The sequence below is a fragment of the Natator depressus genome, chromosome 5, assembly GCF_965152275.1.
Source record: "Natator depressus isolate rNatDep1 chromosome 5, rNatDep2.hap1, whole genome shotgun sequence".
Lineage (NCBI taxonomy): Eukaryota > Metazoa > Chordata > Testudines > Cheloniidae > Natator > Natator depressus.
In genome coordinates, this window is record NC_134238.1 from 65,794,759 (window position 1) to 65,866,847 (window position 72,089).

Here is a 72,089-nt window from a genome sequence, read left to right on the forward strand (position 1 = left end):
CCATCTTCCTCCCACTGTGGACACAAAAAAGAATTAAGAAAATGAATGACCCAGATAAATATCTTTTTTTCTCATTCCCAGAACTTCATAAACAAGTACAATCTACTACACAGGTAATTTTCAAAAGAAATGCAGTTTTGTATCTGCTTCAGTGAGCTAATTATTGATAGCATTGTGTATGAGTAAGTGGATTAACCCTACACAGCACCTAGCAAGCAAAGGGTTATCTCTACCCTAAGCAGTTGCAGCTCTGCTGATGCTGTCAGCAATCACTAATTAGGCTCAATAAGGGAACAGGAGTTCTTTGGGAGATCTTAACAAACTTAATTGGCAGCAAACACCAGAAATTTCACTGGGAGTGATATAAACCAGCAGTAGGGTGTGAGCCAACCTGACTAGCTCATGTGGGGATATTATATTGAGCACTTAAATTTATCAGCACATTTGGGTTTTGACATAAAGGAAGAACTACACATCATAGACCAAGGATGGGCTCCACAAAGGGAATTCAGCTTTGCAATGCTGATCATCTAAGCACCTAGAAAATGACAGGAACAATACTGAGATTCCCAAAAACAAGTTAGGTGCCCAGGCTTCCTAACCAGTGAATGGAGGGAGAATGAATGGGGATGTGATCCACAAAAGGCAGCACACTAAGCATGGAGCCACCTGAGCTAGCCAATGGGAGATGCTGACAATAAAATGTTTGCTCAGTTTTGCTTCTCTCTCAGAGACAGGTGCCTAAAGTTCAGGCTGCAGGCGGGCACCTATCTCTACTTGTGATCCACAAACAGGAACCTGCCACCTCAGGCAAGCAGTTTAGGTGCCTAAGCTGCTTCTTCCTGCTGAGCACAAAATGGCTGCAGGAGGAGGTGCCCACCTTGTAACTTTTAGCCCAGTGATTAAAGCACTTTCCTGGAATGTGGGAGACACAGCTTCAATTCCTCCTTTTCTGGATTACAGGGATAAAGTATTTGAACAAGGGTGTCCCACCTCTCAGGAGAAGACTCTAACCACTGAGCTATGATGTGGGGGTCTCTTAATCTCATGTTGAAGCCATTCCACTGTGGATTAAATAATGAACGAGCAATTCAGGTGGAAAGTTAGGCACCAACTGAGTTTTAGGTGCCTACAGGATTAGGTTGATTATAGTGATGCCATGCACAAGGCCATAGGTGCTAACTCTGGAGTGTAGGTACGTCTGTTCATTCATGGAATGCACCTCAAATTTTCAAAGAGGATTAAACAGCCTTTAGTATTGTGGTTGCAGAAGCAACCAAATTGGGATGCAAAAAATAGTTTGTGGATGTGTAAATACCTGATCTATGGACTCCATCAGTTGCTAAATGTCTACATTCTATCACTTGTCCTTGCAGTCAATACAAGCATAAATTCAGAAGATGTTGATAATTTGTCCATATGTTTAAAGCTTGAGCAGCTGAATGTTATTTATCTTCCTGTACAGACATGACGGATGAATAAGAACTCCAGGTTGGGCTGGCCCTTTCCTGCTGTAACTCAATGCTACGCTGACCATCCCATTCAAGACAATGCTAAGACTGTGTTATGCCATGAAATATACATAGACCTGGCTTATTTGCTTTCATGATAGATTCCTCTTTTAATGCTCATGGTAACACCATAGTTTAAAGAGATACAGCAAATGGGCATCCCCCAATGCAGTTATACATGACTCAACAAAAGAGAGTCCCCTAAGCCAATTGTTAATCTTTCTCTTATTCATGCTAAAAGCTAAAGATTAGCTAAAAAATAAATATTAAGGTTAAGAAATATTAAGCTTACATTCAGTAAGTGCAATGTCAAAGCTTGAAGTGTAACTTTACCTGTGTTCTCTGTCAATTAACACAAAGTAAAATGTAATACAAATGGATATTTTTGAACCCTACACACAGTAACAAATGGTATGTTTATACTGCAATTAACACCCATGTCTGGCCCATGTCAGCTGACTTGGGCTTGCCTGGCTCAGGCTATGGGGCTATTTAATTGCAGTGTAAATGTTCAGACTAGGGCTGAAGGGGGAGGGTCCCAGAGCCTAGGCTCCAGTCCAAGCCCAGACGTCTTCACCACAATGAATCCACCCCATAGCCCAAGCCTCATGAGCCCAATCAGCTGATACAGGCCAGCTGTGGGTGTTTAATTGCAGTGTAGACATACCTTTATAGTACAGCATATACAGTCCTCAGATTTGGCTTGATTTTCAAGTCTCAGTGAAATGGTTGGTGACAAACCAAAGCAAGTATGAAAAGACTGATTTGATAGCTGTAATGTTACCATTATTAAGCTAAATTACTTTGCATAGAGACATCCCAGTAAATCAACCATCTTGATTTAAAGTTTAGTTCCACTCTGAAAAATTATTATGTAAAAATAGCCCTTCTTGCTCAACAGCATTGCTGCCAGAGTGAACTTAAGTTATATCTGCTCATGCCAATTACACAAATACGTTTGTATTGGGGGTTGCTTTTAGTAAGCACTGTATAGGCAATGCTTCTAAGAGAAAGTGACCTGGATTCTGCTCTTTCTTTTGCATCATCAGCAGGATAGTTTAATGATTCCCAATTACAGGGAAAATCAATACCACCTGTGAAACTTCATTACTAGCCAGAATATTGCACAAGTGTCACTGAAGTCCTGTAGAGATTTTACTTTTGATAATGTATGAAATGAAAGGACCCAGCATAATTTTTCAGACCTCAGGTTAAGATTGTATGGATGTCAGTTAGAAAAGGAATTTTTTACTTTTAAAACTGAGCACCTCTGAAAAGGAAATTAAAGACAATAACCATGGATTACCATGACAACATTTTCACTTAGAAAAGTGAAAATTTATATATCACTGAAGCATTTGAAAATTAAATTAATCACATCACCACAGGCTTCTAGGGTGAATGGCAGAAGCCAACTAGTGAAAAGGACATTTCATACAGGAAAGGAAAATTGTGTGTAATGACATCCGGGTTTCCCATACTACTTTAACAAAATGGACCATGGCCTCCTTAATGCACACACCCAGCGCAAGGAGAGATTCTCAGTGTTTAAAATCTTGGGTTAGAAATCCACACACTAAACTGCATCAAGCTCAATTAGCCATTTACTTTAAAGATGAAAAACTGACCAAAGCCTGGCTAGATTTGAAACTGTCTCTCCAAGGAGTTCAAATATTTCAAGGTTAAGGTTAACCCCACAAAGTTTTTCCCTTCAATGCTGTTCCAAAAGAGCCATTGCCTATTGTTGCTTTTTCGTTTGCTTCTCTACAGTAAAAAAAAAAAAAAAAAGTATTTTTCAAACACACCCCACCTTAATTCCTCCTCAGTGTATCAGTGTACATAACCTGAGACTTTGTCCATATCCACCTCAGGCTCTGTGGAAGGCAGTAAAGCTAGTTCACAAGATGGGAATTTTATGCTTCTCTGTGCAATGCCATTTTCTGTCTATCTGAACTTCAGGGTGCACTAATCCCTGTAAGTACTTATTAGAGCTGGTTGGAACTTTTTCATCAAAATGGGTTGTTTGGGGGGAGGAAGGTTAGTATTAAATACAGTTTCTACAAAATCAGAAGTGTTCATGGGAAAATTTCAATTTTGATTTAAAAAAATATTAGTGGGAAAATCAAAATTAAATATTTTATTTTAAATTGAGAGAACCCAAACTGAAACGTTTTGGTTTGACAAAACAACTTGTTTCTGGTCAGTTGGACTTTAATGAATTGTCACAATGTCTCAGAGGAGTTTAATTCAGGTTCCTCATGTCCTCATTCTCCTCTCTGGGCTGTGCTCCCTACATTAGACTACATATCCCATGAAGCAACATGTTCTCCGCTCTCATTGAACTGCTGAAGTGTATCATGGGAGTCTTATAATCATGATACATAATGGGAGGGATAATGTGGTTGGGAACTTGGCTCATAGAAGGGTTTGGTGCTATGAGGCATCTTTACTACAACTCTGATGAGATGTTGCACAACAGCTCAGCTGGACATGGATTAAAGTTGAATCAAGCTAAAATGAAACATTCCAAAACAAAATGGTCTGATTTTGAGAATGTCAGAATGTTTTGTTTCAATCAAAAATGTCAAAATGAAATGTTTCAATAGGTTACAATTTTCAAAAGCTTTTTTTTTTAATTTTATGGAAAATTTCAATATTTTGACTATACATCCTGATTTGGGAAGAAAGCAAATTTCTAAATATTGGAAGTTCCCCTGGAAAGTAAATTTCTTATTTTCAACCAGTTCCAATATTTCTGTTTTTGAAAGTTATGAATGTGTGAAAATAGAGGCCGATTAATGGAAATTTATTTGCACCCTTAATAATAGGGGGTGTTACTAGCGCTAAGTTAAATTACATCTGGTTAAATTAAAAGAGAATGAATATGATGATCTTTCAAGTAAAGTGTTTGTGTGGAGAGGGGAGAGAAAAAGAAGCAGATAATGCAACTTTTATATGACTATATCCCCCGTACAGGATTATTATATCTTCAATATTAGAAATCATGGAAAAAAATAGTACAGTTGTAGAGTTAATCAGAGTGTGATTAAGAAGCATAGGCAAAAAAAAAAAAAACCCAAAACTGTAACATGGTATTTGAAATGCAACAGAGTGAGATTGAGGCAAAGATACAGAGGAACATTTTTCCAGATGGCAGCAACAGCAGTGATGACCCTTGCACCAAAAAGATTTCGTGGATAGCTACAGAGGAGGCCAGAAAGAGGTAAGAGGAAGTAGTGGTTGAGTTCTGAGGGACAAAGGGGAAGGTTTTCATCTCTAAAGTCCCCTTTACACTGCTTTAATAGGCTTAAACATGCCCTGGAGCTTGGGGTTTAATTCTAGATGGGAAACTCATCTTCCCACTTCCTCTGGTATAAATTGGCATAGTCAGCTCTATACCAACTGCACCTTGACACCCACATAAGAGGTATTTCTTGGTGGTCCAGAAGTGTGACCAAAGTATGCCATGCTCCAGAAGTCCCTAGCCAGTGGAATAGTCCCTAGGCATCTATTTTAGATTGTGTAAATTGCTCTTCTCTGTGGCTTCTCCAGTTTGGAAAATGATCAGCCCCAGGGTTTGGGGAAGATGAAAGATAGGTTAGGGCCAAAGTTGCACTGAACATCAGCTGTGATTGAGCATGTAGTTCGTGAGACAGACTGCTGGATCAAGTCCAAGGAGAGGTTTTAACAAGTAGAGGGATTCAGAAGTAGGATTAAAATGAATAGGGAGCCAGAGGAGCTGTTTGGGGATGAAGAAGATGTGGTTACACTTCTTTATATGTATGACAAACTAGGCAGCAGCATTCTACCTTGCTGGAGTCTGGGGAACTGGGATTTAAGAAAGCAAAAGCAAAAAAACTGATGACTTTGGAAGAAATTCTGCTTGCCTTACTCATGTTAGTAGTCCTACTGAAGACAATGGGATTCATGCCTGTGAATAAATTGAGTAGGATTTTCTTTATATCTAAAATTAGAAAACATATAACAATATTATGTGACTACATGTTAAAATTCATAAATCAGTTCTCATCTAAAGTTTTTTTGCATACTTAACAACAAACTCCATCTTATTTATCATAAATATTTTCTGAAACTCATTTGAAATTCATCTCAACATATACAGTTTTCCCTTTTCTGCACATCATCCTTATAAAAAGCAATTCCCCAGTAAAATCTAGGAACAAAAAATAGACACTTTTTATCAGCTTTCTAGTGTAAAGTAATATGTTTTTGGGATGACACATCAAGATTAATATATATTTCTAAAGATGGAAATTACTTATGCCAGCATGTTTCACTCTAAAAGACAGTTCTTTGGGTTTTTTTTTAATAACCTCTTTCCCTGCTGTTGGGCTGTAGATTACACAAATATTCAGTTGCCCACATATTTCTATGCTAATGTGTCAATGTGCTTTTTATACTAATTGATGACCACTACAGACCCCATGTATCTCCTTTGTGTGGTAACCAGAAAGTGAACTGAAAATGTGGACCATCTGGATTAAGAGACACATAACTTGCCAGAATAAATCAGACAAAGATTAACTGCAAAGTCCTGAAACCATCAGCCTCTTGGGTCTGATTTGCTAAAATGTTCTATACTCTACAAAACAGAGGAACTGCATGCACAGTGAACACCAGAATGGCTCTGCATTATAATAACTTTGTTTAATTGCCACTAAACTTTGCTACATTTGTTAGCCCTCAAGTATAACATGAAAGGCTTTCAATTCGTAAGACTTTATACTATTTTTCTTTTATTTTGTTATATTTGGACTATTTTCCATCTTGTGGTATTTGGAGCTTGGAGTGTTTTCCCCTCAGTAGTAATGCTATAAAATTTTGAAGATCACTTGCTGGAGGCACTGATAGACTTTGAAAAAATCCTTTAGGTGCTAGGTCATTTAGGACCTATGGAAAGACTTGCATTGGTTTGAAAGAGTTTTGAATCAGGCCCTAGGATACCACCCTACTAAAGTAGGGTAGTAGCCCACCATTATATTTTACCATGCTTTCTCCAGAACAGGTTAGAAGCTGCCACCACTTTGTTGAAATAGTCTACCACAGCCTAATATATCTGACTGTCAAAAAGGTTTTTCCCTACTATCCAACTGAATATTTTTCTTATTTAACTTTTCCCAATAATCTTCCTCTGGTGTTTACAATACATTCTCTGATATTTGTAACTATTATTATGATTTGGAACTCTCTGCCCTTTATTCTCATAGACAATTTATACATATTTATCTTTCTTAAATGTTCTCATACGTCAGTTCCTCCATGCCTATAATAATTTTTATGTTCTTTGCTGAACTGTTTACAAGGTATTGATATCTTTCTGGTAATGAGGAGCCTAGGGTTGAATGCAACAAGAGTTATGTGAAAAGTGACTGATATTATATTTCTCTGGCTTGTGATTTGCTGCTTATGAATACTGTATGTATGCCAAAATTGTATCAAACGTTTGTAACCAAGATTATCCAAACACTGATTGTTCATAACTTAAATTATCCAAATTTTGGAAATGTCTACCACAACTGCAATTGAGGTTAATCAGAGTTTACCTGTATTGAACATTTTCATTTCTATTTTGCAGTACAAGGTTTTGTGTTTAATTTGTTATCCACCATTCCCATGTTTTGAATTTCTATATATCAATATATGTTCTTTCTCTATCCTCTTTGGTATTTGCAGTGCTTCCCAATTTAGTATCATTTGTGAGTTTCAGTGATTTACATGCTGTTTATTTCATTTTATGGAGTAAGATCTTAAACAGGAAGAGCTCAAAACCTGTCTCTGCTACCCCACTAGACACCTACTCCCAACTTGATTAGTGTTGCTACACTAGAAGCCATACTTTCATCACCTCTAACCAGAAGACTGAATAATATTAAATGTAGGCCCATATTTTTACATACATATTTTTAGAAGATTGACCATACACTTTAACTATCAATGGTTTTATTCACTGCTTTAACTTTTAAACAAATTATAACTATTCATGGGTGACAGTCTAAAATATATTGAGATATTATTTTTGGCTCTAATTAATACTTCATCATTTTATTCCCGGTCAACATTACCTACAGGAAAACAAATGCAGGAAAAATATACTCAGATGCTGTGAGTATCTTGGCATAGGGAATTCATCACATCATCTTATCATTAACATATGGATGGTGGCAACGTGGTAGCTGAAGAGGACAGAATTGGGGCCATTGGCCAATGCAAGCTGCTATTCTGTGAACCTCCTATGTGGACTATTTCCCTAAACATCCCTGACCAACTTGGCACTGCACCCAACTCCTCACTGGCTTCCCAGCTATGGCTGTGCATTGTAACTCCCTTCATAGGGACTTAATGTCACAGTAGGGGACTTAATACTCCAACCAGCATTGGCTACAGAAAGGATCTGTGCTTGGGAAAACCTGTAATAGTTGAAGGCAGCCCCTGCTTACCTATTTTGTTCCATAACTCTCATTTACCTCCAAATCCTCAAGAGTGCTAATCTCTGTGCTAAGAGTGCACAGAGGGAACTCTGTAGATTGTGGAGAAGTCACATCTTCTGTCATTCCATGTTCCCTGCCTCATTTCTGGAGCTTTTTTTCCTGCCAGTCCACAGTAGGTGAAAAGCGTCTGGCCCTAGAAGATTTCCAAGGAACATTTACAAAATTCCAAGCACAGAATTTCTCGCTAGGGCCAGAAATAATGTTTTCATGATATAATTTAACCTCAGTTTCATTCACCCTTTTTTCAGCATACAAATCTTTAGGTGGGAACCAAACTTTGATCAACAGGAATTTAACTATTACTGAATAGCAAAATCACATGGTATCACATTAGCCTGATCCAACAAAACCAACTTTTGAACTGTAAATGTAACTCAAAATTGACATTTCCAGTGATAAAGTCAGAATGTACCCCTTTTCTGCTTTTAAGGATGTTGAAAATTACTTATACATCATTATAGGGTTTACTCTTCTAGATCCATACATGGAGAAGACCTTCTATTCATGGACTTTCCTGCCACTAAATGGAGGACTTGGTCATCATAATACATTGTATTTGTGATTTCATTCCCCCACTGGATCCCATGGAGCATTCTCAATAGATCCATGGCTCTGTGGAAGGGGAAGAGAAAGAAGGAAAATGGTTGGGCTTGCTCAGGTGGGATGTGCATCATGCCTGAAGCTGTGTTACTTTCTTCCTAGGCCTCCTCTGAGCAGTGGCAGCCTCCTCGCTTTGAATGGATGGGAGGGGCAGTGAAAGAAGCCCTGGCAGATGAGCTACAATGAATCTGGAACATACTAATATTAATAATAATTAATTAATAATTAATAACTTGTTTCTGAGGGATGATTTGTGTTGTTTTGATTTATGGGTAAAGATTTTCTGGCTGGGTCACCCCTGTAGGCAAGTCAAAATTTATTTATAGTACATACTGTCAAATTCATCCATGGCATAATTCAATGGAGTTGTGCCTGTTTGTGCCAAAGGTGAGTTTGGCCCACAGTCTGGGCAGGTGTTCTTACTAGTCACTTCACTAATCATAAACAAGATAGAATGAAATTCATATGCTACTGGTATTTACAGAGTGCCTTTCATCTGAGAATCTCAAAGTGTTCACAGGCACTGGTTTCTTTGTCTCTATCTCATTTCACTTTTTGTGCTTCGAAGTCCCTCTCTCTATATATTTCCAGATTTCTCTGCCACAAAAATGCTGTTTTTCTTATGGAGATGCCTTTATTTTTTCCTGTATAGTGTCCTGCATTCTTTCTTTCACCCTAACCCATTCTCTCTCCCTCCTTTTGATCCCCAGGTTTCTATCCCTTCTCTATGCTCTCTCTTTTTGTCTCCCCCAATCTTATTTCTGCACCCAGATGCTCCCCAATAGACTACACATTCTGACCGTGTCAATTTTCTTTCCATCTTCATGACAAAAGTATCCATTCATGCTGACACCATTGTCCCCCTTGCCCCAGTTTGGGTATAATAATATGCTACGTTTTGGTGGAATTTAGCTTAGTGACTCAACTCATCAAATGAATAAATTAACAAGTACCCTTGGTAACAACTGGAGCAGAAAAATCACGGTTTGAATGGTCATTGAGATGAAGTTATTCTCTCACTTCTTGTAGTTGTGCCTCCAGAATAAAGTTGACTTATATGGAGAAGTTGGTGTGAGGAAGGTTTTCTCAATTGTTATTCATGAGGTATCTGTTTTGTGGATAAACAAAGGACTTTGTTTTATAGCGCCCTCAATTTGGCACCTTTAATAATCACTAATAAACTTTAACAAATAACTTTTGAAAAGGTTTAGTTCAATGCACATTTTGAACCGATGAGAGCTGGATTTTAAGTCTACTTGCATCTCCACATCCTTAACTTCAAAACATCCTTAACTTCCCCCGTATTAATGCTTTGCAGAAATTTAGTGCTTGTGAAAATTAGAGAATAACATCACTAGTAAAGAGGCATAGCACAAGCTTCCCCACCTCACTGCCTGTTTTGACACATACCATCTTTGCTACTCTAGTCCAAGGTTTCTCTTGTGTATGTAACATCAGCCATGAAGTGTTTTTGTGATGTGGCAAAGTATCTACAAGGGATCACAATGAGACCACAAAATGAATCTCTACTTGCAAATGAAGCCAGCATTTGAACTCAGATCTCCAGAGGTGAAAGATTAATTAACGTACTGTGTTAAGATATAATGTAAACAACAAACATAAAACCAGAAGCACATTTCCATTGAATCTGTATTGCTCAAATCTGAAACTCATTTTTTCAGCCAAGAATGATGACAAAATAACTTCTGCTTTGCCAGTACTTTGGCCTGATGGAGGAGAAATCTTTTTAAAATAAATTAAAATGTAGTTTCCAATTATAATTTCTAAGGGTGAATATTGTTTCATGTTACAACAATGTATGTACAAGTCTTTTATTAGACATATAATCTAGCTGAAGCCTACTGTTCCATCTGATCATTACCAGTTAAATAAAGGATGTGAATGTTAAGACATGATTACTTAATTAGCACTGTCTACTGTATGATGAGATGCCAACCTACCAACGGCAAATGACATGTAAAGATAATATTCAGATAAAAGAACTGGGTTGTCTCAAAAACTCTGGGGCTAGCAGTTAAAGTTAATAGGTTCTAGGGATCTCAAAATGCCCAGACGAAATATGGAGCTTGCACAATTCAGATCTAGATGTTTTCTAGCTGTGAGAGATGCTTTATCACTGGAGTCTTCTACATTGGATTTTTTATAGAGTGATTAATATTTAGTACAGTATTAGAGAAAATGCCAAAAGCAATCAGGGAACTGGACTAGATGACTGCTCGAGATCCCTTCCAGTCCTACAATTCTATGAATTAGTTGCATTCCTTGATATTTGTTTCAGAGTAGCAGCCGTGTTAGTCTGTATCCGCAAAAAGAAAAGGAGGACTTGTGGCACCTTAGAGACTAACAAATTTATTTGAGCATAAGCTCACGAAAGCTAAAGCTTATGCTCAAATAAATTTGTTAGTCTCTAAGGTTTCACAAGTCCTCCTTTTCTTTTCGTGATATTTGTGTTATTGCAAACAGAATATGTACATAATCCACAGTTTACAGAAACTTAAGAGTTGCAGGTTAACATTTTCAAAACTCAGTGACTAAGGTCTGGGCTACACTGGGGGGGGGGCGTTCAAAATAAGATACGCAACTTCAGCTACGCTATTTGCGTAGCTGAAGTCGAAGTATCTTAGTTCGACTTACCTGGCCATCCTCACGGCGGCGAGTCGACCGCGGCGGCTTCCCTGTCGACTCCGCTTACTCCTCCTGCCGAGATGGAGTACAGGCGTTGATTCGGGGATCGATTTATCACATCTAGACAAGATGTGATAAATCGATCCCCGATAGATCGATCACTATCCACCGATTCGGCGGGTAGTGAAGATGTACCCTTAGAAAAATTTATACTCATGTATTAACATAGACATTGATCTAGAAATAGGATTAACGCTAACCCCGTATTCCAATGCACTGGAATTTGAATGGTGTGGGTATTTACAACACTGATCCACTTCTAAATCCAAATCCTGCAGCACATGCCTATCTCTGTTTAGAACCTGTAGTCCTTAAGCGTTGAGCCATTTGAGATATTATAAAATATTCCTCCTCACCCTACCCCCCACAGGAGATAAGAAGAAGGAAGTATAAAAGCACCCACTTACTCCTCTGTGGTGGCTACCCATATCATAGGTAACAACATGGTGTGGAGAGCAGCATCCTCAGGTGTTTGTCATTGTCCCACATTCATTACAGCAAGAAGTGGTAGAAAATCATCAGAGTCACGGCTCTACTCTACAGTATATCAAAGAATGTGTGTTGCATCTGGTATAGGGCTCATGAAGTATATTCCCCCATTGGAGCATAAGGAAACTGGAGTCTCTGCATCAGAATCCATTTCCTAAACTATACCTGTGACAGTGCACCAATGCACTGCCTTGTTTATAAGTCTTGTGACTAAGCCACAATTAACCCCATAATTTTATCTTGTATCAGGAAAAATTCCTTTGCAGCAGGATTATACATGATACCAATAATGCACTCACAAAAGTGTATTTCACATCTGTGAACGGAAAAAAATCAACACTCTAGTAAATTTGTTCTAAACAAGAAATTCTAAATCCCTGGAATCAAATTTAGTGCCCATGTGAGGCTGATAGGGAATTGGTCTTCTCTCTAAACAGGGAAATATTTGTTAAGGGCCATTTATGTTTACTTAGGAGGAAATAGTAAAACAGTTAAATATGTAGAGCTTGGTTACATGATGTGGAGAATGAGAATGTACTGTGCATTAACAACTAGCAGGGTTTCTCATATTCCGGAGTGCAATCCAGACCAGGGAGGGGTTGTGTCACCACCTGTCCTGAAACCTTGACTGCCTCACCATGCTTTGCTGTTGCAGCTCCCAACCTGGGGTGCTCACAGCCACACAGCATGCATGTCACGCACTGAGTGTCTGTGTATAGCCAAAGCCCTGATCAGCAACTCGGACCCCAGCAGCCTGTTAGCAACACACCAGCCACACTCTGGTTTTCAGCAGCCTTGGTTACTACCTGCATGGTGACCCTGACACACTCCCAGTCCTGAATTTTCCCTCAAAATATGTGATCTGCACTGTCCAGACCCCTCCTGGACAGTTAAGATATTAGTGATCCAGTGCCCATCAGGGTACAGTTTGCTACTTTAATTGGAATTTCCAAACAATTCAGTTTAAACATAACACTGGATTAGTTTTGATAACAGAAATAGAACAAGTTTATTCAACTACAAAGAGAGAGATTTTAATTGAGTACAAGTATAAGGCATTAATGTCAGAAATTATTACAAGAGGAATAAAGATGAAATGCTTTCTAGTAACTAAGACTTAAGCTAGATTTTGTTCAAGATAAAATCCTTAGCACATGTTCCCAGCAACAGGGCTGACCAAATTCTCAGGTCAGAACTGCTTCAAAAGTCCAAAGCCTGGTTCCTTTGTTTTGGATGAAAGAGTTAGATAGGGAGAAAAGAAAAAGAGAATACCTGGGGTGTTTTTCCCTCTCACTTTTATAGTCCACTCACCTTTTGAAATGCATTTTCCTGGAGGTTACCCCTAGATAAAGTTCCTTCCCAATGTGAGGCCAGAGACCTGGAGTCTCATGATGAAGGGGGCTGATACCCACTTTACTGGTAAGTGCAAATCAACTTTGATGACTCTAGGGTAGAGGCATCAGCTTCTCCTTTGTCTTTGAGAAACAGGTTTACCCCTTCCCCAGATTTGTCTGGTAAATACATTTCAGTCGTAATTTCAGCTATGTTCATAACTTTACAAAGAATATTGCTACCCCCATTTCATCATGATATTATTGACCAGTGAGTCATTAGTTTTTAAATGATACCTCACAACGTGTATTTTGTACAAAGATTATTACAATAGTGTGTAAGATGTGAATACAGGGTGCATTCAGTCACAACTGTACAGATAACAAGAAGATTAGAAAGGTGTGAAACTCACTGGTTTCACTTAACAGAGTTTCATGTTCATAATTTTCTGTGTTTTCAGTCCACCTGGATTCAGTTCCCCACAATGAGTTTTCATCTGACTTCTGGATTTAAATGATTGAAAACTCTCAAAATAAAATTTAATCAAACCCAATAAAGTTTACTTAACTTTATTTTGGAATATTCAAAACTGCAAATTTATTGTAATCATAAGTTGACTCTAGTTAGCTCAAATCTAGCCTAGTTTCACGAGAAATTGAGCCCTTTGGAAACTTTTGATTAATGTGATCTGAGTTTCCAGTTGTCAGTGAAACCTAAAAAAGCAAGTGTGTTGAATGTTTTTCAGATTTTTGTTTGTTTGTTTGAAAAATAGACCTGGTTGGAACATTTGCAACAAAATTAAAATATATCAAAATATGCAGTTTTGTCAGAAGCAAAACATTTTGAAGAAGTTTTTGTCAAAAGGTTTTTTGGGACTCACGCTCCATAACCTGATAATTAGGTTCAAGTCTCTGTTCTGTGTGATTCAGAGTGACCGGGAATGAAAAACTGCTTTGAATCAAACAGAGCAGCGAATTGAACCTATGTTTCCCACATCCCAGGCCAGTGCTGTAACCAACATGTGACAGAGTGAGAGTCTCCCTCTCTCTGTCTGTCACTAGAACCCTGGACTCAAAAAAGCTTCTTGAACTGAAAAGCTCTGACAATGGATATTTCAACATAATTCTGGTTTGGGGCAAGTGTTTCAAAGATTTTCTTTTCATTCCAATGCCAATTAAAACCAAATTTCTAAGCTTTGAGAATGGAATAGAATTAAATGGAATTGTCATCCCCTGGACAGCTTTATTGACAATGTTATGCACAGCTCTAAAGAGGACCTAACAAGTCTTTCCATCTCTTAGGTCTATGGATCTCATATTCTCATCTTCTGTGTGATGCAGGGGAGGCGGGAAATAATATGGCTAAACATCCCCAAGCATATGGAAAAGAAAACATCAGCACCACTGTCAATGTTCCCCCTGCCACACACACTGAGGAAGCCCCTCTACTTCAACTCTACTTCAAGGTTCCAGTACTCAGGGAGCTTAGAGAGGAAAGAAGCAGAATATCTTCTATGTGCTTCCTGAGAGACTAAATGGATTTCCCATAAAAAAAATCTTCCTGGGACTTCAGAATTTGCTAGTGGACTTCAGAATTTGTCCCAAAACTGGGGAATTAGGTATTCAACTCCTTTTGAAAATTCCAATCTAAAAAATTGATGATCATGAAATTCTTTTTAAACTAAATAACATTTGATTAACCATCTCATACCATCATATACGACATATTGAAACTGACATTTTAAAAGAATATCACCTTAAAATATTACCTTTTAAAAGTAGTCTAAACACAATTCAGATTTTTTATACTTGAATGCCTAGCCATGCATTTCTATGAACGTATCTCTTTCCTTTTCTGTTTGAATGTGTGATTGTGTTATGTATGGCATGTCTTACATTCAGAATTCTACTGAGTATCATTTGATCAGTGTAGATGAAAGTATACATGCTGACCTAACACTTTTTATAACCATCAAACTAAACAGAAAAAAAAATCAGTGAAATGAAATGTAGTTTGAGCATATTGTACTGGGAAAGAACCACAGTATAAGGTGTTACTGTATGCTAAGCTACCATAGTGTTAGCAACCACTTTTTATCTATCTGAATGAGAAAATAATTATTTGAATAGCAGCAGCTGTTCATGATGTGCTGAGTGGAAGATGGCTTGTTTTCATATCCTGCCTCCCCACCAAATAACCCTCACACTCAAGAGGTATGATGCCATTGACAAGACCATGAATATTTATTTGCAAGGAGACAGCAAAAAGGTTCCCAAATACGAGACTTACAAAAGAATTTTTAGACACAGCATGCAGTAGGTGTGCCGGACAGCTGCTTTCTGTATCACCCAACCATTATATGAATCAGAAATTCTGTCGCTATCCTCAGTGTCCACAATGAAATAAAACAAATAAAATGGAGAGTTTGCATGGTTTTCATGCATTCTATGAATTTAACATTTCAAATGAAAATAATGAAGTCAAGCTTTTCAATTTGATTTGAAATACATATTAATAGTTATTTCTGTTCTTTTAGTTCAAAATTATGGCCTTGATCATGCAAAAACGTATGCCTGTGAATTCAGTGAAACTACTCGTCTTTGTACTCACCTGACCTCAATCATGAAAACACTCATGCATCTCTTTAATTTTACTCAAGTAGTTTCATTGAAGTCAAACGGATTACTCATGTAGCAGCCTGTGTGTGTCTGATCCTGATTATTTTAAAGTAGCTCTGTAAGGAGATTCCGAAGATATGTTTATATTTGTGCCATCTTTCTGGGGTATTAGCCAACAAAGCTATTTAAGTCCCACTACCTATGGGGCAGATGATTACTTGGGAGGGTTCAGAAAAATATCGGGGTGTCTGAATTTTGTGCAGACTTTTCTAGTGTGTTTTCTTCTGCCTGGTTTTGAACTGAATCCTACAACCTGAGTGATTCATTTATTAAAATTAGACTGGTAATGGACAGCTCATTTTAAACAAGAGTTCCACTGTGAATGCAAAGTAATAATCAGATGAGGTTGCTCCTGATTTCTTTGCTCTGTGACCAGAGATCTGTAAAGGTAAACAATGAATATCTGTTAGCTTAGGTTCAAGTAAGACATTTGATACCTAGAGAAAAATAAGCAGGAAGGTGAATGAAGCAGTAGTCACATTTCTGAGGAATGAAGTCAGTAGATTGCAAGTGACAGGTTCAATTACTGGCCTGTGGACCAATGACACATCTGCCTTAAACTCTGAGAAATGGGCAGTGGAAAAGGGATGAATAACTCTTAAGATTTTGAGAAAATATGTAACCACTCAGGCAGAAAATTAGCAATTACATTTTGTGCCATCAGTAATAAGTATTTCAACAAAGATCTTAGGTTAATGTCAGACTATGTGACAGTATATCAGCCATTACACCTGTGTTCAATCAGCAACCACATCTCTCAATGTGATACTCAGCTGTTTAGTTCAAATGTGGCTTGTTCAGTGATAAGCAAGATGGCTGACATCTGTTAAAAAGCATTCAAAAGCAATTTATTTCACAGTCTTAATGCTCACTGATGAAAGGAGAATTTTTTTGTAAAATTTGGACTACAGTAATTTGTCCCTATGTGCTTTTGTTCTGACTTTTCCCCTTTAGTTTTCAGAAATTAATAAAATTGGGTAAATATAATCACAAGAGATATATTGGTGGAACAGGTCAGTAATATAATTGCAGAATTCAGCAAAGTACAACACTGTACACTTACCCTTTCATATAGAATCTAAATTCATTGCTGTTGCTATGATGTAAAAAAAAAGAGAGAGAGATTTAAGAGAGAGAGATTTAGCAGGATTGTGCAACTGATCTATAGATGGTCAAGCATATTGAATATAACATAAAAAAGGACTGCTTTCTAAATACATAAAATGTATTTCAAGTTTCCCCTTTATATGGTAAGATGAATATTTTGGTTGGAATTTTCAAACTGTGTAGAAAATTCTTCTGTTAGCATGCCTCAAGAATATAGCAGAGAATGCTGGGTTTAATTTTTAGGGTATGCTCTCCAAACGTCTCTGGTTCTATGAAATGTGTAAGGACCACAAATACAAAAATAACCTATAAGCAGTAGAAATATATAAAACACTTTTATATCACAAAAAGCTGTAAGACATCTAATGAGCTATCCTACCACTAATATTAATGTATCTCCCAGTACTATAGAAAATATTGTTTTTACACACCAGATTCCTTCAGCTCCAAGGAGAGATGAGAATTCTAAGTATACATCACAGGCCCAGTAGATAAAATGAAATTACACGTACAGCATGCCTCTAACTACCCAGTAGAAATTATATTGCATACACTCCTACTGCCACCAGGTGTAATGAGGGTCAAGTCATCATCAACAACAATATCATCCTTACATTTCCAGAGTGGTCTTGAACAAAAATACAGAAGGAAATGAGCAATATACCTACTGACAAGAGTGAGGGTGTGTATTGATGACTATCAATCTGTTCCTCATATGAGGGAAGACTATTAGTTTTAAATTTTGTCTATTATCCTATTGACGTATATAATTCCCATTCTGGCCAATGCAATGAATGGCCACAGCACTGCAGCTACTTATATGGAAATTGAGATTCATATCATAAGTAACAATTTCATACTCTTCTCTGAAAGAAAGAAAGAAAGAAAGAAAGAAAGAAAGAAAGAAAGAAAGAAAGAAAGAAAGAAAGAAAGAAAGAAAGAGAAAAAGTGATTTTCCCACTGCCTAGAGGAAGTAATCACTGTAGTTAGAGAACGTTGGAAAGAGGATTTTTGCTTTAAATGTGCAATGTCTTTCCAGCAGTGTATTCAATTAAAATTGCATTTAAATTAAAATACAGCACTAATAATAATAATAAAAGCCACTGAGCTGTTGTAAAAAACATTGGGAGTGAAGTTGATCTAACCACGTATTATCTCCCTTTTAGCACCAGTGTTGCTGTTTGTAAATATCAAACTATTGTCTTTCCAGTAGTATTCACCCCAAATTTGTTGTGCACAAAAACTACAGGCTAAATATGTGTTTGAAAGTATAATGACCCAGTGTCTGTCCTGTGCTAAGATGTGTTCGGTAAAAGGCTGGAGGGGAGCCATCAGGGACCCAGTTATGGCTGCCTGAGTCCCAAGCTGGCCCAGCCCCGGCCTTGATACAAGTTAGAGCAACCTGGGGACTACTCTGACTTATGACAGCTGTCTAAGGGACCATATGCCAAATGAAAATTGCCATAGGAGAGCTCTGAGCCTCCCCCTGTTCACCCCCATCATATCCCCTGGTACTCTCCATCACACTCCCTAGGCCAGAAGGTGGGGGAAGGGAGATCAGCATAGACAACAGGTCTTTGGGCTTTACACCGTTTGACAGTTGCTCCATGGGGGAGTTCTTAACTGGTTATCTGTAAAGAAGCTTGTGTCGCCTTTGTACCACTCAGGCAACATAAAAGGGGATAGAACTGGGGATGAGAATGTAGCTCACTCTTTTAAAAGGGATATTTTCTTTTATTCTAAAAAACTCAACAACCACCCTTTTTTTGTTGTAACTTGCATGCAAACAGATGGTGTTGTGAACAATTTCTGTCCTGCTTAAGAATCAGCAAACAACTCAGTCCACTTCTATTAAGAGCTTAAAATAATGTGCATTGAAGCGCACTCTCTTTTAGATCTGTATACCTACTGTCTATCTGAGTCAGTTGCTTGAAAGAATACAATTTACCATTTTTGAATATTTGACCTAGAATAGCACATCTGTCCTTTATCTATCCACCCTTAACAAAATGAAGAGCTGCCTCTAGCATTTCTACTGGGGTCAGTGAGTAGAAGATTGTGAACCAGCAGTAAGGAATCTGCAAACCTACAAAACGTTTTACAAAAATGTTTAAAATGAAAAAAAATAATGAATGATGAAAAGGTGAAGGGAAGAAATAACATAATTGATGCAGCATACTAGAATTCTATTTTTGCACATGAAGATATAACAAAAACTGAGTGTTAAAGAGTTTTCAGATTTGTATGAATATGAATAACCATTCAATTGTATTGTAATAAGGGCAAGAGATCCATATCTGTAACACAGCTCTCAAAATGTTATTCTTCTGTATGATAATATTACTGCATTATTTTTCTCTGCTGTCCCTTACTCTTTGGAGACAACGATGACAGTTGCAAAATACCCAGACTATTACAACACGATGCATTAGAATGAAATAAGCTGTTCACCCAACTTTTTCAATTCAAGTTTTTATTAGTTCAGAATATTATATACATATAGAGAAGCAAATTAAGTTTCTTCCTTGGTGGTTGCCAAGGGACCTTGGACTGCAGAACCAAAGTGCCTCCACTATAGAAGGGGATTGTGGTGGGCTAGATATGAGAAAGGATCACACAGGGAATGCTCAATCTGTGTGTGGCCCATGGCCAAGCTCCATAACAGCTTTCTGCATAACAGTATGTGGTTAGGGGCAGGGAATAGAGCATGGATAGGACAAGGAATGGATAAGTGTGGGGCATGGAACATCCTTTACTCACTCTGCAGGAATGTGTAAGGACACAGGTAACCTATGCAGGACAAAAATAAATGCAGCAAGTACTATAAAGACATCCCAAATAATGGGACCTTAACTTTTATTATATTTATGATTTTCCCTTTTTCTTGCTATAATGGGATTAGGGTGCTGGAGTTGCTATTGATGTGTGTTCAGTGAGACTTTTAAAATCTTCCTCATAAAAGCAGCAAGACCAGGAATCCAGTGGACATAATTTTTCAATCACCTATAAGTATTTTCTTTATATTTACCTCCCTAAATCAAAGTCTCTAGTCATCAATGAGGACTAAGGGCCTGAACCTACTGAACTATATGTGAGTAACATAATTCATGTGAGTAGTCCCACTGAAGCCATGGGATTACTCATAGGAGTATAGTTACTCATGTATGTAAGTGTTTTCAGGACAGACCTTAATCCCTTGAAAAGTTTCAAACTTCATCTGGTTTGCTGGTGCCTTGTTCAGAATAGTGGTTAAAATATTTTCTTTGCAACGGGAAAAGTGGTTGATCTATTGGGCGGGGGTTACTCATCATAACGTTACAATGATTGAATAATCCCAAAATGGCGTTGGAGGTGGTAAAGATGAGGAATTATTTTATTGGGTTAAATATAAATGTACTGAAGAGCAATAGACTTTTTTTTTTAATTGGAACACATCACCCCAGTTTTCAGGTGATGTTTAGGTGCCCACTTCTTGATTTGTTTGTCACACAGGCAGTTGAATATCTCAGCAGCTGCATCATTTGGAGAGTATAATTTATTTAGCCATTATAAGAAGAATACTCCATTAAAAAAACATTTTGGTCAGCTACATATTATCTGAATATTTTAAAATTATTGTTGGAGGTCAACATCTTAAACATTTCTTGAAATGAAAATAGTTAGTTTCACAACTTGGTTTATATTAGTATTTATAAAAGCATCTAAGATACCTGTCTGATTTTTCTGCTTGATTTGAAATCCCAGGTTCTTAATCTTTCATCATACTATTTAATCCACTTCTTCAGAAGCAAATCTAGCTGTCTCATGAATCCATTTATACTGTTAGTTCAATCAATCACCTTATCTGATAACATGGCAATGTTTTTTACACTTTACATTTAATGGTTCTTAATTCCCAGTTTTCCGCTGGGTTTTTAATTTTGGCAAGACAATTAAATGTGCTCTATCTTTAAGCACATGAGTAGTCCCACTGTGTTCATTGGAACAATTTGTGTGCTAACAGTTAGTGATGCACATAGGTGCTTTGCATAATCGGACCCTTTTAGATCATGTCCCTTTGTTTTTGAACCCTCTATAAGTATGAACAATTTATCTCTATTATCTTTATCAATCCCTTCTGAAATTCTGAAAATATAAAACACTTCAAAGATTCCTCTCTTATATTGGAGATAAATAAAGATCTCTTCCCCTTTCCTTGTAACTTAGATTCATTGGGTTGACAAAACAAATAAAATGTGTCATTTTTCTTGCATTATTTAATAAAGATATAAATAAATTAAGGGAAACTTTTGCTTTGATCTTCTTAGGGACTGGGTGACTCAAGATATTAAAAGCAGTGAAGCATAGATTTGAATATTGTACATGGTGGTCTGACAGAAATTCATTATTATCTTATAAGCACCTTTGTTACCATCTTGGCTGTTTGATGCCCCATGAGAAATGAACTAGAGGCCCTCATACAGTTCCTAGAGAACACGTCAACATCAAAAATCCATTGTCACAACTGGAAACAACTGGAACCGTAGTGGATACTTTCAGGAAACAGGCAATGAACTGAGAGCTTTAGTTTTCAGTATTCTCTACCCTGATAATGAATAAAAAAGAAAAAAAAAACAGTAAACAAAAGCATTTGATTGCAAAAGCTTTAATTGGAAACTATTTCAAAGTCAAGTTTTGAGATTACATATATGAATTTGCATTCCACTGAAAGAGTAAAACCTAGGACTCTCATAACTTCACCGTTTGTTTCACTACAGGGACTCATGAATATTGTACTTAATAAATTGTGAAAATGTGGTGTTCACAGTGCATTTATAAGTTACTTAATAAGAATATGGTTGAGATAAAATCAGATTTAAAGAGGTGATAAAATGCACAATAATGCACCAATTTGTATTCAATAAAACAGATATTTCAGTGTCTAATTTCCCTTTTCTAAGCAAGGTAATCAAGAAAATAGCAACAATTGTGGCACTAGTATCCTGGGTCTCTCTTCTTCAGGCTTCAGGTGTAGTACAGAGATAGCACTTGTGGATGATCTCCTCAGACAGGCAAATGCATCCATACTTATTATGCTGAACGTCCTGAAGGTCTTTATGTGTAATTGTACTTTTACCTCCAATTCCCTCAGCTGTGGAATTCCACAATGTTCCCCTATATACCTCAATGTGCATTGGAAGCTATTGGGAGTCTAAGTAAGACAACACAGGCTGAAGTCCCATCACTGTGCGGATAACTCCCATCTCTAGCTCTCCTTTACATCAAATATAAAGCCTTTTCAATGTGTTGGTTGAATAAAAGAACAGTTGGTTAAAGCTAAACCCAGGCAAGACTGAAATAACACTGCTAGAAACGGGGAAACAATTCAAAGAGCTGCTGCATTTACCCCTGATTGTTAAGGTGATCCACAACTTTTTAACCCCTTAGTGCCACATGGCCCAGACAGTTTAAAAAACATCCACTTCCATCTGGAGTTGAGAAATTTTCTCCTGTCTTATCAGGTGCAGAGCAGTCTGTAGCAATCCACATATTTGTGACCTCTAGGCTTGATTATTGCAATTAGTTATGTCTAGGAACAAAGCCATACACCTGAAAAAACTCCAACTGGTAAAAACCCAGTAATTTCTCTGCTAAGCAACACAGCTACCTTTAAGCATATTGATTCATTATCTAGCTATATCAGAAGCATAGGAGACATTTGACATGGGTTTAATCAGACCACAACTTTATTATTAGATGTCTGGGACTACCCGGCAGATACAAGTGTACAGTGCAGGTAACCCCATGTTTATTCCATAATTACCCGGGGGGCTTCCACCAGCTCCCCCTCTTTTTCCGTCCAGGTCCCTCCAGCAAATCCATTGCCAGGATCATTACCATCTACCACCACCCTCTCATAGGAGGGTTAAGGTGGGCGATAAGAAAGGGGGTTTGGCTCCCTGTGTACCAATCATAGGAGTCCCCAGCCACCTCCTCCTGCATCCCAAACCCCTCATCCCTGGCCCCACCCCAGAGCCTGAACTCCCAGCTGGAGCACTCACCCACCTCCCACACCTCAACCCCATGTCCCAGCCCGGTGAAAGTGAGTGAGGTGGAGGACTGCGAGCAACAGAAGGAGGAGGGATCGAGCGAGGGGGGGGTGGGGGCTCGGAGCAGGGACAGGACAGGGGCGGGGCCTTAGGGAAGGGGTGGGGAAGGGATGTTCGGTTTTGTGCAATTAGAAAGTTGGCAAACCTCTTTTGCAGCAATTTTCATCTCCTCACCCCCAGCCATAAAGCACTGTTCCCCTTCATTCGGCCAGCCAGTCAAATAACCCCCTGCTTAAAGGTGCAGGGCCATCATTTCTCTCCTCTCTGCAATGACTGCCCATAGAACACATGCTCCAGCAATACTTCCATGGGAATATCACCAGCTATCTGAGACACCATTTCTCCCACATGACTTTCTTACACAACTGTGTTCCACTGGAATCATGAAACTCTTGACAACTAAGGGGAAGCTTGTGATTTTATGAGTCAGAACTTCCACAGGAACTGCACCTAAAGTATGGAACTAGTGCCCTGACAAGAATAATCATAGAACCAAACACGTTCACAACTAAATGCAAAACTCACTTTCTCACTTTTGCTTTTCCTCAATAAATTCTTCACACATGAACATGTTAATCAGCAAACAACAAACACAACCCCTACAGACATTCAAGTTATTGCTCCTGAGAAGGAAGGAAGAGGGAGATATTGTTATTGGCATTTCCATTTTTGAATATTCATGTGATATTCAGATAATATGATGATGGGGGACAGAAAAGTAAATGGCAGATAGGGAGCATGTCTCTACACCCTCCTAGAACTTTTAATCTTTGACGCATGCTGTAAATGCATTCTGTACATACCTGTATCTACAATGCATGTATAGCAATTATAAGGCTTGCTGCACCTGTGTCCCCTTTCTGGTCTCTGTGAGGGCAAATCTACACTACAGAGCTACGTCGGTGCAGTTGCCCTGGTGGAGCTGTGCTGATGTAACGTCTGGTGAAGATGTGCTGTGCTGATGGGACAGCGCTCTCCTATTGGCATAATTACTCCACATTGGTGAAAAGTGGAAGCTATGTCTGTGGCAGAGCATCTCCTGCCGACGTAGCACCAGTGTGGACATTGTGAAACTTGCATTGCTCAGAGGGATGCTTTTTCACCCCCCTGAGTGACATAAGTTAGATCAACTTAAGCAGTAGTGTAGATCTGCCCGGAGTCTCATTTTCTCAGGTGCTATTCATCTTCCCATCACAGTCTTGAAGTGGAATTTCACAATTCTCTCCTAGTAGACTGAGATCTGTGTACAATACCCTGCCTATGCCAACCACTTATTGTTCCTGCAGATCCAACTAGGCTCCTTTGCATAACCTTATTTTTTTAATATATTTTTTAAATATTAAAATATTTTAATGCATGCTGTTTAATACATATCAATTAGAATTACAAAGCTAAAAAAGATTTTGCAGATGTGTAAGTAGATGTGTATGTGGGTGAATAAAATATTGAGGAAATGATGATAAAGGACAAGGGTAACTGTTCTCTCTCCAAGAGGATGTTCATGGCATTGCTACTAACAGATAATGATCAGGTGACTATAGGTCACAGACTGATTTGAAAGAAGGTTATTTGTGCCCATGATGAAGCTATGTGATCAGTTAACAGCAACAATATATGTAGGTATGGATTATTACAAACGGCAGTGCCCGGAGCATTTCATTTACAGTAACAACATTTCTTTTTTTAGCCACTTCCCCTTCCGATTAGGACAAATGGGTTTTAGTAAAGCTTTCTGCTTTGACCAAAATCTTCAATGTGACAGATGCTAACTATGCCAATTCCTGACACTTAGTAGGTGTGAGGGGTAACTAATAGGTAAAACTGCTTCCTACTTTGCAATCTGAAGATGTAAGTTCCAGCTAGAACAGATTTCTCACTAAAGAACCTATTGAAGAAAAATCACATGAGAATAATCCTTCATTAGGTCTTTTTTCTGGTCGGTATAGTATACTGTTAAAAAATACCCTGGAACAGATCATGTTCCCTACTTCCATGCATGGATCTGCTCCTACATGGAAAAGGGGATCAGCTACTTCTGTGGAACAATACCTGCCATTCCCCTTTCACATGCTTCTCCACAGTTCTGGGATCTGCATGGAGCGGGTGACAGATACTGAGGTGAGAGTGGGAGAAACATATTTTCCCTCTCTCCGTCCCAGAGAGATTAAGTGGAAAAGAAAATATAGCTTTGAGCTAAAGATGACATGTCCTCTGGGAACTGGACACTGCACAGTCATGATGGTGATGTCATTCAGTCAGGCCCACAGAGTTTATGTGGAAAAGCTAATACTTTAAGCTTTATAATCCTCATGAAAGAAGGAAATACAATCCAGTTGTTCATAGGTGCAGTACTTGCAATGTTTATTTGTCCAGTTTGTATTTTCACATTAGAATTTTCTGTTCAGTTTTTCCCATGCATTTAGCCTAAAGAAATTTAGAGTTGTGATATATGCGTCAAAGATGTCTTTCATTAATGGTGTTAGTTACAATCTCCTCAGTTAAGGATGTCTCAGTGAATCTCACTTCATTTTAAGTTAAGTCAAGGTGCATTGCTAAAGTGCTTTACTGGTAGCAGAGTTAAGATGGATCTAAAGCACTTTTGTAACAGTGAGGCATTTTTAAAGTAATTTATAACAACAGTGCTTTCTCCCTATTTCCTGATTATTTTTCTTTAAAAAGAGCAAGGCAATGAAATGGAAAAAAAATTAGCACTAATGCAACAGTTAGGACTGAGAAATCAAGCACTCAAAAGTCAACAAATATAGCCATGTTGCACATATGTAGAATTTCCGATTCTTAGTGTCCTTTATAAATGTAAATTTTAATACATGCTGTTTAATACATATACACAATTTATTAAATGATTCATGCGTTAGAAATAGAAATTTTGGAAATTTATTGACTTTTTATTTTATGGTTGGGTATGCTCTTGACATGCACATTGAGAACACCATATTAAAATAAATTATAACATGACATCAGTACTAGATTTGCATGTAATATAAATATAATTTACACTACTTACCTAATGCTCAAGGCATCAGACCTTCTATTTTTATTTTATTTTTCTCAGAGACAAAACACACACACACACACACATCAGAAATGGACTATAAAATACTGTTAATGGAAATGTAAGGGCAAGAGTAAAACTCCCCAAAGCTGGGAAAGACTTAAATGCATCTCTGTTTCTGTCTTCCTCACCTTCTCATCCCATTCATGCTCTATTTTATCCTCCTTTGGCGTTTGTTTCTTTCCTCTTATTTCTCATGTCACTTTGTATTCTAACTGCTGGCATTATGACTCCTAACACCCACAGAATTCACTGGAAAGATTCCCACTGGCTAAAATGGGTAATAGATTGCATAATAGAATGGGAGAATCTGTTGAAACTCTTCCACATATTAATGAACCTGATAAGATAATCATAAGAATCTACTAAGACTTCTGGGGGCTTTTTAAGAATCTGCATGGCTGGACATTTTTTCTCCTTCCTCAGTGGATTTAAAAAACTGAAATATTCTCCCATTAGGACAAAATGTGTGAAGATCACCATGTTCCATTATACATCATCTCCTTTGGAGCTCACAACAGAAATTGTGGCTTTCCAAATGTTAGGCTCCCTATAACCCTGATTTCAGATCACTGGACGGTTGGTTTCATAAATTTTCGTTTATCAAGCTGTTGAGAAATTAAGATTTTCCTTGTCTGGCAATGACCTTCTAATAATTGCTACAAGACAAAAGTACTATACATAAACTTTTGGGCTTGATTCACATTCACACAAGTGACTCCAGTTGAAGTGTGAGTTGTTTGTATCCTGTGAGGAAGAACTGAGTCCCATTGGTTATTAGATGTAACCTCATTTTGAACTATGAATAGCTATAATTATTTAAAGTCGACTAAGAAAGTTCTTCAGAGGCCCTGGACCCAATATTTTTAAAGAAATGCACAGAGTTTTAGCTACATAATTGCAGTTTAAACTTAAAGGAGTCCACATGATGGACCCTGTGCAAGTCTTCAAAAATGTATGGTTACTGCGAATGGGAAATGACAAGAGAAGAGACAGTGGGTTTGTAGCAAAAAAAAAATGCAAAGAAGAATGAGTTATATGTATTGAGCATTTCCTAACACCTTTCTATTGTTGGTGTGGTTTGTGATTTGAAATTCTAGAGATCACTGGAATGATTCTTATTTACACAGAGTCCCTTGATGCTGCTCTGTCAGCATAAATGGACTCTAAAGTGGGTATAAGTGTAATTTACACTTACTCATTGTCGCTCACTGTCCCCAGCTAGTGGATGAGCTACACAGTTTGTCCAGCCTTTGAGCTAACACAGCCAAATCTCACACTTCTCAAGCTCTCGGACTCTGGGCTTCAGACCTAGCACGAATGCCTGCACAGTAATTTTATAGCACATCTGGAATACTGGCAAACTGTATATTTTAAGACTTGCATTTAAATTGATCTGTAAGACTCTAAAGAAGGCAAAATGCCAAAATATTAAAGCTGCCTTCCATTGTTGTTTTATACATGAAGCAATGTAGTTTATTTCAATAAAAATGAAAAGTATTATTTCTTTATTATTTACTTATTGACATAGTTTTCTTTGTTTTTCTTTCTGTTTTGCAAAGACCAAGAGTGATTTGTTCTTAATTGCTGAAGTAAGAAAAATGAGCTTGAATCTATATACCAAATCCTTCGAAAGCAGTAGCTAAATATGTCAAGCGATGTAATTATTATTTTGTATATGACCATGATTGTACCATGGTAATGGCAGGAGAGAACCAGAAATTACACAGAACAATTCAAAGAAAGTTTTAAATAAGTGCACTCCCAGCTGTAGTTTGGGTGGGGTATTATGTATTTTTTTAAAATTTCATAAAATATAAAGCTACCCAAATTTCATTTCCTAACAGCTATCAATCACCAGCAGAACATGCAACAATGTGCACTTATCACATCTTAGGGGGAAAAAAGGAAGCAGTGAGGTCATTGTACTTTGGTTAAATGCAATCTGCTAAAAAAACCCAATAAATATAGAAAAAGCAAATCATTGTCATACAAGAGGTCCAGGTAAGGCAGTTTCAGCGGAACTACAGAAATATAACACTGTTGTCTCAGGTAAGGAAGTTTGGGATAAAAAGAATGGATTGAAAGGGAACAATTAAATACTATCAAATGGATTTATTTTGTAGCTAACAGTGCTTTACTATCTAGCATCCTTCATTGTTGTGTACCGAAGAATCCTTAATTCTCCATTACTATAATTCTTAAGAAAATAACCAAACTTTAAATAATAAATAAATAAATAACCCCGAGAAACCAGAAAGACCAATTCAGTTGATTAACAAACTCATAAATCAGCTCCTGTCTCAGTACTATCTTTCAAGAAGTAGGCCTTAGCATGTTTCTCGACAGAAACTTCTAAATATCACTACCACCAATCTAATTAATTTACACAGGTACTGACTAGAAAATTAGTTGCAATAATGTGCCTTATTTTGTCTTTTCCCAGGCAATTATAGGCCACAAGAACGCTTTCAATACTTTAAATTAGAAGGAACTCATTTGTATGTCATGGAGTTAAACTGCTGTAAAACTGGTTCAGTTGAGATGGGAGTCAAGTCCCGTGGACTGCTATTGGTTCATATGCATAAAGTAAAATAGTTAATCCCTTGATTACTGGATTAATATATTGTGAAAACATTCCCCAGTATTCAGGAAATACAAAGGCGGGCACCACAAAAATGTATGCAAAGGAGAAAACCACTGGCCATATTGTTATTACCTAATCAGAATCTATGTTGATGATTAGAGAAATGGGGACCAAAGCATGTGACAGGTATCAAAGTAAAAGAAATGTCATTAACTTGGACAGTCACAGGGCAGCAGATAATAAGGTACAAGAGAAGAGAAATTCAAGAAGTAGAAGACAGATCGGTTTAAAAACTGACATGTAATATCTTGTCTGAATCTGAGCAGAATAAATGAAATTTAATTATTGCAGACAGACACAAAAAACAAAGAAGTCTTTCATTTGGTTTGTTCTTTATGCTTTTGTTTGGGTTTTTGTTTTTTGTTTTGTTTTGTTTCGTTTCATTTTTAACCCTGCTCTATAACATGAAAACAAGAAGAGATGCGAGTATACTGAAGGACAGCTAGCTTAGCACAAAAGAAAGTCTATCTATCTATCTATCTTGCACTGCATCGCTAGCATGTTGAACTCTGTGCTGCATGATATCATCAAGATAAATGGTTTGTCTGCACAAGTTGATCATAGAATTACAGAAATGAAGGACTGGAAGGGACCTCAAGAGGTCATCTAGTCCATCCCCTCATGCTGAGACAGGGAAAGTGATGCTTAGACATGATATAATGGTATAAATATTAACAAAATATTAATATTCAAATAGGTCCATTGAAGAGTCAATTTCTTTCACTTGGTCTTTTAAGAGAGGTACAATGATTTGAAAATGAATGTGTGTGGGTGGGGGGGAGTCTGAGTATTTAATTCTGATCTGTTACTTGATAGATGTGGGAATCTGATTACACTGTACCCGATATTCTGAGCCTGTATATCAACTAATTTAATTGTTTATAATTTGAAAGGAAATAGATAAGTACCTTTTCAGCACTACTGTACTGGAGAGGCGCCTTTGGAGAGGCCCTTTGAAAAAACTTCTGCCACCAATGAACATTTAGCATGATTTCCATGCCTCAGATGAAGTTCACACTCACTCAGGGTATGTCTACACTACGGAATAAGGTCGAATTTATAGAAGTCGGTTTTTTAGAAATCGGTTTTATATATTCGAGTGTGTGTGTCCCCACAGAAGTGCATTAAGTGCATTAACTCGGCGGAGTGCTTCCACAATACCGAGGCTAGAGTCGACTTCTGGAGCGTTGCACTGTGGGTAGCTATCCCACAGTTCCCGCAGTCTCCGCTGCCCATTGGAATTCTTGGTTGAGATCCCAATGCCTGATGGGGCTGAAACATTGTCGCGGGTGGTTCTGGGTACATATCGTCAGTCCCCCCCTTCCCTCCCTCCCTCCGTGAAAGCAAGGGCAGACAATTGTTTCGCGCCTTTTTTCCTGAGTTACCTGTGCGGACGCCATACCACCGCAAGCATGGAGCCCGCTCAGGTAACCGTCACCGTATGTCTCCTGGGTGCTGGCAGACGTGGCACGGCATTGCTACACAGTAGCAGCAACCCATTGCCTTGTGGCAGCAGACGGTACAATATGACTGGTAGCCGTCCTCGTCATGTCCGAGGTACTCCTGGTCGCCTGTGTGATCAGGAGCGCCTGGGCAGACATGGGCGCAGGGACTAAATTTTTAGTGACTTGACCATGTCATTTTTTTTAGTCCGGCAGTCAGTCCTATTGAACCGTCTTATGGTGAGCAGGCAGGCAATATGTCCTTCTGCACCGTCTGCTGCCAGCCAAAGATGTAAAAGATAGATGGAGTGGATCAAAACAAGAAATAGACCAGATTTGTTTGTACTCATTTGCCTCCTCCCCTGTCTAGGGGAATCATTCCTCTAGGTCACACTGCAGTCACTCACAGAGAAGGTGCAGCGAGGTAGATCTAGCCATGTATCAATCAGAGGCCAGGCTAACCTCCTTGTTCCAATAAGAACAATAACTTAGGTGCACCATTTCTTATTGGAACCCTCCGTGAACTCTACCCTTGTAAGCCGTGTCCTCAGTCGCCCCTCCCTGCGTCAGAGCAACGGCAAACAATCGTGCATCTGAGTTGAGAGTGCTGTCCAGAGCAGCCCAATGGAGCACTCTGATTGGGCTAAAACATTGTCGCGGGTGGTTCTGGGTACATATTGTCCGGCCCCCGTTCCCTCCCTCCCTCCGTGAAGGCAAGGGCAGACAATTGTTTTGCACCTTTTTTCCTGAGTTACCTGTGCGGACGCCATACCACCGCAAGCATGGAGCCCGCTCAGGTAACCGTCACCGTATGTCTCCTGGGTGCTGGCAGACGCGGTACGGCATTGCTACACAGTAGCAGCAACCCATTGCCTTCTGGCAGCAGACGGTGCAGTATGACTGGTACCCGTCCTCCTCATGTCCGAGGTGCTCCTGGCCACGTCGGCTGGGAGCGCCTGGGCAGACATGGGCGCAGGGACTAAATTTTTGGTGACTTGACCAGGTCATTCTCTTTAGTCCTGCAGTCAGTCGTATTGAACCGTCTAATGGTGAGCAGGCAGGCAATACGGATTGCTAGCAGTCGTATTGTACCATCTTCTGCCGGGCAGGCAAGAGATGACGATGGCTAGCAATCGTATTGTACCATCTTCTGCCGGGCAGGCAAGAGATGACGATGGCTAGCAATCGTATTGTACCATCTTCTGCCGGGCAGGCAAGAGATGACGATGGCTAGCAATCGTACTGTGCCATCTTCTGCCAGGCAGGCAAGAGATGAGGATGGCTAGCAGTCGTACTGTGCCATCTTCTGCCAAGCAGCCATGAGATGTGGATGGCTTGCAGTCCTTCTGCACCGTCTGCTGCCAGCCAAAGATGTAAAAGATAGATGGAGTGGATCAAAACAAGAAATAGACCAGATTTGTTTTGTACTCATTTGCCTCCTGCCCTGTCTAGGGGACTCATTCCTCTAGGTCACACTGCAGTCACTCACAGAGAAGGTGCAGCGAGGTAGATCTAGCCATGTATCAATCAGAGGCCAGGCTAACCTCCTTGTTCCAATAAGAACAATAACTTAGGTGCACCATTTCTTATTGGAACCCTCCGTGAAGTCCTGCCTGAACTACTCCTTGATGTAAAGCCACCCCCTTTGTGGATTTTAGCCTCCTGAAGCCAACCCTGTAAGCCGTGTCGTCAGTCGCCCCTCCCTCCGTCAGAGCAACGGCAGACAATCATTCCGCGCCTTTTTTCTGTGCGGACGCCATACCAAGGCAAGCATGGAGTCCGCTCAGCTCACTTTGGCAATTAGGAGCACATTAAACACCACACGCATTATCCAGCAGTATATGCAGCACCAGAACCTGGCAAAGCGCTACCGGGCGAGGAGGCGACGTCAGCGCGGTCACGTGAGTGATCAGGACATGGACACAGATTTCTCTGAAAGCATGGGCCCTGCCAATGCATGCATAATGGTGCTAATGGGGCAGGTTCATGCTGTGGAACGCCGATTCTGGGCTCGGGAAACAAGCACAGACTGGTGGGACCGCATAGTGTTGCAGGTCTGGGATGATTCCCAGTGGCTGCGAAACTTTCGCATGCGTAAGGGCACTTTCATGGAACTTTGTGACTTGCTTTCCCCTGCCCTGAAGCGCATGAATACCAAGATGAGAGCAGCCCTCACAGTTGAGAAATGAGTGGCGATAGCCCTGTGGAAGCTTGCAACGCCAGACAGCTACCGGTCAGTTGGGAATCAATTTGGAGTGGGCAAATCTACTGTGGGGGCTGCTGTGATGCAAGTAGCCCACGCAATCAAAGATCTGCTGATATCAAGGGTAGTGATCTTGGGAAATGTGCAGGTTATAGTGGATGGCTTTGCTGCAATGGGATTCCCTAACTGTGGTGGGGCCATAGACGGAACCCATATCCCTATCTTGGCACCGGAGCACCAAGCCGGCGAGTACATAAACCGCAAGGGGTACTTTTCAATAGTGCTGCAAGCTCTGGTGGATCACAAGGGACGTTTCACCAACATCAACGTGGGATGGCCGGGAAAGGTACATGACGCTCGCATCTTCAGGAACTCTGGTCTGTTTCAAAAGCTTCAAGAAGGGACTTTATTCCCAGACCAGAAAATAACTGTTGGTGATGTTGAAATGCCTATATGTATCCTTGGGGACCCAGCCTACCCCTTAATGCCATGGCTCATGAAGCCGTACACAGGCAGCCTGGACAGCAGTCAGGAGCTGTTCAACTACAGGCTGAGCAAGTGCAGAATGGTGGTAGAATGTGCATTTGGACGTTTAAAGGCGCGCTGGCGCAGTTTACTGACTCGGTTAGACCTCAGCGAAACCAATATTCCCACTGTTATTACTGCTTGCTGTGTGCTCCACAATATCTGTGAGAGTAAAGGGGAGACGTTTATGGCGGGGTGGGAGGTTGAGGCAAATCGCCTGGCTGCTGGTTATGCGCAGCCAGACACCAGGGCGGTTAGAAGAGCACAGGAGGGTGCGGTACGCATCAGAGAGGCTTTGAAAACCAGTTTCATGACTGGCCAGGCTACGGTGTGAAAGTTCTGTTTGTTTCTCCTTGATGAAACCCCCCGCCCCTTGGTTCACTCTACTTCCTTGTAAGCTAACCACCCTCCCCTCCTCCCTTTGATCACCTCTTGCAGAGGCAATAAAGTCATTGTTGCTTCACATCCATGCATTCTTTATTCATTCATCACACAAATAGGGGGATGACTACCAAGGTAGCCCAGGAGGGGTGGTGGAGGAGGGAAGGAAAATGCCACACAGCACTTTAAAAGTTTACAACTTTAAAATTTATTGAATGACAGCCTTCTTTTTTTGGGGCAATCCTCTGTGGTGGAGTGGCTGGTTGGCCGGTGGCCCCCCCACCGCGTTCTTGGGCATCTGGGTGTGGAGGCTATGGAACTTGGGGAGGAGGGCGGTTGGTTACACAGGGGCTGTAGTGGCAGTCTGTGCTCCAGCTGCCTTTGCTGCAGCTCAACCATACACTGGAGCATACCGGTTTGGTCCTCCAGCAGCCTCAGCATTGAATCCTGCCTCCTCTCATCACGCTGTCGCCACATTCGAGCTTCAGCCCTCTCTTCAGCCCGCCACTTACTCTCTTCAGCCCGCCACTTACTCTCTTCAGCCCGCCACCGCTCCTCCTGGTCATTTTGTGCTTTCCTGCAGTCTGACATTATTTGCCTCCACGCATTCGTCTGTGCTCTGTCAGTGTGGGAGGACAGCATGAGCTCGGAGAACATTTCATCTCGAGTGCGTTTTTTTTTCTTTCTAATCTTCACTAGCCTCTGGGAAGGAGAAGATCCTGTGATCATTGAAACACATGCAGCTGGTGGAGAAAAGAAAAGGGACAGCGGTATTTAAAAAGACACATTTTATAAAACACTGGCTACACTCTTTCAGGGTAAACCTTGCTGTTAACATTACATACATAGCACATGTGCTTTCGTTACAAGGTCGCATTTTGCCTCCCCCCACCGCGTGGCTACCCCCTCAACCCTCCCCCCTCCCTGTGGCTAACAGCGGGGAACATTTCTGTTCAGCCGCAGGCAAACAGCCCAGGAGGAATGGGCTCCTCTGAGTGTCCCCTGAAGAAAAGCACCCTATTTCAACCAGGTGACCATGGATTATATCTCACTCTCCTGAGGATAACACACGAACGGATGTTGCTTGAACGCCAGCAAACATACACTGCAATGCTTTGTTGTACAATGATTCCCGAGTACGTGTTACTGGCCTGGAGTGGTATAGTGTCCTACCATGAAGGACGCAATAAGTCTGCCCTCCCCAGAAACCTTTTGCAAAGGCTTTGGGAGTATATCCAGGAGAGCCGCGAATGCCAGGGCAGAGTAATCCTTTCACATGCTTGCTTTTAAACCATGTATAGTATTTTAAAAGGTACACTCACCGGAGGTCCCTTCTCCGCCTGCTGGGTCCAGGAGGCAGCCTTGGGTGGGTTCAGGGGGTACTGGCTCCAGGTCCAGGGTGAGAAACAGTTCCTGGCTGTCGGGAAAACCGGTTTCTCCGCTTGCTTGCTGTGAGCTATCTACAACCTCCTCCTCCTCATCATCTTCTTCGTCCCCAAAACCTGCTTCCGTATTGCCTCCATCTCCATTGAAGGAGTCAAACAACACGGCTGGGGTAGTGGTGGCTGAACCCCCTAAAATGGCATGCAGCTCATCATAGAAGCGGCATGTTTGGGGCTCTGACCCGGAGCGGCCGTTCGCCTCTCTGGTTTTCTGGTAGGCTTGCCTCAGCTCCTTCAGTTTCACGCGGCACTGCTTCGGGTCCCTGTTATGGCCTCTGTCCTTCATGCCCTGGGAGATCTTGACAAAGGTTTTGGCATTTCGAAAACTGGAACGGAGTTCTGATAGCACGGATTCCTCTCCCCATACAGCGATCAGATCCCGTACCTCCCGTTCGGTCCATGCTGGAGCTCTTTTGAGATTCTGAGACTCCATCATGGTCACCTCTGCTGATGAGCTCTGCGTGGTCACCTGCAGCTTGCCACGCTGGCCAAACAGGAAATGAGATTCAAAAGTTCGCGGTTCTTTTCCTGTCTACCTGGCCAGTGCATCTGAGTTGAGAGTGCTGTCCAGAGCGGTCAAAATGGAGCACTCTGGGATAGCTCCCGGAGGCCAATACCGTCGAATTGTGTCCACAGTACCCCAAATTCGACCCGGCAAGGCCGATTTAAGCGCTAATCCGCTTGTCAGGGGTGGAGTAAGGAAATCAATTTTAAGAGCCCTTTAAGTCGAAATAAAGGGCTTCATCGTGTGGACGGGTGCAGGTTTACATCAATTTAATGCTGCTAAATTCGACCTAAAGTCCTAGTGTAGACCAGGGCTCAGGCTAAACAAACTCCCTGAGGGATGACTTGTTCCTGACACTCAAGAAATACTTCTGAAGAGTGAATTCATTTGACATGGAAATGGACGAGGTTATACCAAATGCAAGAAATTGTAAGAAATACTCCCTTGGTCAGAAAACCTTTTTTAATATGGGAAAGAAATGAATACATTTCTACACTCCTCATTTTCATGAGCACATATTTAGGTACCTAAATATAAATATATGCTCATGGAAATGAGGAGTGTGGAAATGTATTCATTTCTTTCCCATATTAAAAAGGTATTTTTATTTCAGTAATAGGTACCCTAAAATAGTAATAGATACCTAACTGTGTAATAGGTACCTAAATATGTGGCAAGATTTAAAAAGGGGCTGAAAACTCACAGCATTCATTAATTTCAATTTTCTACCTGTTTGTGTAATATAGAACAAGGTAAAAAGGAAAGAATGGTCAATTTGTTTTCTATGCCCATAATAAATATATGAAATTCTATTATTCTCAGAAGTAGATAAGTTGTGGGAGATTTTCAAAGGTAAACATACCGTTTAGGTGCCTACCCGCCCCATTGACCTTCAAGCAATCAAGTCTGAAAAATGTAGCCTAACTATAAAAATTGAAGTGTGAAGAAAAGACTGAGGAATGAAACATCTTGGGTGTATGATCTGTCTTCCGGTACCCACAGAAACTTGCAGTCTGGTGATAACATGAAACATAAACAGTATTTAATAGCAAAAGCAAATGGCAAAAGTGAAACAGCTTAATACAATTACAGAAGAGAGTTACAGATGCTGATGAAGTGATGAACAGATATAGTGAGTCAGTACTAGAATATTAAAGAGTGGAAGAGTCATATCATTTTCTGAGATGATTTAATTAATCTCTATTGAAATGGAATACTTTATTCAACACAGAATTGGCTGAAACTTGACACTATGTGTGTACTTCTGACCATACCACCACATAACAAATCCATACAGGTAAAGAAACTAATCTGCCTACCTAATCTCTGCAAAGCATCCTGCAAAGTTATTGCATGATTATTAATGCTAATTATTTTATTATATTCTTATTGACTATAAATGAATTATAATAATAAATTCAGTAATCTTCATAAACCTTAATCAGAATTGAAGGAAAACTCATTCAACCCATCTGGTGGCTCTGTCTTGTATATATAGCAAAGTATTACTTGGGCAATCATGTTCAAAAACAAGCTTGAGGCTCTGACTTTTGGCCTGCAGAGATTATTAGCATCAGTGATGGTGTTAATCTGATTCTCAAAGGAGGGGTGAAGAAATGGTTGAGACTGTACTGTATTTATAGCCCAAGGGAGTGACACAAGTCTGCAATTTCAGAAGAAAATGCCTCCTGCAGGAAAATTCTAATATTTATGGTAAAGAAAGATAGTGTATTTCCTGTCAGAAGTTGATAGGAGATATACAGGTGTGGAAAAAGGCATAGTAGTGGTAAAGATAAACTAAGCCACCCACTGTCACCCTTGGTAGAGTTTAGCAGTTTAATAAATCCATGGAAGCTGCAATCTGTTTAAAAACACTTTTTTTTTTTTAACAAACATAGGATTCTCGTCTAGTATTCTTCATTCTCATTCCGTAGTCAACTAATAAACCCCCGGACCCTCCCTTTCTTTTAACATGATACCACATCTACTGTGTGTGCGTGCAACTTCTTGGTTTGTTCTTATTGGTTTGTTCATTCCTAAAAGAGATTGAGAAATTTTATGATGCCTATTCATGCTGATTATCATCTCAAGGCCTGTCCCCAACTTATAAAATTAGTTCAGGGTCAGAGGCACCAAGGGAAAGCAATCTTGCACTATCAAAACAATGCAGATTAATATCTCCCTATTCCTTTCTGTGCTAAAATGTACAGCTCAGACAATTGTGATAATATAGTATCATTAAGGATGATGTAGCCTAGAGAAATAGGGGGTTTAATATTTTTATAGCTCTAATTATGTGCGTTAATGAAACCATTATATTACACACAAGACTTGCTGAGTTACAAATACTTAAAGTAGGTTTATTGGAGTTTCCTGACAGGTTTACAAATTGTGACGTTTTGAAAAATATTTTAAAAATGTAATATATGTACAGCAGTATTTAAAAATAATATTTCCTGAAATTAAATGTTTCTAGGTCACTTACTACAGTGGCATTTAGAGAAAGATATTCATAAAGTATAGTTATTATAACCATTGGAGCAAAAAAGAGAATTACAGAAGATGATAATAATTTATATTATATATGGCAAATGTGCCTTAGGCACCATTTTAATGTCTATTAGTATCTATATAAATAAATGAATATAAATTGTGTTTTCTTTCAGGAGTTTTTCTCTTAATGGTAAATTTGTATTAATACTTACATTAAAGTAACTCTTCCTTCAAAAGTTTTGAATAATCCAGAAGCTATATGCTGAAATGCATATTAAAATAGTAATTTGGATTTATAGCATTACTTTTTTTAAAAAAAAGAAAAAACTCCCTTTTTGTGTGCACTCTTTGCAACCAAAACATTTTCATTCAATGAATTTTTGTATCATAAAAATGATTCCTGGACAAAAATATGCATATTTGCATCGATGGTACTCTGATATTTGCCCTTTCGAAAATTTGGTTGCTACTGTTATCATTTTCCACCTAAGGATCTCAAAATGATTTAATGACATGTGGCTTAATTAATTAATAACACATTTGTGAGGTAGCTATTATAAGCCCATTAAGCAGGTATTTGTTTGTATAGCCAGATATATGGCAAAACAGCCATATCCATACAGTAGCATTCATTTTGTGTGCACATTTTAGTGAGCAGCTGTGTATCATGCATAAATTTACCCATTTTTAATAAAGTGAGGTAAACAAGCTTCTGTTCCAAACTCCGTGTTTCCGTTTTTTAATAATGCATTCCCTAAATTTGGGGGGAGGATGGACTAGACCCCTCCCCCCGCCCCCAGTTATATACTCTGTGTTACTGGGCCATGTTATCTTACTGTGGAATAATGATACCACGAAATCGTCTCTTCATCTTCAATCTAAACGCTGTCTGCTCTGTCATCAACATCAGCTGTGTTAAACTATCACATACAGACAGCAGAATTGTACTGGCCCCACTACTGCACTTGGAGATTCAGCCCTTGCTTTGTTAGACCACTCAGTTTGAAAGCCTCACAGCTGGCTCAGAGGAAGAATGAGATTATGAGAATGAATCCCATTTTCCAAGGCAGAGAACATATTAACTTTCAAAATAACTCCAATTTTAAAGTGAAGTGGAGTAATTATTTGTCTTCTCTGTCTGGTATTTAACATGTTAGTGCAGAGAAGTACTGTAGGAGGCATACATGTAGTTTGGGATCCATTTAGAACTCATGGAAAACCTTTCCATAGTCTGAACTGATTCTAATCTGTGGCACACAGGTTACAGTACTGTGATGGGGTGTGCAAACCCCACACTGAGCAACAAGGGCTTAAGGGCTTGGATGTGATTGGAATAACAGAGACTTGGTGGGATAACTCACATGACTGGAGTACTGTCATGGATGGTTATAAACTGTTCAGGAAGGACAGGCAGGGCAGAAAAGGTGGGGGAGTTGCATTGTATGTAAGGGAGCAGTATGGCTGCTCAGAGCTCAAGTATGAAACTGCAGAAAAACCTGAGCGTCTCTGGATTAAGTTTAGAAGTGTGAGCAACAAGGGTGATGTCATGGTGGGAGTCTGCTATAGAACACCGGAGGAGGGGGATGAGGTGGACGAGGCTTTCTTCCAGCAACTAATGGAAGTTATTAGATCGCAGGCCCTGGTTCTCATGGGAGACTTCAATCACCCTGATATCTGCTGGGAGAGCAACACAGCGGTGCACAGACAATCCAGGAAGTTTTTGGAAAGTGTAGGGGACAATTTCCTGGTGCAAGTGTTGGAGGAACCAACTAGGGGCAGAGCTCTTCTTGACCTGCTGCTCACAAACCGAGAAGAATTAGTAGGGGAAGCAAAAGTGGATGGGAACCTGGGAGGCAGTGACCATGAGATGGTCGAGTTCAGGATCCTGACACAGGGAAGAAAGGAGAGCAGAAGAATACGGACCCTGAACTTCAGAAAAAGCAGACTTTGACTCCCTCAAGGAACTGATGGGCAAGATCCCTTGGGAGAATAACATGAGGGGGAAAGGAGTCCAGGAGAGCTGGCTGTATTTTAAAGAATCGTTTTTGAGGTTACAGGGACAAAGCATCCCAATGTGTAGAAAGAATAGTAAATATGGCAGGCGACCAGCTTGGCTTAACAATGAAATCCTTGCTGATCTTAAACACAAAAAAGAAGCTTACAAGAAGTGGAAGATTGGACAAATGATCAGGGAAGAGTATAAAAATATTGCTTGGGCATGCAGGAGTGAAATCAGGAAGGCCAAATCACACCTGGAGTTTCAGCTAGCAAGAGATGTTAAGAGTAACAAGAAGGGTTTCTTCGGGTATGTTAGCAACAAGAAGAAAGTCAAGGAAAGTGTGGGCCCCTTACTGAATGAGGGAGGCAACCTAGTGACAGAGGATGTGGAAAAAGCTAATATAGTCAATGCTTTTTTTGCCTGTCTTCACGAACAAGGTCAGCTCCCAGACTACTGCACTTGGCAGCACAGCATGGGGAGGAGGTGACCAGCCCTCTGTGGAGAAAGAAGTGGTTCGGGACTATTTAGAAATGCTGGACGAGCACAAGTCCATGGGGCCGGATGCGCTGCATCCAAGAGTGCTAAAGGAGTTGGCGGATGTGATTGCAGAGCCACTGGCCATTATCTTTGAAAACTCATGGCGATCGGGGAAGTCCCGGACGGCTGGAAAAAGGCTAATGTAATGCCCATCTTTAAAAAAGGGAAGAAGGAGGATCCGGAGAACTACGGGCCTGTCAGCCTCACCTCAGTCCCTGGAAAAATCATGGAGCAGGTCCCTAAGGAATCAATTCTGAAGCACTTAGAGGAGAAGAAAGTGATCAGGAACAGTCAGCATGGATTCACCAAGGGCAAGTCATGCCTGACTAATCTAATTGCCTTCTATGGTGAGATAACTGGCTCTGTGGATAAGGGAAAAGCTGTGGACATGTTGTTCCTTGACTTTAGCAAAGCTTTTGACACGGTCTCCCACAGTATTCTTGCCAGTAAGTTAAAGAAGTATGGGCTGGATGAATGGACTATAGGGTGGATAGAAAGTTAGCTAGATTGTCGGGCTCAACAGGTAGTGATCAATGGCTCCATGTCTAGTTGGCTGCTGGTATCAAGTGAAGTGCCCCAAGGGTTGGTCCTCGGGCTGGTTTTGTTCAATATCCTCATAAATGATCTGGAGGATGGTGTGCATTGCACCCTCAGCAAGTTTGCAGATGACACTAAACTGGGAGGAGGGGTAGATACTCTGGAGGGTAGGGATAGGATACAGAGGGCCCTAGACAAATTGGAGGACTGGGCCAAAAGAAATCTGATGAGGTTCAACAAGGACAAGTGCAGAGTCCTGCACTTAGGATGGAAGAATCCCGTGCACTGCTACAGACTAGGGACCGAATGGCTCGGCAGCAGTTCTGCAGAAAAGGACCTAGGGGTTACAGTGGACGAGAAGCTGGATATGAGTCAACAGTATGCCCTTGTTGCCAAGAAGGCCAATGGCATTTTGGGATGTATAAGTAGGGGCATTGCCAGCAGATTGAGGGACGTGATGGTTCCCCTCTATTTGACATTGGTGAGGCCTCACCTGGAGTACTGTGTCCAGTTTTGGGCCCCACACTACAAGAAGGATGTGGAAAAATTAGAAAGCGTCCAGCAGAGGGCAACAAAAATGATTAGGGGACTGGAACACATGACTTATGAGGAGAGGCTGAGGGAACTGGGATTGTTTAGTCTACAGAAGAGAAGAATGAGGGGGGATTTGATAGCTGCTTTCAACTACCTGAAAGGGGATTCCAAAGAGGATGGATCTAGACTGTTCTCAGTGGTAGCAGATGACAGAGCAAGGAGTAATGGTCTCAAGTTGCAGTGGAGGAGGTTTAGGTTGGATATTAGGAAAAACTTTCACTAGGAGGGTGGTGAAACACTGGAATGCGTTACCTAGGGAGGTGGTGGAATCTCCTTCCTTAGAAGTTTTTAAGGTCAGGGTTGACAAAGCCCTGGCTGGGATGATTTAGTTGGGGATTGGTCCTGCTTTGAGCAGGGGGTTGGACTAGATGACCTCCTGAGGTCCCTTCTAACCCTTATATTCTATGATTCTAAGGGCTCATTTTGGGCTCAGCCAGCTCCATATGCTGGAGGAATTAAAAGACAGTGAATTAGCTCAGTTGGGGAGCAGTGCTGAAGGTGAGCAGCCCATCAGCCCACAGCTCCAGCAGAGCAGAGCAGAGCAGAGCAGAGTGAAATCTAAAGGCTCTGATGCAGTTGCCCAAAGGGGTCCTCTGTGAGGAAAGGGAGGACCCTCCACAGAGACAAGCAGAGATGGAAGTATTCTGTGACCCTGGACAGTGACGACTCCTTCTTGCTTCCTTGGGATTTGGATTTTCCCATCAGGCGAAGGCCTTGGACTGAGGTAACCCCGGGCGGGAGATGAGAGGAAGAGGTCCAGGGAGGACAGCGTTAAGTAGTCTTGGTTGCCAGGTTACTGGTAGCTAAAAGGGCCCTGGGTCAGAGGAGAGGGCCCAGGCTCCCCTCCTCACAACCCCCTTGGCATTCTGGGGTTGTGACTGTGACTACTAGGCCATGCTTCCCAACCAGACTCTGAGTGGAGACCATTACAAGTACAAAATAAGAGCAACCACTGAGCTTTCAGTAACTTGTTCAACTCATTGATACTTTCCCTGTGCAAAATTATTCAGTATAAGCTAAGAAACAAAGAACTTTTTTTTTCAACATTTTTTTTACAAGAAAAATGTGAATTTGGTGCTTATGAGAGTGAAGGCTTATTGGAGCCAGCTTGCAGCTGTATTAATGAGATCTCCTATTCTGCAGACTTTCCTACATTAGAGAAACAAGGTAGGTGAGGTAATATCGTTTAAAATCAGACCAACTTTCCAGACTGGAAGAAGAGCACTGTGGCTTGAAAGCTTGCCTCTCTCACCAACAGAAGTTGGTTCAATAGAAGATATTACCTCACCCCACCTTGTCCTCTAATATTCTGGGATCCACACAGCTACAGCTACACTGCATACAACTTTCCTGCAAAACTGTGTCAATGCACTGCTGCACTGATCTGCTAGATCCCCTACTATTCTAATTATGGAATTAAACAGATATAATTTTATGAGTGCTCTGAACTCTGGGGTGCTTTTGTGATGAGCACACTTGTTCTCTACTAGGGACTGGGACAGAACCACCAAACTGATTTCCATTTGTAATAACAGATCTTGTCCAAAGGCCACTGAAGTCAACAGAAGTCTCTTCTTTTAGGTTAATGGGCTTTTGAATCAGATCCTAAGCTCAGGTTTGAATCCAGATCATCTGAATTGAAAAGCTTCTGTGACACTGACTTACTGAGCCACCTATCCCTTACAGAGTTCACCTTTCTAATTTTAATGAAGGATGGCTCTTATTATTCAATCTCAATGTGAAAATCATCCTCTTTAACTTCACTACTGTACCTGAGCAAAACCATACCATTATAAGGCATTTCTAGTAATGAATATCTTGGCTTAACAGGAGGACTGGATTGACTTAAACCAATTAATGAGGCTGAAGATCCTCTCACTCCATTACTTTTCATGACACTGAATTTGAGTTCATCTATTTATTGAAAAAGGATCTTTTTTTTTTACTTTTACATAATGAATCGAAAATGCAATGATTTATGTAGAAGTGAAGCAGTGTGGAAGAAGTGAGGTTTGTCAGACAATATAAAATTCTCTAAGACCAATTCATATCAATACAGCTGAAAATGAGGGCACATTAGCTGTGTTTGTCACAAGTATCTTAGATCCAAGAAGATGCCAAAAAGGGAAATACTGTTGGTGATAGGATCCTTTTTTTACACCATGCTCCTCAAGGTTGTTAACTTTTATACCATCTGCCCATTTTCCTTCATTTTAGTATAAGACTATACTAGCTAAAAAATTGATTCCAGCTTCAGACAATATGATGAGATTCACTTTGAAAGTTTGATTCCCATACAGATCTATTGGCATTTAAAGGGATACTATCAAATTGAAAATCAGATGCTAAGATTATTAGAACTGAAAGAGTTGGTGGTGGGAATTATATTTAACTGGTTTCTTTTGCTTTCTGCAGTTGAAAGCACTTCTGAATGCTTAGTGGGTTTCGTTATTTTGTTGATGGTCAGTTACATCAATGTCATATACTGTCTCAGATGGTGTTCACCTGTACTTTCTTCCCTAGCCCCTGCAAGAGGATGTTTATCAAGTAAAGCAGGAGCAAAACTGAAACTGAAGTGACAACTGTCAAGTGTGTATATAAGCATGTGGGGAAGGTTGGTGGGCCCAAGCACATTAAATGTTACTGCTCTCTGACTTACCTAAAATAACCTTATAAACATAGCAACAGAAAGCAAGGTAAAGTATAAACATTAAAAAAAAAAATCAGGACATTCAAATTAAAGGGTAATCTATCATAAAATTGCATATTATATTAAAATATTGAATTTAAAACAGACCCTTTAAATAACTAACCTGCCAAAATATAAAATACTATCTGTTGCATCAATGTATGTTTAGAAGCACTAAATAATTTGCAATGCTTTTTATTATTTAATGCATCAACACTAATTTCCCTGATTCTTCTTGGCATCTTCAGTTTTCCCTCTGTTGTTTTTTCTTTTTACTCCTTTGTCTCCTTGTTGGACTTGTTCCCTTATTCAATACCCATCCTGTAGTTTACTTTATTTTGCTCTGTATGTAATAATTCTTTTTCTTCTCTGCTTCATTATAGTTATTTTCCTTGCCGAGGGTCTGCTGTGCCCCAGTGCACAGCAAATCATACAAGTAGAAGAAATGTGCCAAAAAATTATACTGCAAAAAGAGAGCACAGTCTGCACTTGATCATGCTGCAGAACAGTGCAAATTAGACACGGTGTGTTGGAGGCAATGGGCAGAGACAAATGGAGCATGACAACACTAATTATGGGCAAAGGGTGGGTGCTGGAAAGGTTGCAATCGCCAGATTTGGGAAACTCCTTGGAAACGGAGGAGGGAAACCAATCAACAAACACATTTCCCAAGTGTTTCAGTCAATAGCAGCCAGACAGGTGGTTACTGGCCAGTCAGTTTGCTGGTCCTCTGAGCAATGTGTATGGCAAGAAAGACTGGAGAGGGAGCAGTTTACAGAAGTTCAGTACCAATACACCAGTGGATGGCCAATCCAGTCTCATAGAGACACAGAAACATCACCATCAAGTGAAATGCAAGGAAACTATTGGAACATTTATTTCAACAATATAAAAGAGAATATTTGCTGAATAAATACAGCTCTGTGATAGCATGTGTGTGTATTTGACTCTATGTCAAGAGGAACACAATTCCGTAGAGTGGTGGTTCTCAGCCAGGGAGAGATGTAACCCTGGGGGTATGCAGAGGTCTTCCAGGGGATATATCAACTCATCTAGATATTTGCCTAGTTTCACAACAGGCTACATAAAAATCACTAGCGAAGTCAGTACAAACTGAAATTTTATACAGACAATGAATTCTTTATACTGTTCGATATACTATACACTGAAATGTATGTACAATATTTATGTTCCAATTGATTTATTTTATAATTATGTGGTAAAAATGAAAAAAAAGCATTTTTCCAGTAATAGTGTGGCTGTGACACTTGTGTATTTTTATGTCTGATTTTGTAAGCAAGTAGTTTTTAAGTGAGGTGAAACTTGCGGGTACGCAAGACAAATCAGACTACTAAAAGTACAGAGTCTCTAGGCTAATGCTTTGACTTTCATCAGCACCATCAGGAGCACTTCAGAACTGCTCCTGGAATGCTTAATTTGCACATAACCTCCCCAGTTGCTATGTATGTGTTGTATGAGGGATGACGATAGGTAGATCTGCTCTCCCTAGGACCATGTTTGCATATGCACTAATCCATTTTTCAGACTTACAGAGTATTGTACGTACTATACAGCTGCATGGAGGCAGCAGATGCATCCGATGAAGTGAGCTGTAGCTCACAAAAGCTCATGCTCAAATAAATTGGTTAGTCTCTAAGGTGCCACAAGTACTCCTTTTCTTTTTGCATTCTGGTAAATGTTATGTTACTTTGACAATTGATTAGCTTATTGTACTCTGTTTGAGTCAAATTCTGTCCCACTGACATTAATGGGACTTTTGGGAGGGACAATAGTAAGATTAGGATTTGATGCTTTGATTCTGTACACTGCAGAATTCAGGAATGGTTTCTACCAAGACATTGTGCTTCCCAGCCCACAGGCACTTATCTCATTTTAAAAGTCTTGGGAGGGGAAACATTTACTTGAAAAGGTCTTTAGGGCTTGATGAGTTGCTGATGAGTCTGTACTGGCTGGGGGTGTTACAGGAATGTTCTATGTTAAGTAAATAGTTAGTAGATAAAATACCAGTAATTGGTGCTCAAGATTATGTGGAATAGCTCCCAGGTTTTCTAGGAGCAATAAAACTTGTGCACTGCAAATGACTTTTTGTGGCTATTTTTTCATGGAGCTCTTAACAGGGGGGCAAGGCCTGATTTAGACAAGTAGTCTTTGGCTGTCTGTGAAGCCTGATTCAGACCACACAAAACCCCACTAGGGTTCTTCTTCCAAGCTCCTATTCACTCCTTCTAAGCTATGGGAGAACTGCTGTCCTGTGACAATCCTACCTTTATTCTTAGGGAGCACCTGCATTCTTTAACACATCTTCACCCCCACCCACACACCCACATTAGGAATCATAGAGCCTGGAGGGTAAGTGAGAGCAGCAGCACTGATTAATAACAAATCCTCAATTATCAAGTGAAGGTCTATGAGTTTACATGGTATCTGTGCTATTCCCTATGATTAGGGCTGGAAATACTGCAGGAAATGTAACAAATACTGGGGTTAATGTAACTACCCCAGGTGATGATTGTTAGTATGATTTTTTAATGTTGTCCAGTATATGTCCTATCTTTATACAGGCTTCAGCCTACATTCAAGGGAAGCCTGCTCTGCAGAGGGGTTGTTCCTCTGTTCTTCCCCCATAGCCCTTGAGACTATGGTGGAAATTTCACAGAGGGGATGGATATGCTACATAAATATCTTTTTCTCTCTCACACACACATTTTCTGCCCCCCCCCACCCACACACACACAGGTTTTTATGCAGTTTTACTTGGCTTTGGACTCTGCTTGGGTTCAGCATGGGAAGCATATCTAAGAATGAAATCCTTATTTTTACTCTGCTTCTTGTTTATTGATCCTTTCTTCATCTTGGCCTTTCCAGCCAGAAACCCAATAAAATACCAAAGCAAGTTGGATTCAATTCATACAAAAATTACAAATCATGTATATGGCGTTTTAAATATGGTATAAATATGGGGTTTTAAATATGGTCTAATAATCTGTTGGATGTAACTCTGTGCAAAAGCATGTTATCTCTCTTTTCTAGGTTATATATACATGATGGCACTATATTGGAAATTTGACAGTTGAGGTCAGGTGGGAGAGAAATATACAAATGTTATATACAAATATAAAGATCAAGAGTTACCATGATTCATTATTTTTTTCACATTCTTCAGATGGGGCCTAGATACTTAAAGTTATTCCAGCAAATCTCCAGTTATTGTCACTTTAATTGGAAAATTACTGTGTCAGAAAAGGCACACATACAAAATCTGCCTTTAAAATAAAGCCTCCTATTTAGATTTAGACTGAATATGAACAACATGCATGCTGCAGTGTATGGAAATAATGAGGAAACAAGCTGTAAAAAACACAGATGGGCTGTCTTGTTCAGATTACCTTGTTTACTGCATAGGTCTTAATTTAGTTATCAGAACAGATGTGCCCAGCGTACAGAACATAACCCCCATTTCCCCTTTTCCCATTAATGCTGTCAAATGGCTAGATGAATAACAGATACCTGATACGCTGTCTAGTACTGATACATACTAGAAGGATATCATTTATTATAACTACAGTGGTGTCCACTTACATGAATATCTATTCAAATACAGAGATATTCAAAATGGTTCATACGAGCTCTACTGCACATCACCTTCTTCATATTCACTAACTGGTGGTGGTAAATTCTGCCAACTGGTGGAGATAAATTCCTCTGGACCTGGGATACAAGCTACCTGTAAGCTTTCCTCTCCTCTCTGGTAGGGTAAAGGGGTATCAAAATGGGTGTAAAATAGAGCAGGTTAAAAAATTGTTGGCAAAACTGTTTTTGGACAGAAAATTAGGTTTTTGCCAACACCATGGGGGACAGACGAGCTGCCGCCGAATTGACACCACAGCGGAAACACTGCTGCCCCATTCTAACTGCCGCCCTAAGCACCTGCTTGGAATGCTGGTGCCTGGAGCAGGCCCAGCTCTTGGAGGAGAATGGGAGCATAAGGCACACAGGTGTTCTTTTTATTTGCATGAGGCACTATGGTGTTCTTTTTAAATGAAAACTGTTGGTGTTAAAAACAACATTTTTTTTTTTGCTGAAAATGTTTGGTTTTCAACCAAAAATGTCCAGATTTCAATTTTTTGCCAAAGTCTAAATTTTTCTGTAGAAAAATTAATCTGCTGTCTGACTAGTTGCAGTGTAGATGTAATAGCAGCTGCAATCCTTCCAAGCCAGTTGCATAAAGAATGGGTGTGATGGGTTCTCCCTGGGGTGCCACCTGGAACTGGGGTACCACTGAGCCCTCTGACCCACCAGCTTGGGCTCCCTCTCACACTGTGCTACTGTGACAAGCTGCAGACCTCTTCCTGGTCCTACACTTCCTCCAGCATTTACACAGATATGGACACACACAACAGGCAGTTACATGAAGGCTCTCTGACCAGACACTTCATGAACCAACAATAGAGAAGCTACATCCAAAATAACCACCAGCTTCCCAGCCTAGGACCCTCCCCACTGGAGTATAAAGCCAAAATTGTACCATCTTGCACTGCACAGGGAACTGTACAGCATAAGCTCATGCAGTTTGCCCCTCCCTAAAGCACTTCACTGCAAACTTACTGGTTTAGATTAAAACATAAAATAAGTTTATTAATTACAAAAAGATAGATTTTAAGTGATTATAAGTGATAGCAAACAGATCAAAGCAGATCACCTAGTAAATACACAAAAACACAAACTAATCCTAAAATACTAGAAAGACAGCATATGAATTAACAAATTCTCACCCTGACTGATGATACAAGCAGACTTCAGATTCTTAAGGCACAAGGTGCACTAGCTTTACAGCTTGGAATCCCCAGGTTTTCATACACAGGCTAGAAATCCCTTTAACCTGGGTCCAGCACTTCCCCCAGTTCAGTCTTTGTTCCTCAGGTGTTTTCAGGAGTCCTCATGTATGGGAGTGAAGAACAGCAGATGATGTCACTCCCTGACTTATATAGCTTTAGCGTATGGTGGGAACCCTTTTTCCCAAACTCAGTTTGTGGAAAAACACTGACATCCCAAGATGGAGTCCAGAGTCATGTGGCCTGGTTACATGCCCTTGAATACCTTGCTGAGTCACAGCAGCCATTACTTACAGGCTGTCTGGAACGTTCACAGGAAGGTTAAGTTCTTCCATGGTCCATTGTCTTTCCTGATGGGCCATCAGCATTGTCTGGCTTCTTAATTGTTGTACCAGAAAGGCTTGTTGTGGATGTCACCCAGAGTAAGCACGATTGAAATACAGATACATATTCAATATTCCTAACTTTAGATACAAAAATGATACATACATACTAATAGGATAATCATATTCAGCAAATCATAACTTTTCCAATGACACTTCACATGACCCATCTTGTACAAAATGCATCATAATTATGCCATAATCATATCATAATAATATAACTGTGAAGAATATGGGGTGCAGTGTCACAATGGGAACCAATGAATCTGAGTAAGCAGACCCCATTCTGCCCCCCAGTGTGTTCGTCTATGCCTGCCAATGCGGAGACCTTTTCAACAGCATATAGGGAGTGCACATACATCCACTCAGCCAATGATCCCCTCATCCAACCACTATGTGTGATGTAGGTGGTAGACATGCATCAGATCTCTGCAGGAGGTTGGGTATCACCCTCAGAAAACTGAACTGCAGAAAGTCTATTAAGGGTGCCAATTAGTTGATCTTTAAATATTCATGGTAAATAGGCCTAATGGCCTGTGATGGGATGTTAGATGGGGTGGGATCTGAGTTACCCAGGAAAGAATTTTCTGTAGTATCTGGCTGGTGAATCTTGCCCAGATGCTCAGGGTTTAGCTGATCACCATATTTGGGGTCAGGAAGGAATTTTCCTCCAGGGCAGATTGGAAGAGGCCCTGGAGGTTTTTCGCCTTCCTCTGTAGCATGGGGCACGGGTCACTTGCTGGAGGATTCTCTGCTTCTTGAAGTCTTTAAACCACGATTTGAGGACTTCAATAGCTCAGACACAGGTGAGAGGTTTTTCGCAGGAGTGGGTGGGTGAGATTCTGTGGCATGCATTGTGCAGGAGGTCAGACTAGATGATCATAGCAGTCCCTTCTGACCTTAGTATCTATGAATCTATAAAATGGGATATAATTTTGCACATTTTAGTAGATTGGATTTAGGAGACCTATTCCTGGGTCTGCTGATAACCTTCTGGGTGAGCTTGGGGAAGTCATATCACCTTTCTGGGCCTCAGTTTCTCCATCTGTGAAATAAAAATAATGATAATGACCTTCCTGGCAAAGTGGGAGCTCTTGAATGAAAAGTGCTATATAAGAACTAAATGTTATTATTATTCTCTCTTCTCTGATCTCCAAATTTAACCCCTCTGCTCAATTTCTCACTGTGACACTCTGTACCTTGGGAGAAAACCCTACACGCCCCGGTTCATCCTTATAATATGATTGTGTGGTATCCAATGCAAAGTTTGTTATGTCGGGTGTCTTCAGAAGGCTCATGAGGCACTGAGCATTGTTGTTATAGTGATGTTATATTAATTGTTTTTACAGTAATGTTATAATAATGATATAGGTTGTAATTTCATTTATTTAGTTATGAGGCTGAAAATGTGTCCTTGTGGCTTAAAACAGGTGCAGGCAAAACTCTCCAAAAGCAGAGGGGCAGTTCACAGCTCATCAGGGCATGTATGGGACAAACCCAGCCTAGCCTCACAGGAAAAAAGGACACTGGCCTGGGCAACAACAAAGGATCTGTTGGACTGTCAAGTGAGTCACCCCCTTCCTTTGGTTAGTTTGGGACTACAATGAGGTAATGCTCACCTGACTCTGAAGGGGGGGCAAAGCCAAGAGGGAAGAAAGAACATGATAAAAGGGAGAGACGTTTGCCATGCTCTTCCTCTTTCTTCCACTTCCATCTACAGACATCACCACCAAGTGACTGAAGTGCTGATCAAAGGGGAGAGCCTGGCTGAAGGGCAACCAGCCAACCTGTGGTAAAAAGCATCTAAATTTGTAAGGGCACTGAAAATGTTAAGATGAACTTAGAATGCGTTTTGCTTTTATTTCATTTGACAAAATCTGACTTCTTGTGCTTTGACTTATAATCACTTCAAATCTATCTTTGTAGTTAATACATTTGTTTGTTTATTCTACCTGAAGGAGTGCATTTGGTTTGAAGTGTGTCAGAGACTGCCTTGGGATAACAAGCCTGGTACATATAAATATATTTGTAAAATTGACAAACTCATGTAAGCTTGCAGCGTCCAGCTGGCATAATTGGACACTGCAAGATGGAGGTACCTAGGGTTGTGTTTGGGACCAGAGATATTGGCTAATGTCATTCGGTTGCACAATCCAAGGAGCAGCTTACATATCAGAGGCTGTGTGTGAACAGCCCAGGAGTGCGGGTTCTCACAGCAGAGCAGGGTAAGGCTGGCACCTAGAGACAAGGATTGGAGTGACCTAGCAGATCATCAGTCCGGATAACACCAGAGGGGAATGTCACACTCACCTCCCCTGCTTTTTACCTCTTCTGACTCCTCTTTTCTCCTTGTTTCATACACACCTACTTTCTGGTGTTGCACTGGCTTAGTCAGTGGGTTTGAAATTTGAATTCGTGGCAGATGATGATGATTTTATTTACTTTGAATTTAAAAAGAAAAATTGGAAGTTTATTCCACCTGTTTTTTTCTTAACATAAATTATTTATACAACCTTAGCTGCTGTAGAGGATGGTAGAAGGGAACACCTGGTGACAAATATATATATTTTTCAAGGATGCCTTCTTTTATTGCTGCTGTACATGACCTGTTTTTTCTTATTTTTGTTCCGCACTAATGTTACTAATAAAATTTTAAACTTGGGCTGTGAAGCGATTAAAAAAATTTATTGCGCAATTAATTGTGCTGTTAAACAATAATAGAATATATTTATTAAATATTTTTGGATGTTTTCTACATTTTCACATATATTGAGTTCAGTTACAACACAGAATACAAAAGTGTACCATGCTCACTTTATGTTTACTTTTTAATTCAAATATTTTCACTGTAAAAATGAAAAAAATGTATTTTTCAATTCACCTAATACAAGTACGGTAGTGCAATCTCTTTATCATGAAAGTTGAACTTACAAGTTTAGAATTATGTACAAAAATAACTGCATTCAAAAATAAAACAATGTAAAACTTTAGAGTCTACAAGTCTACTCAGTCCTACTTCTTGTTCAGCCAATCACTCAGACAAACAAGTTTGGTTACTATTTGCAAGAGATAATGCTACCTGCTTCTTGTTTACAATGTCATCTGAAAGTGAGAACAGGCATTCGCATGGCACTGTTGTAGCTGGCGTCACAAGATATGTACGTGCCAGATGTGCTAAAGATTCATATGTGCCTTCATGCTTCAATCACCATTCCAGAGGACATGCATCCATCCAATGATGGGCTCTGCTCGATAACGATCCAAAGCAGTGCAGACCGACACGTATTTACTTTCATCATCTGAGTCAGATGCCACCAGCAGAAGGTTGATTTTCTTTTTTGGTCGTTTGGGTTCTGTAGTTTCTGCATCAGAGTGTTGTTTTTTTAAGACTTCTGAAAGCATGCTCCACATCTCGTCCCTCTCAGATTTTGGACGGCATTTCAGATTCTTAAACTTTGGGTTGAGTGCTGTAGCTATTTTTAGAAATCTCACATTCGTACCTTCTTTGCGTTTTGTCAAATCTGCAGTGAAATTGTTCTTAAAACAAACATGTGCTGGGCCATCATCCAAGACTGCTAGAACATGAAATGCAAGTAAAACAGAACAGGAGACATACAATTCTCCCCCACGGAGTTCAGTCACAAATTTAATTAATGCATTATTTTTTTAATGAGCATCATCAGCATGGAATGGTGGCCGAAGCATGAAGGGGCACATGAATGTTTAGCATATCTGGCACGTAAATATCTTGCAACACTGTCTACAAAAGTGCCATGCAAACACCTGTTTTCACTTTCAGGTGACATTTCAAATAAGAAGCAGGCAGCAGTATTTCCCGTAAATGTAAACAAACTTGTTTGTCTTAATGATTGGCCGAACAAGAAGGAGGACTGAATGGACTTGTAGGCTCTAAAGTTTTACATGGTTTTGTTTTTGAGTGCAATTATGTAACCAAAAAAATCTACATTAGTAAATTAGACTTTAACGATAAAGAGATTGCACTACAGTACTTGTATGAGGTAAATTGAAAAATACTATTTCTTTTGTTTATCATTTTTACAGTGCAAATATTTGTAATAAAAAATAATAATATAAAGTGAGCACTGTACATTTTGTATTCTGCGTTGTAATAGAAACCAATATATTTGAAAATGTAGAAAAACAACCAAAAATATTTAATACATTTCAACCGGTATTCTATTGTTTAACAGTGTGATTAATCGTGATTAATTCTTTTAATCACAACTAATTTTTTTGAGTTTATCATGTGAGTTAATTGCAATTAATCAACAACCCTACTTTAAACACCAACACTTTCTTGGAATAACGTAGTGTCATTCTACCACATAAGTAGAACAAGTCAAGCATTTTAATGTAATACCTATAAAGAAATAAACTTGTAAAATAATTCATTCAAAATTATATTTCAGCCACAAGTAGGGTTGCTAAAGCAACAGGGCATGAAAAGTCAACAATCTTCCTTGTGAGGATTTCTATATAAGCTTATGGTAACACAAAGAGAGGAAGGGTTATGAAATATCTCAGGAGGTTAGATTGACATTACAACTGAGCATAACAGATCAGGATCAGAGCTGAAAAACTGCTCACAAAAGTTTGGCATATATATAGGCTCTGGTTTTGTTTTACCATGTATGACCCATGTGGCATTTGTGAATTTGCAAAGCTTCAAAACTGGGTTGCATGATTCAATAAATACATGTATTCAATGTCAAATATTTGTATACAGTTGAAAATAGGTATAATCAACACATAATTACAAGCCAGTCTTTGAATTACAACTGGAAGACCAGTTCTGAAGCTGAAATAACATCAGATATTTTGTGAATAACCCATAGCCTGGCATTTGTTCACTTGTGATATTTTTGAAATGTTTCAGAAACCAAATACACTTGCAAATAATGAGTCTGGTTCTTGAGTACTTCCATAAGAGAAGGAAGAAGAAGAAATTACCACATTCTGAATTTATTGAAAACTATTCATTAACTGTAATTAGGACATCAGTTATGTTGGCATGAAAATCATATAAAGCATAATTTTCTGCTTCTTCCATGGTTTCATGTGTTTCCATTTCACTATGAATTATGTTAAATCTGTCGGTCTCCTTTTGTACAGTCACTGTGGTTTCTGGCAAAGGGTGGTAAGAGGTAAGTGGGTTGCAGTTGTGTTAGTCAATAAGCTATGCATAAAGGACTAAAGAGTAGTTTAAGTAAGACCTAATACCTATACACCACTTAAGACCTCAAAATAGGGATTAGTGGTATTTATGTTGTACACTGGCTTTATGCTGGCCCTCTGCGTAGGGGACAATTTCACCTGGGGTGAATTTCATCCTTTGTGAGAGATAAAATTAGAATAATCTGTAATAATGAAAATGTTGATATAAAAGGTTATTTAGTCAATCAAACATGCCTTTGGAGCATATTTTGCATATATGTTTATGTACCCCATATGCAACAATCTGCTCTTCTGTCTGATGTAATCTGATCAATCAGAAATGAAAATGGAACAGAGGGAGTCTAAGAGATTGATTGGGTAGCACAAACAAGATCCAGAGTCGCAAAGATCTTGCCACAAGCCCTATAGCCTCTGAGTTTTGGAAGCTTGCCCACAGTTACTTCCATGAGGGGGGAAAATGGTAATTAAAATATTTTGTTAGTCTAGCCACACAGCCACAGGTCGATACATTTTACCATTCTTGTATCCTCTGTTCTATTTTCCAGCTCCATTTTACATATCCAATCAATCTCTTTGCCTCTCTGATTGATCAAAGAAGACTACAATGTGAAGGGAAAAGCTTGGGAGATGTATAAACTCATGTGTCATTAGAGATGGAGGATAATGACACACAATGTTGTACTTTGTAACTATTTATTGTAGGGTTCAAATACGCAAAACGAAACAGAAGAGCACAACCAGTGTACTTCATTCAAACATATTTCTAATTTATCTTGGGTTAATTTTGTATATACATTTATTTTTAATTAATAAATCTGTAATGAACAATCTCCTATGTATGGTGCACAATATCCTTGTCCTCCTTCCACCCCTTTGTGCTGCTCCACTGGTGCAAAAGAGCTATAATGCTGCCTATACTACCTCCATGCCACCTTCCCCCCCAGACTTCTAGCACAACACAAGGTGCATTTCCAGGGCATGACTGGGGGTGAGGAGCCTAGTGGAGTGTGCTCGGGCAATCTCTGCTGCTGAAATGGCCACTTTTACTCCAAGGTACAATTTAAAACAATCCTAAATTGCACTAGTGGCTGAACTGACTCATGATTGCTTCTAGGATCAGGATATAAATTGATGCATGTTCTCAAAAAATAATGTAATTATGCACCAAGGGCCTGATCCAAAGCTCATTGGGGTCAAAGGTCTTTCTCACTGGGCTTTGATCAGGCCCCATATTTTTATGGAAAAGCCTCCCCATCTCTGCACTCAGAAACAATCTGTTGAATATTCCTAAAAGGTGCATAAATAACCCACATAGGCAGGAGAACTTAATTATTACCATTGCTCAGTTAGGGGGCATTTCCTCACATGTGTGTGGACCATGTCCGAGGTCTTGCAGAACAAATCCAGTTTGTGTCTCTGATACACTCGTCACAAGTGGTCCATAGAGTGTTTTCTTTTAATGGTTTCAAATGAGACAGAGTCAGAGGAAAACACTTATGGTCTATGCTGTCACTCTGGTCATGGATTTCCTGGTATGTGTCTATAAACACGTCAGCCTGAATTGCACCTTTAACCTTTACTTTTACTATTTTAGTAAGGGCAAAGGAAGCAGATCTCAGATATAACACATAGTCTGTGAAAGAGGAATATTGGGTTTTATATTAAACAAACTTGATGTTATGTTTTTGTACATTTAGCCAGTAAATAACGTCTTTATTGTTGATGAGATTTTAATGTCTTTTGTTATTTTTTATCTCAATAAATTTTGATATTTCCGATAAGATCTTCATGGCACATATATTTCCAATTATGTAAGAGCTAAAGGTTGGTCACTCTTTTTGTTTCACTGTGCCCCTAATTTAATACATCTTTATATTTTAAATGTATTAAAAACTTTTATGCACCAAAGATATCTGACACTTAATCAGAATAACTTTTCTATTTCATATATCAGCCAAATGTTTAAACAAAAAAATTACTTTTCTTGCCTGTTATGCTAGTACTAAATCAGGGTGAGAACTGGTTTCATATTTCTTTAATTTGCTCACTGTAAACCTGATGTTGCTTGTCAGTAATATGGTTCTTTACAGTAAATGGGGTCGTAAATGCTGGTAGCATTATTAATTGCTAATTACACCAAGAATACTTGTGGTACTCTGGTATCGCTTTGGGATGCAGATTGATGCACTTTCTGTGGGTACTGCTTTTGTTTTTTCTTTCATTAGGACCGGTTTTAAAAATTATTCTTTTATGTCTCTTTCTGCTATTTGTTGAGAATTTTAAATTATTTCAGTGAATAAATTCCCAAATGACACCAGTGTATTTCATTAATAGGTAAAGAGTGAGATATATGATACTAGATTGGAGTACTCTGTGAATTAACACTGTATATGTGGCATGCATTTTAGATGGACTATAACCATAGGTCTGAGCTGAGGAATTTGGGTGTGAATCCAAACTTTCCCTAATCTCATTGGTTTTGGATCCAGAATATATTATAGATAAAGCCAAGCATAAAGTTCAGATCGAGATCTCTATCCCAGTTTTCCCAAGATTCAGGGAGTGATTGGAGGAAGATTTCCAGTTTGGCCATATCTCTACATATCTCTTTGTCTCATCCATATCTGTCACTATATGTAATATAGTTACTAAGTTGACTTCCAGTTCAAATTCATGCCACTCAATAGTAAATAGAAAATTCCATGGCAGCCATTTGGGAATGTTAGTTAATAAATTATAGTATAGTATATTCCCAGGGACTACTGAAAGAGCCTGCCATGGATCAATATGCTAAATATGTGATATAACTAGCTGAAATATTATTTATTTCAGACCACACCCTATTACTGTGGGCCACCCAAGGCCCCACCTACCCCCCAAAGAACCCTCCAGACACCTTATAATCCCACCACACCATTCTCCAGCAACCCACCTCGCCCCAGTGATCCATCAGCTGGACGATGTTTTAAATGTAACGAGTTGGGGCATGTAAAGGCCAACTGCCCCAAGAACCCCAACAGATTACAGTTCATTGCACCAGAATCACACCAGAGGTCCACAGGCGCAGATACCTCCCAGATACCCTTGGAGCGGAGGGAAACTGTGAGTGTGGGCGGGAAGAAGGTCACCGCGTGGAGGGACACCGGAGCACAAGTGTCAGCTATCCATGGTTCCTTAGTGGACCCCAGTATAATCAACCCAGAGATCCAAGTGACGATTCAACCCTTCAAGTCCAACTCTTTAAATTTGCCTACGGCCAAGTTGCCTGTCCAGTACCAGGGCTGGTCAGGAACGTGGACTTTTGCAGTCTATGATGATTATCCCATCCCCATGCTGTTAGGGGAAGACTTGGCCAATCACGTGATGCGGGCCAAGAGGGTGGGAATGGTCACCCGCAGCCAGGCTAAACAAGCCATGATGCCTAGCTCTGTTCCGGAAACTTCTATCAGGACCCGGTCAGAGGTGATGGACCCAGACCCCAGGCCAATGTCTGTAACAGCAGTAGTGGATCCAGTCCCAGAGACCCAGATGGAACCAGTCCCAGAACCAGAACCAGCGGAACAACCAGCACCAGACCCATTACCAGCACTGAATCCAGTACTTGCAACCCCAACACCAGAGGGCCCCACCGAACCTGAACCGGCAGCAGCCCATAACCCTACACAAGAGGCTCAGCCGGAGCCTGAACCCCAGCCTAGTGCCCCAGCAGAGAGCAGTTCACAGTCAACGAAAACAGCCCCATCCCCTACATCGCTTCCAGAGGGACCAAGCATAGGTCCACAATCCAATGAGGAACTGATGTCTCCAGCATCAAGGGAACAGTTTCAGACCAAACAGGAAGCGGTTGAAAGCCTCCAGAGAGCTTGGACGGCGGCACAGAGCAACCCACCACCTCTCAGCTCTTCTAATTGATCCAGGTTTGTCATAGAAAGAGGACTTTTATACAAGGAAACTCTTTCTGGTGGACACCAGGAAGACTGGCATCCTCAGAGACAGTTAGTAGTTCCAACTAAATACCGGGCCAAGCTCTTGAGCTTAGCCCACGATCATCCTAGTGGCCATGCTGGGGTGAACAGGACAAAAGACAGTTTGGGGGGTCATTCCACTGGGAAGGAATGGGCAAGGATGTTTCTACCTATGTCCGGTCTTGTGAAGTATGCCAAAGAGTGGGAAAACCCCAAGACCAGGTCAAAGCCCCTCTCCAGCCACTCCCCATCATTGAAGTTCCATTTCAGCGTGTAGCTATGGATATTCTGGGTCCTTTTCCGAAAAAGACACCCAGAGGAAAGCAGTACATACTGACTTTCATGGATTTTGCCACCCGATGGCCGGAAGCAGTAGCTCTAAGCAACACCAGGGCTAAAAGTGTGTGCCAGGCACTAGCAGACATTTTTGCCAGGGTAGGTTGGCCCTCCGACATCCTCACAGATGCAGGGACTAATTTCCTGGCAGGAACTATGGAAAACCTTTGGGAAGCTCATGGGGTAAATCACTTGGTTGCCATTCCTTACCACCATCAAACAAATGGCATGGTGGAGAAGTTTAATGGGAGCCATGATAAGTAAATTCATAAATGAGCACTCCAATGATTGGGACCTAGTGTTGCAACAGTTGCTCTTTGCCTACAGAGCTGTACCACATCCCAGTTTAGGGTTTTCACCATTTGAACTTGTATATGGCCGCGAGGTTAAGGGGCCATTACAGTTGGTGAAGCAGCAATGGGAGGGGTTTACACCTTCTCCAGGAACTAACATTCTGGACTTTGTAACCAACCTACAAAACACCCTCCGAACCTCTTTAGCCCTTGCTAAAGAAAACCTAAAGGATGCTCAAAAAGAGCAAAAAGCCTGGTATGATAAACATGCCAGAGAGCGTTCCTTCAAAGTAGGGGACCAGGTCATGGCTCCAGGCCCATAAAATGGAAGCATCGTGGGAAGGGCCATTCACGGTCCAGGAGCACCTGGGAGCTGTTAATTATCTCATAGCATTCCCCACCTCCAACCGAAAGCCTAAGGTGTACCGTATTAATTCTCTAAAGCCTTTTTATTCCAGAGAATTAAAGGTTTGTCAGTTTACAGCCCAGGGAGGAGACGACACTGAGTGGCCTGAAGGTGTCTACTATGAAGGGAAAAGTGCTAGTGGTGTGGAAGAGGTGAACCTCTCCATGACCCTTGGGCATATGCAGCGACAGCAGATCAAGGAGCTGTGCACTAGCTACCCACCGACATTCTCAGCCACCCCAGGACTGATTGAACGGGCATACCACTCCATTGACACAGGTAATGCTCACTCAATTAAGGTCCAACCTCACCGGGTGTCTCCTCAAGCTAAAACTGCTATAGAACGGGAGATCCAGGATATGTTACAGATGGGTGTAATCCGCCCCTCTGGAAGTGCATGGGCATCTCCAGTGGTTCTAGTTCCCAAACCAGATGGGGAAATACATTTTTGCATGGACTACCGTAAGCTATATGCTGTAACTCGCCCAGACAACTATCCAATGCCACGAACAGATGAACTATTAGAGAAACTGGGACGGGCCCAGTTCATCTCTACCTTGGATTTAACCAAGGGATACTGGCAGGTACCGCTAGATGAATCTGCCAAGGAAAGGTCAGCCTTCACCACCCATGTCGGGCTGTATGAATTTAATGTACTCCCTTTCGGGCTGCGGAATGCACCCGCCACCTTCCAAAGACTTGTAGATGGTCTCCTAGCAGGATTGGGAGACTATGCAGTCGCCTACCTTGACGATGTGGCCATATTTTCAGATTCCTGGGCAGAGCACCTGGAACATCTACAAAAAGTCTTCAAGCGCATAAGGGAGGCAGGACTAACTGTTAAGGCTAAGAAGTGTCAAATAGGCCTAAACAGAGTGACTTACCTTGGACACCAGGTGGGTCAAGGAACTATCAACCCCCTACAGGCCAAAGTGGATGCTATCCAAAAGTGGCCTGTCCCAATGTCAAAGAAACAGGTTCAATCCTTCTTAGGCTTGGACGGTTATTACAGACGATTTGTACCGCAATACAGCCAAATTGCCACCCCACTGACAGACCTAACTGAAAAGAAACAACCAAATGCCGTTCAGTGGACCGAAGGGTGTCAGAAGGCCTTTAACCAGCTTAAAGCGACACTCATGTCTGACCCTGTACTCAGGCTCCCAGACTTTGACAAACCGTTCCTAGAAACCACAGATGCATCCGAGCGTGGTGTGGGAGCAGTTTTAATGCAGAAAGGACCAGATCAAGAATTCCAACCTGTAGTTTTTCTCAGCAAAAAGCTGTCTGAGAGGGAAAGCAACTGGTCAGTCAGTGAAAAAGAATGTTACGCCATTGTCTACGCTCTGGAAAAGCTACGCCCATATGTTTGGGGACGGCGTTTCCACCTGCAAACTGACCATGCTGTGCTACAGTGGCTTCATACTGCCATGGGAAATAACAAAAAACTTATTCAGTGGAGTTTACCTCTCCAAGATTTTGATTTCGACATACAACACATCTCAGGTGCTTCTAACAAAGTGGCTGATGCACTCTCCCATGAAAGTTTCCCAGAATCAACTGAGATGTAGAAAATATTGTTAGTCTTTATGTACTTGGTAGTATATTTAGAGGTGCATGTGTCTTATTAACTCTGTTTTTCCTAGAGCTCCAGGAAGAAACCCCAGCCAGCGTTTCACCCTAGCTGTGATTTGGGGGGTGTGTCATAAATATAAAGGGAAGGGTAATCACCTTTAAAATCCCTCCTGGCCAGAGGAAAAATCCTTTCACCTGTAAAGGGTTAAGAAGCTAAAGGTAACCTCGCTGGCACCTGACCAAAATGACCAATGAGGAGACAAGATACTTTCAAAAGCTGGGAAGAGGGAAAAAAACAAAGGGTCTGTGTCTGTCTGTGTGATGCTTTGGCCGGGGACAGAACAGGAATGGAGTCTTAGAACTTAGTAAGTAATCTAGCTAGGTATGTGTTAGATTATGATTTCTTTAAATGGCTGAGAAAATAGCTGTGCTGAATAGAATGAATATTCCTGTCTGTGTGTCTTTTTTGTAACTTAAGGTTTTGCCTAGAGGGATTCTCTATGTTTTGAATCTAATTACCCTGTAAGGTATTTACCATCCTGATTTTACAGAGGTGATTCTTTTTTACTTTTATTAAAAGTCTTCTTGTAAGGAAACTGAATGCTTTTTTCATTGTTCTAAGATCCAAAGGTTTGGGTCTGTGGTCACCTATGCAAATTGGTGAGGATTTTTACCAAACCTTCCCCAGGAAGTGGGGTGCAAGGGTTGGGAGGATTTTGGGGGGAAAGACGTTTCCAAACTACGTTTTCTCAGGAACCCAGATAAAGTTTGGTGGTGGCAGTGGAAGTCCAAGGGCAAAGGGTAAAATAGTTTGTACCTTGGGGAAGTTTTAACCTAAGCTGGTAAAAGAAAGCTTAGGAGGTTTTCATGCAGGTCCCCACATCTGTACCCTAGAGTTCAGAGTGGGGAAGGAACTGTGACATCTGTGTTTAAATAATACAGGGTGTAGTTGTTTGGGAAGGTTGGGCGGGTATTTTGTTTGGTTTAGTTTTTTTGTTTGTTTTTTTTATTTTTTTGTTGTTTTTCTTTTTCTTTTTGGCATATGGTTGAAGTAATAAATTAAAATTAGAACTGGTTTTACATCCTGATAGTTAGTTTCCATTAGAGCCACTCAAATATAGAGAAAATTACCTGCAAACATTTTGGAGGCTTAATAGAATTTTGATTCTACTATGTTCACATCTCACTTTTTCATTTGTTAGTGAAATGGTGGTTGGTAGTAAAGGAATACTGAATCAGGTTATACCATATTTTTCTTCCACTGGATTGTTGCAGATCCTTGATTAAGGTGCTGTGGACACTCAGTTGGCTTACCCGGTTACTTGAAGATTCCCCAGTAGAGGTAGAATGTTTGGGTGGCATAGAGCTGTCAGATTATCTCCTACAATACCAGTCCTCCTTATGGTCACTGGCACAGTGGATATGCCTTAGGGAAAAAAGCATAATTGGGGCAACACTACTCTTTCACACAACAGCACAAGGCTGTCAGAATGACCTGTTTGGGCCAGTGGAGGTCAGAGTGAACTAGACTGTTATAACTGATGCTGGTGTGAGGACTCAGAGGTGGGAGGAGCACAGGGATGACTTAAAGTCAACTTTGCACCAATGCCCTTAGCCCCATGCCCATGCTGCACTGATCACAACTTGGGCATATGTGAAGATTGCCTTTTTTGATTCCGTATATATAAACTGGTGGCAGAATGCCAGCTAGGCATTAATTTCCTATGCCAGAGATTTTACTGCCAGCTTGGCATTTAATTTGCAGCCAGTTGTAGTTCTGTAGCACACAACTTAGAGGGGATATACATCCTGTGAAGAGCTGAGCACCTCTGCTGACTGTCTTCAGCTTCCATGAACTATGATTGCATGACTTCAAAATCAGTTTTAGGTACTCAGTACTACACTGCAAGTGGTCAGCATCTGTCATGATTGGGACCTAAGTTAGAATATTTCAGTGCTTGCCTTATAGAAAGGTACAAGTTTAGTTCAGTGTCTGTGCAGCTCCAAAGCTCAGTCTCACTATATTGCTTCTCTTGCCCTTTTGGGGTAGAAAGGACAGTATTCAATTCTCTCAGGTTTCAGGGTTGGATTTTTTTGTGTGTGATGTCATCAGACATTACAAATATGTGTTTAACCATATTTCTTTTATTTGCTATTATTTATTTATATGCTTTTTGATGATGTCTAATGTATAAATCCTCGAGGTACCACACATGAATTAGAATCTGTGATAGTTATATCCTCCCCATTACTGTAGTGTCTGAACAGCTCACTGCCTTTAATGTATTTACCCTTACAACACCCCTGGAAGGTAGGGAAGCGCTATTACCCCCATTTTAAAGATGGAGAACTGAGACTTAGCAAGACTTAGGGCCGTAGCCTCAAAGATCCCTTTTCTCAATTGGAGTTAGGTGCCTAGTTACATTTTCAAGAGAGCCTAAGCTAGGCCTTAAGCCTATATGAATCTTTACGTGCATAAATACCTTTGAAAATATGGCCCTAAGTGACTTTGCTAAGGTCACACATGAAGCTGGTTGAAGAACAGGTAATGGACCCTGGATGTCCTAACTCTCAAACTAGCTCCTCACCACTGGACCAGCTTTCCTAGAAAGTGAATATTCAGCACAGATAGTTGAAATGTTACAGGAATTATTAATGTACCAATACACTATTAGCAAAAGTCTACCAAAATAGTCTTATAAAAACGTCATATCTGCTAACATCAGGTCATCAATCCGTTAATAAAATCCAAACTCCAGCAGACTAATTGTAACAGCAGCAGTGTTGCATGGGAAGAGAGGAAATCTTTTGGGTAAACATATCCTAGGACATTAGAAAGAAACTATAAGTTGTTGGCTAGGCTCAAATGGAATGGAAAATGGGCAAGAATCAAGTTAAAAAATGACATGAACATACATATGCTACTTTTTCCAATATTTTCAATGAAAAACAGCTTCTACCACAGTGTCCCACTTTACAGAGTGAACCTTACTGTTTAAAGGAATTTTATACATTCTCTTTCTGAAAAGACTTTATTATGCTACATAATAATATTTATAAAAAATGAACTGGTGACTACTGAGGCATGGGTGATGTTACTGGATTTTCCTATATGGTTTAAGCCAAGTATAAGGGTCGATTGCATAAGCACAGCCACTGGGGTATGGGGATAAATGTCCATCCTGCTTTTTTTTCCCTAGTGTTGCCCCACAAATCTGCCTGTCCTGTGCATAGGGAGGTAATAATGTAAAGGAAACTTCTCTTTCCCCAACACAAAATAAGAAAGGCCAAGATACAAAATGAGTTACAACTAGCAAGGGACATAAAAGGCAATAAGAAGAGGTTGTATAAATAGGTTAGGAGCAAGAGAAAGATGAAAGAAAGGGTAGGTCCACCTCTTAACAGGGAAGGAGAGCTAATGATAGATGACACACAAAAACCTGAGGTGTTTAATGCCTGTTTTGCTTCAGTCTTTTCTAAAAAAGTTTATTGTGACCAGATGCTTAACACAAATATTAAAAAGGAAAATAAGAAAAGAACAAGTCAAAGAATATTTAGGGAAGTTACATATATTCAGTTCGGCAAGGTCTGATGAAATTCACCCTAGTGTGCTTTAGGAATTAGCTGAAACAATATCAGAATTAGTGATTATCTTTCAGAACTCATGGAGCACTGGTGAGGTCTCAGAGGACTGGAGAATGGTGAACATAGTACCTATCTGTAAAACAAGGAAGAAAGAAGATCTGGGGAATTATAGACCAGGAAGCCTAACTTTGATGCCTGGAAAGACACTGGAACAAATTACTAAACAAACAATTTGTAAGCACCTAATGTTGGCTGTTACTTATCAAGAATAAATCATGACAAAACAACCTAATTTCCTTCTTTGACATAGTTACTGGCTTAGTGGATGATGGAAGCAGTAGACATTTATTTTTATTTTAGTAAGGCTTTTGACACAGTCCTACATGACATTGGGAAATGTGGTCTAGTTGAAAATAATAACAACTATAATAATAATAACAAACTGGTTGAAATTACTACAAAAGAGTTATCAATAGTTCACTTTTCAAACAGAGGACATTTCTAATAGTGTCCCTCGGGATCTATCCTGGTCTGGTACTATTCAATATTGTCATTAATAACTTGGGTAATAGAGTGGGATGCTTATATGATTTGCGGATGACACCAAGCTGGAAGGGGTTCCAAGCACTTTGGAGGACTGGCTTATACTTCAAAATTATTCTGAAGAATTGGTCTGAAATCAACCAAATGGAGTTCAATAAAGACAAGTGCAAAGTACTTCACTTAAGAAGAAAAAAATCAAATGTGTAAATAAAAATGAGGAATAACTGGCTAGGTGGTAGTACTGCAGAAAAGATTCTGGGAGTTATAGTGGACGACAAATTGAATGTGAGCCAACAATGTGATGCAATTATGGAGAAAGTTAATATCATTCTGGTGTGTTTTAGCAGGAGTGCTTTATGTAAAACACATAGGTAATTGTCCCGCTCTACTCAGCTTTGGTGAGAGCTAACCTAGGGTATTGTGTCCAGTTCTGGTTGCCACACTTTAACAAAGATACAGACAAATAGGAGTCCAGAGGAGAGCTACAAAAATGATAAAAAGGTTCACAAAACCTGAGCTATGAGGAAAGACTAAAAAAAACTGGACATGTTTAGTCCTGAGAAAAGAAGACTGAGCATGGACTTGATAACAGTCTTCAGATATATTAAGGGATGTTATAAAGAGGAGGTGTTGTTCTCCATGTCCACTGAAGGTAGGACAAGAAGTAATTGACTTAATCTGATTAAATTTAATAGTGAAAAGTGCAAGGTCATGCACTTAGGGATTAATAACAAGAATTTTTGTTAAAAACTGGGGACGCATCACTTGGAAGTAACAGAGGAGGAGAAGGACCTTGGAGTATTGGTTGATCACAGGATGACTATGAGCTGCCAATGTGATATGGCCGTGAAAAAAGCTAATGCGGTCTTGGGATGCATTAGGAGAGGTATTTCCAGTAGAGATAAGGAGGTGTTAGTACCATTATACAAGGCACTGGTGAGCCCTCATCTGGAATACTGTGTGCAGTTCTGCTCTCCCATGTTTAAGAAGGATGAATTCAAACTGGAACAGGTACAGAGAAGGGCTACTAAGATGATTCGAGGAATGGAAAACCTGTCTTATGAAAGGAGACTCAAAGAGCTTGACTTGTTTAGCCTAACCAAAAGAAGGCTGAGAGGAGATATGATTGCTCTCTCTAAATATAATCAGAGAGATAAATACCATGGATGGAGAAGAATTATTTAAGCTCAGTACCAATGTGAACACAAGAACAAATGGATATAAACTGGCCATCAGGATGTTTAGACTTGAAATTAGATGAAGGTTTCTAACCATCAAGAGGCGTGAAGTTCTGAAACAGCCTTCCAAGGGAAGCAGTGGGGGCAAAAGACATATCTGGCTTCAAGACTAACCTTGATAAGTTTATGGAAGGGATGATATGATGGGATAGCCTAATTTTGGCAATTAATCGATCTTCAACTGTTAGCGGTAGATATGCCCAATGACCTGTGATGGAATGTTAGATGGGGTGGGATCTGAGTTACTACAGAGAATTCTTTCCTGGGTGTCTGGCTGGTGAGTCTTGCCCACATGCTCAGGGTTTAGCTGATCGCCATATTTGGGGTCAGGAAGGAATTTTCCCCCAGGGCAGATTGGCAGAGGCCCTGGGGGTTTTTCGCCTTCCCCTGCAGTGTGGGGCATGGGTCACTTGCTGGAGGATTCTCTGCATCTTGAAGTCTTTAAACCACGATTTGAGGACTTCAATAGCTCAGACATAGGTTAGGGGTTTGTTACAGGAGTGGGTGGGTGAGATTCTGTGGCCTGCATTGTGCAGGAGGTCAGACTAGACAATCATAATGGTACGTTCTGATCTTAGGGTATGTCTACACTATGGAATTAGGTCGAATTTATAGAAGTTGTTTTTTTAGAAATCGGTTTTATATATTCAAGTGTGTGTGTCCCCACAGAAAATGCTCTAAGTGCATTAAGTGCATTAACTCGGCGGAGTGCTTCCACAGTACTGAGGCTAGAGTCGACTTCCGGAGTGTTGCACTGTGGGTAACTATCCCACAGTTCCCGCAGTCTCCGCTGCCCATTGGAATTCTGGGTTGATATCCCAATGCCTGATGTGGCTAAAACATTGTCGCGGGTGGTTCTGGATACATATCGTCAGGCGCCCGTTCCCTCCCTCCCTCTGTGAAAGCAAGGGCAGACAATCGTTTCGCGCCTTTTTTCCTGAGTTACCTGTGCAGACACCATACCACGGCAAGCATGGAGCCCGCTCAGGTAACCGTCACCGTATGTCTCCTGGGTACTGGCAGATGCGGTACTGCATTGCTACACAGTAGCAGCAACCCATTGCCTTCTGGCAGCAGATGGTGCAATACGACTGGTAGCCGTCATCGTCATGTCCGAGGTGCTCCTGGCCACGTCGGCCAGGAGCGCCTGGGCAGACATGGGCACAGGGACTAAATTTGGAGTGACTTGACCAGGTCATTCTCTTTAGTCCTGCAGTCAGTCCTATTGAACCGTCTTATGGTGAGCAGGCAGGCGATACGGATTGCTAGCAGTCGTACTGTACCATCTTCTGCCAGGCAGGCAAGAGATGAGGATGGCTAGCAGTCGTACTGCACCATCTTCTGCTGAGCAGCCATGAGATGAGGATGGCATGCTGTCCTTCTGCACCGTCTGCTGCCAGCCAAAGATGTAAAAGATAGATGGAGTGGATCAAAACAAGAAATAGACCAGATTTGTATTGTACTCATTTGCTTCCCCCCCTCCCCTGTCTAGGGGACTCATTCCTCTAGGTCACACTGCAGTCACTCACAGAGAAGGTGCAGTGAGGTAAATCTAGCCATGTATCGATCAGAGGCCAGACTAACCTCCTTGTTCCAATAAGAACAATAACTTAGGTGCACCATTTCTTATTGGAACCCTCCATGAAGTCCTGCCTGAAATAATCCTTGATGTAAAGCCACCCCCTTTGTTGATTTTAGCTCCCTGAAACCAACCCTGTAAGCCATGTCATCAGTCGCCCCTCCCTACATCAGAGCAACGGCAGACAATCGTTCCGCGCCTTTTTTCTGTGAGGACGCCATACCAAGGCGAGCATGGAGGCCGCTCAGCTCACTTTGGCAATTAGGAGCACATGAAACACCACACGCATTATCCAGCAGTATATGCAGCACCAGAACCTGGCAGAGCGATACCGGACGAGGAGGCGACATCAACGTGGTGACGTGAGTGATCAGGACATGGACACAGGTTTCTCTGAAAGCATGGGCCCTGCCAATGCATGCATCATGGTGCTAATGGGGCAGGTTCATGCAGTGGAACGCTGATTCTGGGCTCGGGAAACAAGCACAGACTGGTGGGACTGCACAGTGTTGCAGGTCTGGGATGATTCCCAGTGGCTGCGAAACTTTCGCATGCGTAAGGGCACTTTCATGGAACTTTGTGACTTGCTTTCCCCTGCCCTGAAGTGCAAGAATATCAAGATGAGAGCAGCCCTCACAGTTGAGAAGCGAGTGGCGATAGCCCTGTGGAAGCTTGCAATGCCAGACAGCTACCAGTCAGTTGGGAATCAATTTGGAGTGGGCAAATCTACTGTTGGGGCTGCTGTGATTCAAGTAGCCCACGCAATCAAAGATCTGCTGATATCAAGGGTAGTGACCCTGGGAAATGTGCAGGTCATAGTGGATGGCTTTGCTGCAATGGGATTCCCTAACTGTGGTGGGGCCATAGACGGAACCCATATCCCTATCTTGGCACCGGAGCACCAAGCTGGCGAGTACATAAACCGCAAGGGGTACTTTTCAATAGTGCTGCAAGCTCTGGTGGATCACAAGGGCCGGGAAAGGTACATGACGCTCGCATCTTCAGGAACTCTGGTCTGTTTCAACAGCTGCAGGAAGGGACTTTATTCCCAGATCAGAAAATAACTGTTGGGGACGTTGAAATGCCTATATGTATCCTTGGGGACCCAGCCTATCCCTTAATGCCATGGCTCATGAAGCCGTACACAGGCAGCCTGGACAGTAGTCAGGAGCTGTTCAACTACAGGCTGAGCAAGTGCAGAATGGTGGTAGAATGTGCATTTGGACGTTTAAAGGTGCGCTGGTGCAGTTTATTGACTCGCTTAGACCTCAGCGAAACCAATATTCCCACTGTTATTACTGCTTGCTGTGTGCTCCACAATATCTGTGAGAGTAAGGGGGAGACGTTTATGGTGGGGTGGGAGGTTGAGGCAAATCGCCTGGCTGCTGGTTATGCGCAGCCAGACACCAAGGCGGTTAGAAGAGCACAGGAGGGCGCGGTACGCATCAGAGAAGCTTTGAAAACCAGTTTCATGACTGGCCAGGCTACAGTGTGAAAGTTCTCTTTGTTTCTCCTTGATGAAACCCCCCACCCCTTGGTTCACTCTACTTCCGTGCAAGCTAACCACCCTCCCCTCCTCCCTTTAATCATTGCTTGCAGAGGGAATAAAGTAATTGTTGCTTCACATTCATGCATTCTTTATTCATTCATCACACAAATAGGGGGACGACTACCAAGGTAGCCCAGGAGGGGTGGTGGAGGAGGGAAGGAAAATGCCACACAGCACTTTAAAAGTTTACAACTTTAAAATTTATTGAATGCCAGCCTTCTTTTTTTGGGGCAATCCTCTGTGGCGGAGTGGCTGGTTGGCCGGTGGCCCCCCCCACCGCGTTCTTGGGCATCTGGGTGTGGAGGCTATGGAACTTGGGGAGGAGGGCTGTTGGTTACACAGGGGCTGTAGTGGCAGTCTGTGCTCCAGCTGCCTTTGCTGCAGCTTAACCATACACTGGAGCATACTGGTTTGGTCCTCCAGCAGCCTCAGCATTGAATCCTGCCTCCTCTCATCACGCTGCCGCCACATTTGAGCTTCAGCCCTGTCTTCAGCCCGCCACTTACTCTCTTCAGCCCATCACTTACTCTCTTCAGCCCGCCACCTCTCCTCCCGGTCATTTTGTGCTTTCCTGCACTCTGACATTATTTGCCTCCACGCATTCGTCTGTGCTCTGTCAGTGTGGGAGGACAGCATGAGCTCAGAGAACATTTCATCACGAGTGCATTATTTTTTCTTTCTAATCTTCACTAGCCTCTGGGAAGGAGAAGATCCTGTGATCATTGAAACACATGCAGCTGGTGGAGAAAAAAAAAGGGACAGCGGTATTTAAAAAGACACATTTTATAAAACAGTGGCTACAGTCTTTCAGGGTAAACCTTGCTGTTACCATTACATACATAGCACATGTGCTTTTGTTACAAGGTCGCATTTTGCCTCCCCCCACCGCGTGGCTACCCCCTCAACCCTCCCCAGCATGTGTGAGATCATAACTGTGGTGAATTTCCAGTAAGGGAAAACAGTAACAAAAGCAAGTACTGTGGAAGGAGAAAGCAAGATAAAAAAATGCCTTGTGTTCTTTTGGGGAAAAAGAGTATGAAAAGACAGACAAGTAAAATGAGGTGAGCAGCCCAAGAAGGATGTGCTAGAAGAGTTGTGCAGAGAAAGGAAACTCTCTAAAGCTTTCTAAAGAGCTTTAAAAGACACAGCTGGTTAGCCCGTTATACTCAGACAACCAGAAAGGCAATGGTGTTCCAGAAATGGCTGAGGACTCATGGATTTTCTCCCCACCCCTCCCAAAGTGTTTAGATAAAATATATTTTGGGGCCAAAATTTGCCTGGCTGGTTATCCTGCCTGCCTCCCAACTTTGCCTTTTTTATGTTGGAGAAAATTCTCTATTCTGATCCTTTCCCATTATTTATATATTTATTTTTTCCTGTGCTTGCACCTATGCTAGATTGGGATTGGCCTTTGCATGAGTCTACAAAAGTGAAAGAGAGGCTACAAAGAGACTTTCTCTCCCTTTTTCCTCTTAGCACACCCAGTGATTAGTCACCTCAAAGGAGGCAGCAACATGACTCTGTTCCTTCTCTGCAGGTTAGTAGCAGACAAAAGAGCACCCTTTTCCTTAGGCAATGTACATCTCCACCGTGTTCCCTGGGGTTCCAGGAGGAATTGTGTCTCCCACGGCAACAATCTCCCAGATCTTTCCTTGGAGCAGTGCAGCTCTGCACTGCCCCTAATGTTGACTATTGCTTTCAAGGCACCATCTGGCCTGTAATGTTTAGAGAGAAACCAATAAGGAACCTTGAATGGTATCTAAAATCCTTTAGAGAAATAACAGCTGTATATAAAAATAGCACATTTATTTCTCTTAGCAAGTTTCAGGAACATTTTGATCTCTGAAAGACTAAGGCATATTAAACTTTAGATAACCAACATGAGAGGCCCTTCTTTGGCTTTCCTTAATACCTCAGTGACATTACTTAAAAAAAATAAAATAAAATGCGTGTCCAGAAAACCCTGTGTGTCCAACTTTTATGTCTGTCCAACAGACCACATAAATGTTAAACACAGTGGAAACGGAGGCTGGAATAAAGAATGAAAAATAAACATTGGCGATGGCTTATGGAAAGAGATTAGCAGGAAAGTAATAAAAACCACGCCAATGTGAGACTGAGATCTGTTCAGTTGAAAATCATTAATGAATTTTCTTTTTCTCTTGCATGATGTTGAAGGAAAAAATCATTAATACAGACAAATGCTGGAAATGTTATGCTAGTAATGGGAAATTACTACTTATATGTAATTATCCGGTTATTAGGAAACACTGGTAAAAATCTTCCTTTGTATTAATAATATTCTTGCCATAATACATTTGATATATAGGGATTTTTTTGCCATCAAGCTTAGATTTTTAGAAAACACTTCTATGATACCAATGACACTGTAGGTCAAAACCCTTAACTTTTGAAACAAAAGGACATGTATTTCCTGCATTAGTTACTTTCAAGAATATGGATGTTATAACTGTGGAAAAATCTATTCACCATGAAGAAA

General features: G+C 40.7%; 1 protein-coding gene across 1 annotated transcript; it reads right to left on the reverse strand.

Annotated features, from left to right (window-relative positions):
* Positions 1-18,923: 18,923 nt before the first annotated feature.
* LOC141987951 (uncharacterized) lies at positions 18,924-35,284 on the reverse strand. Its single transcript, XM_074953783.1, has 3 exons — positions 34,615-35,284; positions 33,637-34,035; positions 18,924-19,018 (listed from the first exon to the last, which is right to left on the reverse strand). Exons 1-3 carry the CDS (start codon positions 35,168-35,170, stop codon positions 18,924-18,926), a joined length of 1,050 nt encoding a protein of 349 aa, XP_074809884.1. The 5' UTR covers positions 35,171-35,284.
* Positions 35,285-72,089: the final 36,805 nt, after the last annotated feature.

Excerpts from the sequence above, each read along its gene's own strand:
- LOC141987951 (XM_074953783.1), bottom strand. The coding sequence starts at position 35,170 with ATGATGGAGTCTCAGAATCTCAAAAGAGCTCCAGCATGGACCGAACGG. Across the intron at positions 34,036-34,614 it reads AGGCGGAGAAGGGACCTCCG|CTGCATGTGTTTCAATGATC; the intron begins GTGAGTGTACCT and ends TTTCTCCACCAG. Across the intron at positions 19,019-33,636 it reads ACTGCCACTACAGCCCCTGT|GTTTGCAGATTCCTTACTGC; the intron begins GTAACCAACCGC and ends AACGTTTTGTAG.